This window comes from Adiantum capillus-veneris, chromosome 18 (genome assembly GCF_014529385.1).
Source record: "Adiantum capillus-veneris isolate H3 chromosome 18, ASM1452938v2, whole genome shotgun sequence".
NCBI classification, from domain to species: Eukaryota; Viridiplantae; Streptophyta; class Polypodiopsida; order Polypodiales; family Pteridaceae; genus Adiantum; species Adiantum capillus-veneris.
The window spans coordinates 53,223,289-53,295,377 of NC_140948.1; the positions used below are offsets into that span (position 1 = coordinate 53,223,289).

A 72,089-nucleotide genomic window follows, 5' to 3' on the forward strand; every position below is an offset into this window, starting at 1 on the left:
AGCTCATCAAGTACTTTTTGTGCTTTATGTAGTGCACCACATTTGGCATACATGTCTACCAAGGCAGTGTCAAGCACGAATTGCATCCGTTGAAAATAGCCCACAACTCCTTGTTGGGCATATCCTGCAATCAATGCACTCCTTGAGACAACAATGCATCTAGAGAGATTGAGGAATTACATACTTCGATAGGTTCAAGTTTTCTGCCAATGAGCTACTAAGCTAAGAAGAATCACTCTGCATTCACATGTTGACATGCTAGAAGAAGAGCTTGGTCACGAAGGAAATCTTGATTAGAACCCCTTATCTCTATAGTAAAGCGGCGCCGCCTCCGACGGTGGCATGGCCCCTCTTTCCCTCAAGCCCCCACCCCACCTCAACCCCCTCTCTGCCTTCCAAGATCCCGGCCCACATCAAAGCATGTGAGAGAGGAGCCATGCAAGGTGGTTGGCAAGGCATAAATACAATGGCCAAGGTTGTGTAGGTGGCATAGGTATGGGGTGGTATAGGGGGCAGAGGTATGGTTTCGGATCACAGCAGAAAGCTAGGTGTTGGTAATCTCTCTCTCTCTCTCTCTCTCTCTCTCTCTCTCTCTCTCTCTCTCTCTCTCTCTCTCTCTCTCTCTCTCTCTCTCTCTCTCTCTCTCTCTCTCTCTCTCAGCCATAGCCAGCCAATCCAAGGGGAGGCTGCTCTGCCTCTCATAATTGATCTTCTTGCCAACCCTTGTACGGTGAGCCCTCTCAGCTGCACTTCAATGCAACCATTGCAACACCTACCTGGTTGTTGAAAGAGAACGACGTGCTTGGTAAGTGCAAGCGAGACCCTACAATGGTATCTCTTGTACTACCACATTCCTTAAGGTGCAAGTGTACATGATTGCATTTGAGAGATGTCATCTCTCTACATCTACTGAAACAACTCTCTCTCTTCCTTTCCTAGCCCTTCATGACATATCCTGCAATCAATGCACTCCTTCAAACAACATTGCATCTGGAGAGACACCCTCGCTTTGCATTAGCTGAAAACAGCCCAGCACATACGTGATTGCATCTCGAGAGAGACCCTCGCTTCGCATCCACTGAAAAATGCCCAGAGCTCTTTCGCCCTGGACTTATCCTACAATCAGTGCATTTCGAGAGACTACATCTTGGACAGGAATCTCATCAAGTACTTTTTGTGCTTTATGAAGTGCACCACATTTGGCATACATGTCTACCAAGGCAGTGTCAAGCACGACATTGCATCCGTTGAAAATAGCCCACAGCTCCTTGTTGGGCATATCCTGCAATCAATGCACTCCTTGAGACAACAATGCATCTAGAGAGATTGAGGAATTACATACTTCAATAGGTTCAGGTTTTCTGCCAATGAGCTACTAAGCTAAGAAGAATCACTCTGCATTCACATGTTGACATGCTAGAAGAAGAGCTTGGTCACGAAGGAAACCTTCATTAGAACCCCTTATCTCTATACCTTGAAGCTGTCTAGCCCTTGGCATCATACTTTTTTAACAGAATTGGCAGATGTTCAAGCTTTGAATGAGTGCAACGACTTCAATAACCAACGGCAAGCGAAGGGATAGACGCAAGAATTATTTGAGCGTTTCGAGCTACGACTGTGCAAGTATTTTTTCAGATTGGAAGCTCCTCAAGCACTTTTTGTGCTTTATGAAGTACACCACATTTGGCATACATGTCGACCAAGGCAATGCCAAGCATGGCGTTTTCTTTCAACAACCACTGACTAACAATATCATCCTTGAATTCTTTTGCCCACATCAACATCTTGTGTAATGCAAAGGTGCAAGTGTACATGATTGCATTTGGAGAGATGCCCTCTCTCTGCATAAGCTGAAAACATTTATCTCTCTTCCCGACCTGGCCTTTTGGACATATCTTGCAATCAATGCACTCCTTGAGATACCCTCACTTCGCATCAACTCACTCTTACCAACGATGGTAATCTTACACAACTATTGAAGCTCACTCATGAGTATACATAGAAACACTCACAATATATCTCTGTCATTCAAAAGCAATAGAGAAATGAGAGAGAAAATGCTCTGTCAAGCCTCGGCCCATCCTCTTTGAGTTTGCAAAAATGCTCTCTATATGTAGTGACCTTCATGTCTATAGGTTATATCCATGTCCTCCAGGTATCTAACTGAAACATATCCTTCCGTATAGGTCTAATGAACTCCCTACATATCAGACACAGAGGGCGCATCTAGAGAATACTAAAAGGAGAGGAGCTTTCCCATAAAGAAACCATATAGCTCAAACCATGTGGGGGGAGAGAGAGAGAGAGGAGCCTAGAGCTGTTGTAGAAAATCTGAGAGCGATAAAGAGTACTTGAAAAGTATACTCTATTGCTATCTGTAACATTTAATGGCCTAAAAACTTGTGTGTAGCGGAAATTATCATGAACATAGTGGGCATTCCATTAGAATAGATTCCTAATGAGAATTACAAGAGTGCTTGGGTGGAGAGAGCACCAAAAAGCATAACACCTAGTTAGATAGCATGAACAATACTTTCAAAAGAGAGAGAAATTAAGCTATTGACAACAGTTGAGGACCGGATTTTCATGGAGCCGGTCCCCCCTCCAAAAGGCTTTGTATTATGGTTTCTCCCACCAAGAGAGACATTGTACAATACAATTCTTTGTGTTCCTTCAAGACTAGCTAGTGCAATGAAGATGAAAGCTTCATGCACTAAGAAAAACACTTCTCAAACACAACATCAATTATCCCCGGTCTCAGACCCAAGACCTCACATACCTTCGAAGATGGTGAGAGCTAGCAGGGTATGAGAGTAGATTGAGAGGAAGAAGGAGTAGTCTTACGAGAAAGATGTACATCTCCTCACATAATCACTCATATTAGCATAGCTTAGCTTAGTAATTAGCATGGTAAAGGAGATGAGCATGCATTGAAGCTTGGCTCTTGGTTGGATTTGCATCACAAAGCCAAGAGTTGTTGGTGTAGGCCTCCCTTCTCACAAGCTTGGAGTAGGTGATAAGCTTTCCATTAAAGCTTGAGAAGGAGAGAGAGTCTTCTTTACTTCACACATGAGATTGTGTGAGTGTGTGTGTGTGATAATGCCTTGCAAAAATTAGCCCCCTCTCTCTCTTGGTCGACCCCTCTTGCTATTTGTTCATGCTCTACTCTCATTGGACCTCCCCAGGCCTAGCCAATGGTAATTAAGCAGTATAAGTGATAGCCTTCTGACATGTGTCCCCCTTTCCCCTTTTGTGAGAGCTTTAGGTAATTTAATAATTCAACTAAACTCTCATTGGGCCCCTTTTCCTCCTGGCCAATAGGAATCAGGCAAGCCATTGGGCTGCTGAATGCTCATTGGACCCCATGGGAGACTGTCCAATAGTCTTCTAGAGGACTTAATTCTCATTGGTTCTTTTATTAAGTGTTTTTAAATTAATTAAACTAGATTTACTCTAGCCTAATTCTCATTGGTCCACCTCCAAGGCCATCCAATAGGAATTGGGTACACCTTGTGGGCATCTAGGCTAGGGAGATGACATGTGTCCCTCATTCCCTTTGTGTAAAGGGAGCTTGTGTGTGTGTGTGTGTGTGTGTGTGTGTGACTTTCTCTCTCATCCCCTACAAGCTAGGCTCGCCCCCTCCTATGTAGGGCATCCAATTCCCCCCATGGTTGACCTTTGGACACAACCTTTGAATTTTGGAACCTTAGCATTTTGGAAGTCTTCATGGGCTGAACCTTAGGGTCTTTTTAGCCCTTTGTTGCACATGGCTCTTTTGCAGATGGCCCCCCCATTGGATCCCTACTGTGGCCAGTTTGCTAGCTTAACCAATATTCTAGCTTTTTCTCCCCTGGCACTTCCCCATATTAAATGATCAGTTTAACATGAGAAAATCATTTAGGAGAATTAGATATTGATTATTATGACATTACCTCTCTCTTGAAATCATAGTCGTCCTCGACTATGGTGTAGAGAAGATAAAGCATATTCATGAGTCCTTTTCTTAGCGGGTAGAGGATCCCTATTTTACCCTACGACATCATTCCACAATGGATGACTAGTCCATTCGGTGCTTGAGAGCCTGAGGCTGCCGCAAGCATGTCTGCACATTAGTCCTATCAATCTTCCATAGTAGAGTGACAAGCTCTACTTGGTGTTTGGGAGACTTCGTCTCCGCAAACTTGATCTAAGTATGCATACTACTTCATTTTTTTGCACAATAAAGAAAAAGAGAGTCTTATAAGACAAAAACTTTGTTCATTTTTAACATTTTGTACATTTGCTTACTCTTGGGAAGCATTGTAAGCATTGACAAGGTTTAGGTTATCCATTAATTGTATGCCTTGCATCCATCTAGCATCTTCAAAAGGATAATTCTTAAACTTAATAAGATATCGTCGGATAGTCTTACCGCCTCTTAGTACCTTGTCTTCATGTCGGAGAATGGACTCGGGCTGCAGCACCTCCTCTTGGTCCTCGATCTCCGGTGGGTCTTCAAAAGTTGGTTCTTGAGGTGGCTCTCCTTTGTAAGGCTTTAATAGGCTCACATGGAAAGCATTGTGTATGAGCCAATGATTGGGCAACTTGTGTTGATAGGCCATCTCATTGATTGGCCTAAGAATCTAGAAGGGACCATAGTACCTTTTTGCTAGTTTAGCATAGTACTTTTGGTGTCCCGTAGGATTCTTGCTCGTCGTGTGCCTTAATCGAGCCTGTGGGAATTTTAATAAGACCCAATCATTTTCTTTAAAGGTTTGGGCTCTTCTATGCTTGTCAGCAGTAGCCTTTTGCCTTTGTTGTGAGATAGAGATAGCATCCTTAATCTTGTGAAAATATTCTTGTAGGTCTCGGCTATACTCATCTGCAACGAAGATCTTCCCATGTACCTTAAGTAGCAAGGGACTTTTTTATCTTCCCTCAATTACCTCGAAAGGTGCTTTTCCCGTGGAAGTATGTACAGTGTTATTGTAAGCATACTCCACTAAGGATAAGTACTTCTCCCATTGGGATCTTTGATCTACTTCCGTTACATAGGCTTTTAATAGATCGAGAATTGTTAGGTTAGCTATTTCACTTTGGCCATCCGTTTGTGGTGGATGATAGGCCGAAGAGAAGTTTAGCCTTGTCCCTAAATTCTCAAAGAGACCCTTCCAGAAATTATTGGTCATTCTAGGATCTCTATCCGACACTATGGACATTGGCAAGCCATGGTACTTGAAAATTTGTGAAATGAAGAGGGTTGCCATTTGATGGGCTTTGATAGTCTTTTTGACAGGTATAAAATGAGGTTGTTTACTGAACCTGTCTACTATCGTCCATATTCCCGTATTCCCATGGATAGACTTAGGCAATCCAAAGATAAAATCCATGGATATGCTCTCCCATGGTGAATTAGGGATTGGCAAGGGTTGAAGCAATCCAAGTTGCTATCAAATTTTGTCTTTTGGCATACCACACATTTAGAAACATACTCTTGTATGTTCACTTTCATGGTAGGCCAATAGAAATATGTTTCAATTCCCTTTAAGGTAGACTGAATCCCTCTATGGCCCGCATAAGGTGGAGCATGAGATTCATACATTACTTTCTCACGTAGTGAGTTAGTAACACATAGTCTATTGCCATAGAGAAGATAACCATCTTGTAAAGTAAATGGTTCTTCTTTCTTCCCTAATGCAAGGGCTGAAATCACATCTCTAAAATCGGGATCAATAGCATACTCATCTATCATTGAAGATAGATCATTGTGAGTTGCTATGGAAACCGCATTTACTCTCGGCCGTCTTGAGAGTGCATCAGCTACTTGATTATGCTTGTCAGCAATGTGAGCAATATGAAAATGAAATTGCGAAAGGAAATTTGCCCACCTCATTTGTTTGTCGGAGAGCTTGGTCTGCGTCATGAAGTACTGAAGACTTTGGTGATCCGTTCGCAGAATGAAAGGAGTCCCCAATAAATAGTGCTTCCATGAGTCTAAGGCATGTAGAACTGCAAGGAGTTCCTTTTCATATATGTCTAGAGCTTGCTCAACAGGGTCGAGCCTTCGACTTTCATAGCCTATGGCGTGCCCTTCTTGAAGCAAAACAGCTCCAAGGCAATCACCACAAGCATCACATTGGACCTCAAATGGTTTTGAGAGATCCGGTAATGTAAGCACAGGTTGAGGGATAAGCTTTTCTTTAAGATTTTTGAAAGCATTGTTCTCCTTAGCAAACCATGTATACCTAACGCTTTTCTTTGTTAGGTCATGTAATGGTCCCACAATTTGTGAGAACTTTTCTATGAAGCGTCTATAGTATGCACACATACCTATAAAGCTTCTTAGTTCATGAAGATTCCTTGGTTTAGGCCATCCTTTTATTACCTCTAACTTTGATGAATCCATTTGGATGCCATCTTGAGAGATAATGTGACCTAAATACTGAATCTCTTGCAAGAAAAATTCACTTTTCTTTCGATTAACATAAAGTTTATTCTCTCTTAAAACTTGAAATATTACCTGGAGGTGTTGTTTGTGTTCGTCTAATGAATTAGAGTAGATGATAATATCATCAAAGAACACTCCAGTGAAGGTTCGATGAGGCCTAAACAGCTTCTCCATCAAGCGGTTGAATGTGGCTGGTGCATTGATCAAGCCAAAAGGCATGACAATGTATTCGTAAAGACGAAATGTGGTACGAAATGCGGTCTTTACAATATCTTGATCAACTATCCTTATTTGGTGATAGCCACTTTTTAGGTCAATCCTACTGAAGTAGGTCGATCCTTGTAGCTTATCAAATAGGTCTTCTACCCGTGGAACGAGAAACCTATTCTTGATAGTGATCCTATTTAGTGCTCTATAGTCGACACACATACGATATGTGCCATCTTTCTTTTGCACTGATAGCACAGGTGAGCAAAATGGAGATGAGCTAGGCCTAACCATGCCCTTCTCAACTAGCTCATGCACTTGCCGCATAATCTCCTCTTGTTGAGCTTGAGAAACTCTATAAGGAGGTTTTTTAGGCGGTGAACTTCCTAGAAGAAGTTCAATTGCATGGTCATCATTACCTCGTTTAGGAGGTAGCTCACAAGGGATGTCGTCAATAAAAACATCTTGAAACCCCTTGAGAAAATTGGATAACTCTAATTCCTCTTGGTTGCTTTTATTTCTTTTGCTAAAGCATTAGGTTCATTTTGAGAATCTTTAACAAAAATCATGTACACGGAAATAGAGCTCTTTATTGACTTGTTGAAAGCTAGTGTATGTACAATTGGAATAGTGTTACCCATTTCCTTAGCATCTATATACATGTATTTTTCCCTGAACTTAAAGGAGATTCTCCTTTCAGGGAATTTAACATTGGCAACCAGGCGATCAAACCATGGTGCCCCTAGGATTACATCCTCATGCTTGAGAGGAGAGATAAAGAAGTCATTTTGTCCACATAGCTTTGGACATGAAGCCTCAATTTCCCGATTAAGGGAGTGACTGAAGCTTCTTGCCCCTTGAAAGCACTGTCTGCGGGTAGGACAACTCCCATCTCATAGGCTTGTATGCCTAGCTTGGTGGCCAACTCTATAGATATAAAATTGTGAGTAGAACTAGGGTCAAAGAGAATAAAAGCATCATGTTCTCTTACCTTTCCCCAAGCATGGCATAGAGGAGATCCTTTGTGATGAGTTTGGTGAGTCTCCTCCTCTTGGATTTCAACCAAGGTAGCTCTAGGAGGATCTTGGCGGTTGTTCTTTTGGGGACAAGCGCGGTACGCATGCCCTTGTTCGCCGCACTTGAAACACCGGTTATCCTTGTGATAACTCTCAAGCTCTTTAGGAGAGAGTTTGTTTTTACCTTTGTAAACTCTCTTCTCTTTAGCTTTGTTGGAGTTGCCCTTAGGAGACTTTTGGACATTGTCCTTCCCCTTAGGCTCATTGGAACCCTTGTTTTCCGTGGGCTTATTATTTCTTTTAGCCCCCGTTTGGAAATTGATTCGAGAGGCCACCATAATGTGGTGTATTACCGCCGATATGGTACGTGGCCTTTGGGAGTTAACATACTCCACCATTTCTTCGGTTAAGCCCGCACAAAATTGTTGCTTTTGCTCTCCAAAATCCAACTTTTTGAAGACAGTGGCTTTGAGTTGTAGGTCCCAAAACTTGTCTACATATTTGTGGATGGATTCATAGGGAGAGAGCTTTAAGCTTCGCCATTCGGTGAGTACTTTGTCTTTGGCATCGGTGGCCAAAAACTGCTTCATAATGGAAGCTCCTAAAGCTTTCCATGTTTGTGGAGCTTCACCGTTGGCTCGTAGGCTAAACCACCATCGCCTGGCAGACTTTTGAAAGTGCATAGCTACATGGCGTAGCTTAGAGGACTCCGTGAAGCCCTCATCTCCAAACGCCGCATCAAACTATTGGATAAAGGCCGAGACTTTGTCCGTAGCACCAAAGGTGCCATCATAGGTAAGGAAAGAGATGCTCTTCCTCCCTCTTTGAACTTCTTCAACTTGGACGACCTCTTCCATGCGGCATAGGATTTCCTATGGCCTCTTCTTTTTGATGGTTCAAAGATTGCACCATCACTTTCTTCAAAAGGTGAAGAATTTGAAGAAGGTGGACAAGAGGGTGACCTCTTTCTCGCCTTTTTCTTGTCTTGATCTTCGTCGTCTTCACCATCACTTTCATAAGAGGAAGAGGATGAAGAAGATGGAGAAGAGGGTGTCCTCTTTCTCGCCTTTTTCTTCTCTTGCTTTTTATCATCCCTCTTTGAATTATGGTGTGGAGAATGGTACGATGGTCTTCTCCGCTTTGGTGGTGATGGAGAGCGTTTAGCCCGCTGTCTTCATGGAGCCATCTCCGCCGAGGTGGCGGGAGACTCACTTCTTTCTTGTTCCTTCGGTGGAGGCTCTTGAGTTCTCCTTTGGGAAGGAGATGCATCATCAAGAAGTAAATTCTTGAGCCCTTCGTATGGATTCTCTTCTTCTTCCCGAATCGGAGAGAGACCTCTTTTGGAAGTCTCACAAGGAGGCTTCCTAGGTGTTCTCTCGTCATGGTGGTGAGCTTGGAGAATCCCATGAGCACAGAGCTGCCGTTACACTTCACTTTGGAGAGATGGATTGCCCATGGCTTGTTGAAGCCTAGAAACAAGATAGTTAACAAGCATAGGAGCATCATTAGTAGCTTGCTCATTAGCAAAATAAAATTTATCAACATTCATTTCACTCTATTTACTATTGTCAGCCATTCTAACAACTTTTAGGTGTACTTTGACACTTCAAGCCCTAGTTGCTACTCCTCTTTACCCCTTTAGAAAAAGCACTCAAGCTACTATACCCGTGGCTCGAATATCATTAATTGCAAGCAATAGAAGAGAGGGTCGTTCAACACCAAAACAGCACCGGCTCCTGTCAAGCTTCTAATAGCTCAATAGTGGTTAAGTCGTAGGACTTCACTATTAAGACCATAGCTCTCGACGGTGATGCCCCGTTAACTGCACGAAGGCAGGCGCACTACAAGGCTGAAAAATCCCTATTCTACTTACTCACAGGCAATTAATAATACCAACCATTTATAGCTAACTTGAGGACCTCCCTTCTTGAGCAAGAAAAGAGAAACCTTGTGCTCTGATACCAATGTAACATTTAATGGCCTAAAAACTTGTGTGTAGCGGAAATTATCATGAACATAGTGGGCATTCCATTAGAATAGATTCCTAATGAGAATTACAAGAGTGCTTGGGTGGAGAGAGCACCAAAAAGCATAACACCTAGTTAGATAGCATGAACAATACTTTCAAAAGAGAGAGAAATTAAGCTATTGACAACAGTTGAGGACCGGATTTTCATGGAGCCGGTCCCCCCTCCAAAAGGCTTTGTATTATGGTTTCTCCCACCAAGAGAGACATTGTACAATACAATTCTTTGTGTTCCTTCAAGACTAGCTAGTGCAATGAAGATGAAAGCTTCATGCACTAAGAAAAACACTTCTCAAACACAACATCAATTATCCCCGGTCTCAGACCCAAGACCTCACATACCTTCGAAGATGGTGAGAGCTAGTAGGGTATGAGAGTAGATTGAGATGAAGAAGGAGTAGTCTTACGAGAAAGATGTACATCTCCTTACATAATCACTCATATTAGCATAGCTTAGCTTAGTAATTAGCATGGTAGAGGATATGAGCATGCATTGAAGCTTGGCTCTTGGTTGGATTTGCATCACAAAGCCAAGTGTTGTTGGTGTAGGCCTCCCTTCTCACAAGCTTGGAGTAGGTGATAAGCTTTCCATTAAAGCTTCAGAAGGAGAGAGAGTCTTCTTTACTTCACACATGAGATTGTGTGAGTGTGTGTGTGTGATAATGCCTTGCAAAAATTAGCCCCCTCTCTCTCTTGGTCGACCCCTCTTGCTATTTGTTCATGCTCTACTCTCATTGGACCTCCCCAGGCCTAGCCAATGGTAATTAAGCAGTATAAGTGATAGCCTTCTGACATGTGTCCCCCTTTCCCCTTTTGTGAGAGCTTTAGGTAATTTAATAATTCAACTAAACTCTCATTGGGCCCCTTTTCCTCCTGGCCAATAGGAATCAGGCAAGCCATTGGGCTGCTGAATGCTCATTGGACCCCATGGGAGACTGTCCAATAGTCTTCTAGAGGACTTAATTCTCATTGGTTCTTTTATTAAGTGTTTTTAAATTAATTAAACTAGATTTACTCTAGCCTAATTCTCATTGGTCCACCTCCAAGGCCATCCAATAGGAATTGGGTACACCTTGTGGGCATCTAGGCTAGGGAGATGACATGTGTCCCTCATTCCCTTTGTGTAAAGGGAGCTTGTGTGTGTGTGTGTGTGTGTGTGTGTGACTTTCTCTCTCATCCCCTACAAGCTAGGCTCGCCCCCTCCTATGTAGGGCATCCAATTCCCCCCATGGTTGACCTTTGGACACAACCTTTGAATTTTGGAACCTTAACATTTTGGAAGTCTTAATGGACTGAACCTTAGGGTTTTTTTAACCCATTGTTGTACATGGCTCTTTTGGAGATGGCTCCTCCTTTGGATCCCTACTGTGGCCAGTTTGCTAGCTTAACCAATATTCGAGCTTTTTCGCCCCTGACACTTCCCCATATTAAATGATCAGTTTAACATGAGAAAATCATTTAGGAGAATTAGATATTGATTATTATGACATTATCAATTCTAAATAGATGGTCCGATCCATTGTAGATTTATGGAGACTCAAAAGAGGAATCACCTCAATGCCAGACGCACTCAGTTGCGACATGGGCAGACGTGCCCCACAATGATAGTGTCCTCTAAAAGACATGAGAGAGAGAGAGAGAGAGAGAGAGAGAGATGTTCTTGCTCTCAGAATAGGCAAGAATCGGCCTTTTTTTGCTATTTTTCTAGAGAGAGAGAGAGAGAGAGAGAGAGAGAGAGAGAGATTGTGAGTGTGGACAGTGGTACACTCTGGCTGCGGCCCTTGATAAAATCACACATTCCCCTTTACCCAGGCCGTGCTTGCATGCTCTCATAACCCTCCTAAACATCTTGTAGTATTGTCAGAGTTAGAAAAAGATATGATGAATGCAAGAGTCACTAAATTTCTAAAAGAACACCATAAAAACACTCTGGCAATCTGGCTCGATGGCAATCTCAGGTAAGAAAGCTATATGAGAGGATCAAAGGAAGATAATTCCTGCGAGCTTCCAACTCAATACATGCACATAAAGAATTGTAGAATGTCTCTCTCTCTCTTTCTACGCTGGATTATATGTAGGCTTGGACGCAATACCTTGATGTTGATAGCTACGTCTGATCTGCTTGAGTTGTTGAGAAGCTAGAGCTAATCAAGGCTACTCTTAGCACCTCTTGTGTGCCACAACCCATCATCGACATAGCCAACAAGGGTGAAACTCACCGGGCTCTATAGTGTAGCAACGGCTACAGATCTAGAGAAGAGTTTGTTGAAGCTTTGCACAACACCATTGTTAAACATATCCGGCAAGGGTGGGAAAGAAAGCTGGACTTGGGAGGCCAGGCTATAGTTAGTAGCGAGGAGTGCAGAACACTCTATTGAAGGTTCGTGCATCACATTAGAGAGCTTCTCTCACAGGACATGATTGGAAAGGAGTCTCTCTCTCTCTCTGGGGGGAATGCATAAAACACTGCCAGCAAGAAAGGGATGGGTCTGCAGCGCCTTGAGAGCATGTCCATCGTCCCATTCCCTGCGCAGAGCCGCTCTTGCAGGTATGCTGTATGTGATGTTGGAGGCGGCCAGCAAGCTGTACTACAGTTGCACCTCTCTCTGCATACCCTGCCCCATCTCCACCATCACCCTTACCGGATTGCGCACGCTCCCGCACATCCCTGAAGGATGCCAGGCTCCCAGCCTCTTGCCAATACGTGAGGAGCGGGTGCACCGTTGCCTCCTGTGTTGTGGATTCAAGGAGATTTAACCCGCGCTCTGCTGGACAGTGGGCCGCCTCGATGGCTATACTTATTACTGAACAATGTTTTCTGTGCGCACTCTCAGGAGATTTAACCCTCCCTCTGCTGGACAGTAGGCCGCCTCGATGGCTATACTTATTATTGAACAATGTTTTCTGTGCGCACTCTCTCTCTATTTTAAACGACTCTTCCCCCAAGAAACTTGCGACACTTAGAGCTTGGCCATCTTTCTCTCTCTCTCTCTCTCTCTCTCTCTCTCACTCTCACACACAGCGTGTTTGTTGATTGCCTGGACTGCAGGCCACATTGGCTGGAGGCTAGCCTAAGGATTCTCCTGTTACCACATGGTAGAGGGGGGACCGGAATCCCTCCCCGCTTTATATTAGTATAGATATACAAAGTACTAAGTTTTCTACTTTACATTTCTAGGATTATAGAAGTCTTCTCATTTTCTAATTTTCATTTCTTAAGGTTTTCTTTGAAATGCAGGAGAGTGTGACATGTGGATGCCTTCTCCTTGCTCAAAAATTTTAAGTTCGATTATAAAGAGTATAGATTGACCTACAAATTTTGATATTTACCTCTAAATTTTAAATTTGAAGATAAAGAAACCTACAAACTTTTAATGTAAAAACCTTCAAATTTAGTCATTTTACCTCTAAACTTTCTCATATGTAGGTTTGTCAAGGTTTTGGAAAATACTTTTTTTCGAGCACAGCTAAAACACACATAGTAGAAGGAACACCATTCATTTACGTGCTAATGCTTTTAATTGAGGGCAAAGGATTTAATGAAACCCGCCAAATCTCATCTCATCTCGTCTCATCTTATATTATATTATATTATTATTATTATTATTATCTATATTAAAAAGAGAAGGTCAACCTCCACATGGCTGCACATGCCAGCTCCCTTTCTATTAACCCGTTACCCTTCCTCCTCGTTTTGGCCAGCGTGGCAGTGGCAGGCACATGGCAATGCTCATTGAATGCATGCTGGCAACCTTCCCCTCAAGTTGCGACCTCCACGTGGCTGCACATGCCGGCTCCCTTTCTATTAACCCGTTACCCTTCCTCCTCGTTTTGGCCAACGTGGCAGTGGCAGGCACATGGCAATGCTCACTGAATGCATGCTGGCAACCTTCCCCTCAAGTTGCGACCTCCACTTGGCTGCACATGCCGGCTCCCTTTCTATTAACCCGTTACCCTTCCTCCTCGTTTTGGCCAACGTGGACATGGCAATGCTCACTGAATGCATGCTGGCAACCTTCCCCTCAAGTTGCGACCTCCACGTGGCTGCACATGCCGGCTCCCTTTCTATTAACCCGTTACCCTTCCTCCTCGTTTTGGCCAGCGTGGCAGTGGCAGTGGCAGTGGCATGTCAATGCTCACTGAATGCATGTTGGCAACCTTCCCCTCAAGTTGCGAGTAATATGCATCGAGCAGGCTAAGCGCAGGTTTTCTAATTAAAAAAAACGCGCGCAGGTTTGTGATCCACATGGTTGCATATCCATGCAGCTACAATGGAACAGACCCACTACTCTTGAGTCTCAAGTTCTCAACCCTACCTTTCGAACGCTAGCTCGACCCCGCAACCCGAGGTACTCAGTGCCCACTGCCCACAGGGCTCGACATCGTTTGCCCCGCAATTTGAGAAACTGGGAGATATGGGTTCTCCTCAAAGCACAATGGAAGCAAAGCATGAATAGTTGAGACGAGTCTATTTAACAAAAGCAAAGAGACATTTGAGGGCTTGGGAGTTGGGACGAAGATCAACAAGTTGGAAAGATCTCTTCCAGCTATGTCGAACCTGCTATGGTTTCTCCTGGCCGACAGCTCCCATGCCAACACCTATGCCCCGTCTCACGTCCGCTAACCCTAGAAGTTCTTCTTCTATTTTCATGCATCTGTGTTTAAGGATCTGCATCGTTTGGACTAGCTGGGTCTGCCGCAAAGCTGAAGAGAGAGAGAGAGAGAGAGAGAGAGAGAGAAAGAAAGAAAGAAAGAAAGATTTTTAACGTCTATGTCAGGCCGAAATCGGCCTATGAGACAAATCAAATGTACATGGTGTGTATGTCATCCGTCTATCGGAAAGACAAATGAAACAAAACTGATACAAAACTGAACTGAATGTAGGTAGTGCAGTATCTGAGGAGGGATGGAGTTCTATCTCTAGGGGTGTATGCATGTCTATATGCTCAAGGTAGTACAATCATGAGAGTGCATCAAGCTATCTAGCTCCATCCTGTACTAATGGGGGGATGTAAGATGTGGTACATGGGCGGGTCTGGTGCCAAGGCTACCCGGATGAAGGCTGTCAGGTCGGCCCTCATCTGGGCCACTCGCTCCTCAGTGGCACGGCGCTCCCGGGCTCGGATCTCCTCGATCTGTCGATGGTGGGAGCTCGCGCCCCTGTAGCCTATGACTCGTGGTCGTCGTCTAGCTCGGTTCACCTCCGCCTGTGGGAGTGTCACTCCCCTCTGAGTGTCTGGTGAGGGAGGGGCAGAAATCCTCTGAAAGAAGTCTGTGAGCTGCGACTGTCTCCCCTCTGTCTGTGTAGCTGTGTGTGGCTGTAGTAGTGTGTCCCGATGGCTCTGTATCTCTAGTAAGAAACGTCCGAGCTGTCTCTGATCTCGAGATTCCATGATCTCTCGGAGAGTGGGCTGTCCTCTGAATAAGGCCTCATACCTGCCTCTGATCTCAGTGTATGCTCTGCATCTACATACAAAGTGCTCCTCACTCTCCACCTCCTCTGTGCAGGCTCTGCAGATTCGCTCCTCCCTGGGAACACCAGTATGTCTCCCGATCTCAATCTCTAACCTGTGTGAAGCCACTCTCAGCTGACCAATCGCCACCCGTGAGCTATGTGGCATATATGTGTCCATGTAGCGTGGTCTCTGTATGAACCCCCCAGACAATATGGTGAGAAACTGGTCTCTGTAATCTGACATCCTCGTCCCCAAGCCAGGTGTCTCCCAGACTCTCCTAGTGTATAGCTGCCACAGATCCTGTCTCAATACCAAGTTCCTCTCACTGCGAGAGAGGTGAACATATGGTGAATGGGGGTCGTACTGGAATGGTGGTAGGCTCTCCATGTCAAGACCGTGTCCCTCAAACCATGCTCTGACCTGTGAGTACCATGCTCTCTCATGCCCATTCTCTGATAGCCGTATAGCTGCCTCAAATGCTCTACGGGTAAGTCTGTCAGGAGGTAGCTCTCTCATCCTCTGGATGAAGCAAATTGTCTGGAATAGTGCCTCTACAACCATAGGTGGTGTGGCGAGCTCGGCTCTAATAATGTCATGTGGCACTGTCTTCTTGCTGCGGAGCAAGCGTGAGATCATACATACCTGTGGTCTCTCAAGCTGTGTCCACTGGTCAGCTGTCAATCCTGGTGCCCATACCGCCGCCGAGTACATCAAGGCCGGGGTGACTAAGGTGTCGAAAAGCCACCCCTTCGTGCGAGGCTCCTGAAAGTGTGCCTCGTGGCATCTCCGCTCTAGCATGGCCAGAGCTGCATATCCTCGGGTGAGCCTGTCAACAGCAGCCTGCCTCATAGTGAAGGGTCCTGGTAGGCTGGTAAATGTGATGCCAAGGTAAACATAGGAGGTGACTACATCAACCTGTCCTCCTGCTGTTGTGAAGGTGGCGGCGCTCCTCACTGCACTGGATGTGTGAAAGATCATAACCTTGGTTTTGCCAAGGTTCACAGTCAACCCCCTGTGTGTGCTGAATTCGTCCAAGGCCTCAAGATGGCGTTGCAAGCCCTCGGGTGACTCTGAAATCAACACAATATCATCAGCATATAACATGATGTGGACCGGAGTACCTGCCAAGTCGCTCCCCTCTCCCCCTGCTCGCAGTATGTAGTCGGAGATCTCGTCGATGTAGAGCCCAAAGAGTGTCGGGGAGAGTGGGCATCCTTGCTTAACACCAATGGTGCTAGCAATGGTCTCTGAAAACCCGCCTAGGCAACGAACCCGACCCGTCACCCTCTCATAGAGAACATATATGGCCCAAATCATCTCTGTTGGTATCCCAATGTTGTGAAGGCGCTGGAAGAGTCTCTCGCGTGGGACTGTGTCAAAGGCCTTGCGGAAGTCCACAAAGCAGCAGTAAAGCCTGTTCTTCGGCGCCTTTGCCCCATCAATGAGGCAGCGCAGAACGAAGATGTGGTCAGTGGTGGAAAAAGCTCGTCTGAAACCTGCCTGGCCTGGAGCTCGTAAGCCCTCGATCTCTGCGTAGCAGCTGAGCTGTGCCTCAAGTATTGCTCCATATAGCTTGGCCATCGTGTGGCCAATCATGATAGTCCTGTAGTTCCTTGGGTTCAGGGTGTCGCCAGATTTGTGGATAGGCACTATGGTGTGCTGTGTCCACTCCTCTGGGAAGCCCTCCCCTATAGCTCGGTTGAAGACATATGCAATCAACGGGGCTATAGTGGAGGCCGCATAAATGATGTGCTCACTCTGTAATCCAGTATGGTCAACTGATCGTCTATGTTGCATGCGGCGTATGGCCCTCTCTACCATCTCTGCTGTAAAAAAGGAGGAGCACGTGGGGCGTGGCTCGTGTGGCTGTGGGATAGGAGGCTGCCCTGGCACCTCATACAGTCGCTCTGCATAGTCATGCCATATCTGTGGGTCCTCAATAGCTGTAGTTGGACGTGGCTCGCGCAGGGTGCGCCATGCCGTCGCGCTATCCATGCTCATGAATAGGCGGTATAGCTCAAGCTCCTGTGCCTCTTCGAATGCTCGCCGCTTTTGGCGTGTCAGCGTCTTCATATGCCGTCTGGCCTCTCTCTCTGTGATCTCTCCTAAAGCTCGCCGTGCACGGAGGCGTCGGTATAGCTCTCTGCACTCATCATCATACCAACGGTTCTGAGGCATAGTCCCGGGGGAGGGGGAGTGCGTCCTGTGTGAGTGGTGTGTGGAAAAGAGCTAATAGCTGAAGTGTGGAGTACGGAAGAGAGAGAGAGAGAGAGAGAGAGAGAGAGAGAGAGCATTACAATACCCTGTGATCAGCAATTAATAGAGAAGAAGATAGAGACTTTGCGATCCTGTACATTGATTATGATTTCACATACACAAGGTTTCATGGCTTCTTCATCAGTTGCATCGTGAACAGAGTAAGGTGTTGGGGATGTGCTCATGTTGATCATGTAGGGTGCCCACAACCAAAAACAGGCTGCAACGATGCACTACTGTGTCAGACTCAAGCTCCCTTCTCTCTCTCTCTCATGGGCACAACTCTACACTTCTAAGCAATCTCTTTCTCCCAACGCTCTCTCTCTACAATGTTAACAAGCTCCGGCTTTTGCAAGCGGCAGACCTCCAAGAACACAGCAAGAGCTCCAGTCGAGAATATAGGTGAGAGCCACTTCCAGGCTCGCATGTGCCCAGCTTTCCTTTAGCGGCTGGTAGGCAGCATTAGGCAACTACACGTATGCAACCCAAAATAAGGTGAAGTGCGGTGGCGTTGTAGGAGCCCAAGGGGCGTTCTTGCCTTCTTGCTCACGGCACAGCAGCAAAAAACTCCAACATGCACAAACTGGTTGATCATGTACTCTAAATGTACGTAATCTCTCTCTGATCCCCCTTCCTCTTCATGGTGCTGCAAGGCCATCAAGCTGTTTGTTTTGATGCTACGGGTAGGTGAAGACGACGTTGTAGGTATTCTTCTCTAGAGCCTGCACAAAGACATGGATATGCAGGAGGCGGAGGTGTTCGACTCTCTCTCTCTCTCGCATGAATTTGAAAGGACATGGCTACTCAGGCGGCAAAGCTGTTGAACTCTCTCTCTCTCTCTCTCTCAAAAAGGTTCTAACTGGAGCTGTGGCAGTGGATGTGCGCACCCGTGTGGAAAGAAGGTGTTCTAGAATCGAGCCATTGCAACCTGCAGGGACAAACGCATGTGCGCACATACACACGTGCATTTGGGAGGCTACTGATGCTAGCGCTAGCTCACTCAAGCCTATCTAGCTGCTATACGTTTACTCCTTTGTTCTTGAGTTCGTGCCATCTATGGAAAAACGGGAAAAAAATGTGGTGGCGATTAGCCCCTCAAGGGCACAAGAGTTTGGTAATGCTAGATTGCCTGGCGATGGTAGCACGAGACAAGGGCACTGCCAGGGCAGTATAAGATAGGTAGCACCAAGGACGCATGTCGTAGGCCGACAAATGTGGATGTGTCGTGTGAGACTGTAGCCTTGCATTGTTTGGTTAATAAGGCCATTGGTTGGCAGAGGCAAGATCCACCACAACGAGGCCTTGAATGAACATGTATCTTGGTCTTGCTCTCAATAGTCATTAGTTATCTAACCACATAAGCCTATTTGAGGCTCGACATAGGTGGAAAGCAAGGCTATGTCAAAGGAGGGGATATTGGGAGCAACACACACAACTATGAGGGAAGATGTTAGCAATTTATTCATGGAAATTTATTGACGTTGAGAAAATGGAGCAAGAAGGTTGACTCGGCGAGTGTGGCATGTAGCCCTGATGACTGCGTGAGACAAAGAGAGATAGACTGCGCACATGCAGACTTATCGGCAGGAAAACAGTGACGCTATGAACGGCAGGCCATCGGTCGGCACTTGCATACATGCTGGATAGTTGATGACGGCGATCATCTTCTACTCTTTTTCCAAAGTCAACGAGACATGCAAAGGGCGTACGCCGATCGGCAATGTTCGCGCTTCCCCACCAATGCCAAACGGCTATAAACGGCAGTGTAGTGTGGATTGCAGTTTTGATAGCTGCGGTAGAAAAACGGTGGAAAATGCGCAGGGGCGTGGTGGGCCCTTTAGCTGTTTTCGACCGGATGCAAGCCGAGGAGGGTGCATGTGCGTACCCTAAGAGAGAGGTTGCCATGCACGTGATAGAGAGAGAGAGAGAGAGAGAGAGAGAGAGAGAGAGAGGCCGCGGCCATACTAGTGTACCTAGTTTGATTTAGGATGACATTTAATGTACTGCTGGAAAAGAACGCCCATTTTATATTACGTTACAATATTGTACTTTAAATTAGGGCAAAAGGATTCATGGAAATCAGAAAAGGCAAGAATAAGAATGCAATACAGGCGACTGCCAAGCAAAGCAGGAAAAACGGGGCATATGTCTGAGCATTTTGCTGATTTAGCAGAAGATGCCACTGAATTGAGTACTGCCCTCCATCCTACTGCCTGCGCAATAAGTGGGTTTCTTTCTTGACAGATTGGGGCTTTCCTGCGACAATGCATTCAATTGGGTTACACTACAAACATCCACAGCTCCACTCTCAAGCATCCAGACAAATGCCTGTGGGAACAGCAAGACAGAGAGAGAAGGAAGCACTGTTGCCGCAAAACTAAACCTCGACTCTTATTGCTGCCATGGCCACTTGAATCCGCTGTCAGCAGCAGGTTCCGGTAACTTCTCTTCTTCATTTGAGTCCACACTTTGCACAGCTCCATTCCCTTCCGGTGCCGGTGCTGGTGCTGGACACGTTGTCGGTGCTGGAGATGTTGGTGGCTTAAGATCCGGAAACCTGCATTTTGAAGGAAGTTCAGTGCCATCATATTGATATACCCATAACAACCAAGAAACTCACCCTGCATATGGTGACAAAGGGACTGAAGAACTTGCTGGCATCTCCACTGGCTTCGAGTTAGTTGCAGAACTTGGTAACATCTCCACTGGTTTTAAGTTTGTTGCTGAGGATGGTTTTGGTGGATTTGGAGGCTTCAAATTGGGAAACCTGCATAGAGGGTACACTAATAAGCTTGTGCCATCATTTCAATGAGTTTTATAAGAAGCTTCTTGAAAAGCCACATGCTAAATGGTCCATACTGTGCATAGGGAGATAGGGGCCTTGAACTTTGAGGCAGTGTGTCAGTTTTCTCTTGCGATGTAATAGCTATAGGCACAGCCTCTTGCGCTTCAACCGAAGACACAGGCTCTTGGGAAGCAGCAGGCTTCTCCTCCTTCACGGCGGCAGCGGGCTCGTCTACAGTTGTTTCTTCCAACTTCTGCCAAGGCCACTTGAAAACAAATGTTGTCTGTGCCTTCTCCAATGCCTCTCGCTCTCTTTCTGCAGTTTCCTGTATTTTTTGTGTTCGAGGTTCAATGTCATCCTGTATGTCTTCACTTGGCGCTTCAGGAATGACCGCAGGCTCTTCCTGAGGTGGGGGTTCCACCTTTGCTGTTGCCTGAGCTACAGCTTTGACCTCTGATCTAACAGGATCTGCTTTGGGCGGTGCCGCTTCAGCGGGTTTGGGTGCAGGAGCACTTGCAATGGGAGGAGCTGGGGGCTTTAGTCCTGGATACCTGCACAGCAATGCATGTAAGTTTTGTCTGTGAAGGAGGCTCTTTCAAGTTTCAACCCTTCTGATGTAAGTGCCAAATTTAGTCTCTGTATCCTAATTGTTCAATACTGAATAAAGAAACACTAAAAAATCTTCAGGTCTCGACACAAGCTGCAAAAGTAGGCTACTGGGACTGAGGCAGAGGGATGGCCAGTGCTGATGTGGCAATTCACAAGGACAGAAGAAAAGGCAGATGCTTTTTCATTAAAATAAAGAAATACCACCATTCTTTTTTCAATTCACAGTTGTGTTTCAAGTTTATCCAGTTATCCACCGCTTGTATTTGAAGTACCAACCAGTTTCATCAGTAGGTTGCCTACTATACCAGACACTAATTAGAAGAGGAGAAAATGAGAGGGGGAAGAAGTGTTAAACATTACCAAAAGATGCTTTCAAGAAGCACGACCGTCATATCTCTCAGGGAAAAGGACCAAAATTTGGTGCACTCTCTCCCTCTATCTATCTTAGGGGTGTATTGCACACTCAAAAAGATAATTGCCTGTCCACTTGCCTAGAGACCGCAGGTAGCCATGCACTGGGTGGCTAGCCACGGCTCAGAGCAAAGCACTATCCATAAACATGCTAGAATGCCTTATCAGAAGTAGAAGTGAGTGATTTCCAACAGATTGCACCTCCAGAGCAATGCTATTATTGCTCTTGAAATGACCTGCACATGGCTTGAATGGAAGGATTGTTGTGTTGCTAAATTAACTATAGCTTAAGAAATGTAATTCTAAAAGGAATCATCAGTATCAATTGCTCCATTTGTGACAGAATATAATTTGGATGCGTCATAAGAGGATGACTAGAGCATCGGAGAGAGAATATCCCTGGAGCAATCCTGGAACTGGTATTCCTTGTGCGTCATTCTAAGAGAATAATTAGAGCACCACTGTAAAAGGGAATATCAACTGGACCACCTGAGACTGGTACTTCTCGTACATCACATTGGATGGGTGACACAGAGAATCGAGAAGGGGCATCTGACCATCCGGAACGGACATTTCTGATGCATCGTGGGATTGGTGACTTACAGCGTTGCTAAGGATTTGTTCCGTACGTTTAATAAATAAGAGACCAAGTTATGGGTATTTCCAGTGTGTCACAAGAGCACTGAGACTGTAATATTCCATGATCTGAGTAGATTCTAAACAGCTAACCAATGCCCGCAAGAGGCTTTGAGGGAATGCAGTTGCTTTCAGAAAAGAGAGCTGCTTTTGAGACAAGTAGGTGCTTTTCCACAAACAAGTTTATGCCGGCATTGCATTTGTGCATGAGATTAAATCATGGGACGCCTAGGAAGTTGCGTGCAAGCGTAAGGATTATCTGCTAATGTTTAACGAGTTTTGCAAAAATAATCAACTAGCCTCTTTTTATAAATTCAACAGCTCTATCTTTTCACTTTCTACATCACGATCGCTCTTCCCGTTCCCACTTTTAGAGGGCACCTCTCAATTTCCCTTATTGCTACCACTTGAGGAAAAGCACTTCTACTGTTACAGGCTGTCTTCCGTGCCATAAAAACAGCCCTCCTTCCCACTTTTGGAACAGATTCTTGGTGCCCTAGTTCTGAGGAGAGTTTGCTGCAGATTTCGGCATTAATGAAGATGCTCCCAAACCTCCATATGGCTGCCCCAAGTGTATCAATGTTGCCATGGTTGAGTACACTTCCATCGGGCTCGGGATATATTTCGGGCTGCGTGCAAATGTGGCAGTCCCCCTGCTCCCATTCACTAGGTTTCAGCGTGAACAATTGTATGCGCAAAAATGTAAACATACAAAATGTCTACACACAGGTGTGTGTGCACACACTTCTCTACTCACACAGCCGATTTCAAACTCGAGCTTGCGCACATTAGAATCGATGGTCTATCATTAGGCGTGCACGTGTGCAACTGTTTGCACGACGTGTTTGTTTAAACAAATGTGTATACAGACAGTGCACGAACCAAAGAAGCAAGCAACAAGTTGAGCCTGTCACATCATCTGCATGTGTGCTGGAAGGCCGATATGTAGCTAGAGCCTATCGCGAAGAAAAGCTTCCGAGGATTGTTTTTGTCGTGACAAGCTACCGTTTTTCTCTGTTTTCACCCCACAGACGTCATGGATGAGGCTGATCAACAAGAAGGATCCCCTTAACACAACTTTCTGGTGTAAGGAGAAGGTTTTCTCTATACGGAGTTCTCTGGGTCTTGACAAGTGATGCTTTTCATGTTTAGATTGTTTGATCTATGATTGTTTGGTTGCAGGTCGTTCTCTCTTGACGAGGGAGCAGGAGAAGGCAACGGCCTCTGCTCGAGAAAAGTGCCCCTGTGAGATCAGAGCTAGATTACCCCAAAGGGTTGCCATACACTAAGATTGGTGTTAGATTCACAGTTCAGAGAGTTTTAGACTCTCAAGTTTTGACCAAGAAAAAGCGGTTTCCAAGGATGGAGGTTTGTCAAAGACAGAAGGGTAGAAGACGGGACTGCCTCAACACTTCCCAGTGCATGATTTCTTGACAGAAGTTTGGACATAGGAGAGAGACTACAGGAGCTTATCCGTAGCCTCGGACTCTGGTTTGTGTGACGTGTCCGATGCTTTTAGGGTCTTAGAGGGTAGACCAGAGCCCCTTGTAGTGATGGTGCAAGCTTCGGGCTGGAGCTGACTCACACTCTTAGGGGACAATGTGATGGATATACGGCACCTCTGACATGGCGAAGACATAACCTAGGCATTTATTCAAATGTGGCAGCTTGCACATTTCTTCATGATGGAACATGGCATCCACTGATATAACCGATCACTTCCTTTTCCTTTGTGCCTCGTACTCTTTTGATGGGGTAGATGTAGTCCACTTGGCAAATTCAAAAACAGAAGAATCCTTTTTGTGCAAAACAAAAACAATCCGCATCGACGCAAGATTGATGCGTAGAGGGTGATCACGTTTATTCCTACTTAAACTCTCATACATGGAAGTGATGGGCTGGCCATCTTTTTTTGATCCTTATTTTTAGGACGGGGCTTCTCTGCTGAGCAGAGACTGCCACTGCAATTAACGGTTAAACAGCTGTTACCCTACAGCTCTAGATTCATTTGGGAACTTTTTCTTTTCAATTCTAGTTGAGGATTTTTCAAGGATTATGCTTAAATTCTTGTGACAGTATTTCATCAGCATGGGCCATTTTGGCCTTTAAAAGAAAGTTGATTTGTTGTCCTATTTTTTTCTGCTTTTATGCCTTCAGTGTCTTCTGCCTTGATTACACTAAACTTTCTGCCAAAGAATGCTGGACAACACTAATTTCCTCCTTGATTTCTTCTTTTGAGTAACTTCTTAGGCATGATCAGTACTGCAATCAGTTATAGTCCTGGCTTAAGTAGGATGGGATGATTTGAGGATCATTGGGAAATATTCACAGATAAAACAGCAAGAGAAGGTTCGATAACTAGCAAGACTACGTGATATAATAATTCTTCTCGGGGCCTTCACAGTATGAAGCCTGCAGCTTGCATCTGCATTATGAGTAGCATACTCTCTTTTCGATTTCTCATACTGCATTTAGGTTTCTGATCGCCTAGGAGCATGCTTACCAAAATTATCACAAATGGGTGCGCTTGCTGACGCAATATGTAAGAACACTGCTGTGCCGATTTGATGCAACAAAAGCTACATCACCTGCTGATGATCAAAATATGTGCAAGCAGATTGCCAACCATATAGATATAGCAAATCATCTATCGCAACCTTAAATTAAAAAGTTGGAGAAGAATTTATAAAATTGGATACCTTGTATATGGTGACAATGGCGTTGGACAGGGGGGTAGCTGGTCCGAAAGTTTAGCTTCTACAGGCACCTCAGCTACCTCCTCTTTAATAGTTCCTTCCACATCTGGTGTTTCTGGATCGGCTGGCTGCCAGAACCATCTGAAGCCCTTGCTGCGTGGTGCAGGACTTGCTGCTTCCTTGGATTCCACCACCTGTTTTTTGGCCGCCTCTTCTTCAGCCAATGCCTTCGCCTTCTCCTTCTCCTCTTCTTGCGCCTTCAACATGGCTGCTTGTTTGGCTGCCTCTTCTTCAGCCAATGCCTTTACCTTCTCTTCTTCCTGCGCCTTCAACATGGCTGCCGCCTCTTCTTCAGCCATTGCCTTTGCCTTCTCCTCTTCCTGCGCCTTCAACATGGCTGCCGCCTCTTCTTCAGCCAATGACTGTGCCTTCTCCTCTTCATGTGCCTTCAACATGGCTGCTTGTTTGGGTGCCTCTTCTTCAGCCAATGCTTTTGCCTTCTCTTCTTCCTGTGCCGTCAGTGCCTCTGCTTCCTTCTTCGCTTTCTCCTCTTCTTCCTTCTTCTTTGCTTCTGCTAACTCTTCTTCCTTTTGTTTAGCTTCAGCTTCTATCTTCGCCTTCTCCTCTGCTTCCTTTTTCTTGGCTTCTGCTAGTTCCTCTTCCTTTTTTCTAGCTTTAGCTTCTTCTCTTTGTTTAGCTTCCACACGCTCCTTGGCCTCTTCCGCCAACTTCTCTTGCTCTTCCTTTTTCTTGGCTTCTTGATCTTTCATCAGTTTTCCTTTAACTTGTTTTTTGGCCTTGACTTTGGACTCGGCATCTTTATCTTCCTCTGCTACTTTTGATGGCTCTGTTTCTGTTGTTGTTTCGGTGTTGACTGAGGATGGTGCCGCTCTTCCTCCAAAAGAAAATGCCTGCTTTTTCTTCTTGGGTTGCTCTGCTGGAACAGATTCCTTGGGGAGTCTGGCCAACCTCACTGACTCCATGATCTTTTGTTTTTCTTCATAAGAGAGCCTGTCAAAAACATCAGAAATTCAGGTCATTCCTTAACAAAGTAAAAATGAAGCAGAAGCACAGTGATAATAAAAGGCATTAAGGGCAAAGCATCTCTGAACAAATGGTCTAGAGGCCCCAGTATCTCTCAGCCAAAGGATGAATTCATTAACCAGCCATGCCCTTGGCCATAATCCAAAAAATAACCCCCCCCCCCCCCCCCCAACCCCACCCCCCCCCCCCTTGCACGCACGTGCAGATGTACACACATGTGATGTCAGGCGAGAAACACAGTGCACCTGATACAGAGGGGGAAAGGAAAACACACTCTTTTTTTTTGTAAATCCACACACACACACACACACGCAGTTTCCAATCTCTTAAATCTTCAACTATCAGTGCTCTTTCTTGTAGTAAAGGGGCTCACACGTTCCCTTTTCGAGCTGCAGCTAGCACTGCAGCCTCAACAGCTTTGGCTTGGCTTGCAGCCAAGGCTGCGGCCTCTGCCTTTGCTCGAATCTCTTCAGCTTTCTTTTCCAATTCTGCCTTCTCTTCAAGAGCAGCTGCTGCAGCACTTTTGGCTGCCTCCTCTTTCTCCCTTGCTGCTTCAATCTCTTCTTCATACTTCTTCCTCAATGCCTGCAATCTTTGCTTCTCCTTTTCATCTCTTTCAGCTTGGATGCGCTTTTCTTCCTTTTCTCTCTGAGCTTGGGCACGTTTGTCCTCCGCAAGTTTCTCAGCTTGTATTCTCTTCTCCTGTCTCTCTTTGGCAGCAAGAGCACGTGATGTTTTTTCCTACAAACAGTAAAGCAATGCAAAATCGTAAGCATGTCCACGTACTTGCACAGGATGGAATCAACACTTTGATGAAAATGCTTTGAATCAAACCTCTTCTTGTTTCTTGGAAGGTTTCTGTGCTTCAGCATCAGCTTTGACAGGTTTAGCTTTTTTCAATCCTTGGGCCCCTGAGCTAGAAATTTCTTTCGATGGAATTTCTTCAAGCAATTCTTTAATGGGTCTCAAAGGTGCAGTGGTCTCAGCAATAGCTTCAACAATCTTGTTCACAGAGACATCTGGATTCTCAACAATGCTTGCCAATAGCTCAGCAACCTAGGTTTGCCCATTCTACATCTGTAAGCCAATCTTCTAGCATTGAAATTCTCTTGTGATATGAAATTACACTTAAAACTTGCATCACCTGTAAGTTGGAGACCTGGCCCCCAAACAATTTGTCCGCCTCTGCAAGGAGGAGATTATGAGTCTCCTTATATGCATCCGTGGGACGCTCCATACCACCTGGTCGAACTATCTGGGACACGCATGGATTTCCATGTTAGCTCAAAATCTCTAGTTTCTTTCATCTTTCACTGCAGCCAGAAAGCAGCAAAACACTTAGTTGGCTGCTCCAGGACAGCTAGAAAAACCGTCCAAGCATGTGCATGGACAGCTTCTAACATAAGTGTACACAAGTTAAATGGCAAGCAACGTGTTAGATACTTTCATATAAGGAATATTGTCATTTCCAAATACTAATATGCAATACTTGGATTCATTGCCAGATCAAACACATGCATCTGCAACTGCAAGTTCATGCATGAACACATCTTATCAAACAAAAAGCAAGAAGTACACTTAGCCAACCATTGATGCATCGTTCAGGGATTGCCAAAAAGAAGCGCGCATTCATTTTGAAAACAAGGTAAAACATAAAATGACCCCAAGGGGCCCACTCGTCGGGCCTATTTCCCCAAGTATCAATCATGGAGCTGGGTCGGGACAATGGGCATGTACCATTAGATAGGACCCACATCCCCATGACCATTGCAGATTTGCATCCTTTTGTGATTCAGCTACACAATAAACATAGGCATCCCTTTCTTAAGGGACGAGTGACTTCAACACTCAATCGTAGAGTTATGAAGCACAAGTGTCATCATTATACTGACTTACATGGGACTTCTACTACTAGTTTAGCGCACCCATTTGACAAAAACCTCTTTCACCCTCACGTGCTCTTCTTGATATTATGGTGCTAATGTGTGGACACACTTCGGACCACCGTGGCAATTTTTTTCCTCCTAGGAGCTAGGAGGTTTTTCCTCCCCGGCTTGTATATACTCCCATTATTCTAGGGCAAGTCGTATCTTTACTTAGCACACTCACTAATGCAACTTCCTTTGGTATGCGCCCTTGAGCTTGTCCTTCATCCCCTCCATCTTCGTGTGCAATCTTGCAACCGTATTTCCAACTGTTGGTATCAAAGCAGGCTTTGGCATCTTGGATAGCGTCACCAATACCTTCTTGGCTCACTTTCTCAAATCAAGATGATATTCGGTGAGTGGTTGCATGGCGAGATATCCTTTGAGTGTGCTTATAGAGCTTGGCATGATCAGAATTTTAATTCAGGCTCATTTTCACTCCATTTCCACCACTCACAATACTGTGCATGCACTTTCATCCTTCTTTGCAGGTTTTTTGACAATGTAGATTCTTGCAAAAGATGCATTTTGTAGTCTTTTGTGAGTTCTGTTAGGCAGCACACAGTTTTGTACAGTTTTTTCCTCTACACACGCAACTTTTGCACCATACCAACCATGGCTGACAAGAATGATGTTTTCCTCATGTTTTCTTTCAAAGACATTGGATGAGAACAACTACCTACTGTGGGCATGTGTGATGCAACATGTTCTTATCACAAAAGGCGTTTGGAACATTGTGCAGAATCATGATGTAAGAAAAGGCTTCGTGGATACAAGTCCAGTGGATGATGATACGAGTTTTAGCAATATCTATTGCTAAATTTGTTTTGCCCGCTCTTGTGAATTTGTTTTGCCTGCTCTTGTGAGTAAGCACATTGGGATGCTAGAGATGCGCAGGCTCATGATTTTGCTCAATAGTGTTTTATTACTTCCACATTACTCCACCCATTTGCTCAACAACAAGCATGGAATAGACAACCTTCTCCAGAGATGAGCGGATGAAGCCAAGGAGTGTTGAATGGAATGTGTTCACCACTCGGCCTTTTAAATTAAAGCTTGGCCTAGTGTCTAGAGTTTCAATAGAGTTGACATCCAGAGTCACGAGTCCAAGAACGTCGTAATTCTTATTTCACATAACGACATGTTCGATTATAGACAGACAATGTAGTGGAGCGGCATTGTCGTATTTAAGTAGAAAGGAGCACGTCACATACATATAGCAACGAGCAATCTCTACAACGCCATCAATGTCCCCCTTTCACACATCAAGCGGTCTCTACGATGCAAGCTGGTGATACAAGTGTCATGTCACATCGTCGCATCAGACTGTTTGCGTCCTCCCACCCACTGTGGCAATCGACAGGGAAGAAAACTCAACCTCATCTACTGACTTATACAACACAATTCTTGCCACCCTCACAGTTTCTAGCTTTCTTCATGATCTCCCTCAAGAGGTTTAAATCGACCTCACCCATTACTTCAAAAATCTCACCACACATTGCTGTGCTTGTGACTCTTGTATACATGTTCAATTTTGCTACTGTAACAACCACAACAAATCATTGATCTTACGGCCTAGATACCAATGGAAGCATCCCTCTCTCATGCTTGGACAATTGGGATCACCTTCACATTCAGTAAGAAACTATAGACCCACAAGACAACAGGTCTTGGAATTACCATTCTGAGAATAAACCAAAAAAAAGGGTGCAAAGTGTCAGGAGGAGACGATGTTGAGACGAAACTCAACTTTGTTGGCCTTTAGAGCACAATATCAATATGTCCCATCTATTCACGATGTATATATTGCAAAGTCTATGAATCATATTTGATACTTTGATAGAGGCACAACCAAGTACATTACATCTTATTGTAATTGTTTGCTTTTCTTCAGATTTCCCCTAGCCGGAATATTGTCACAGGTACTAACAATGCTTCTTCTCTTAATAGGCGAGTTATAGGATTGTGCTTTTTGTTGTAGATGGCACCTCTTGCACACTTGCTACTACTTTATATATACCTTAGGATTCAAGTTGACTCTATAAGGTCAGTACTTACACAGATTTCTAAGGCTATTTCAGATGGAAAAATTTGACGTGCATGTCACAGTCATCTGAATTTTGCTAGGTGCCTATAGCCATGTTCAAATGCTTTGTATTTTCACTTGGTGATTGGGTACTTTCGCACTTTGTTAAGGAAAAGGAAAGGCAAGGAACATTTGTTCCCCTACGTCAGTATGCAATATTATAGTCCTTTTCAGATTTTGGATAAGATCAACAATGTAGCTTACAGGTTAAAGCTACCACAAGGCTGGACAATACATAATGCTTTTCATATCAACCTTCTGAGGCCCTTTGTTGGTGATGTGTCAGAGAATGTGCTTCATGAGGAAAGGCCCGAGGTGGAAGAATTGGATGAGATTCTTGTTCTTGAACATATATTGACACATAAGGAAAGGAAGGTTAGAGGAAAGGTTGCAAGATGCCACTTGGTGAAGTTTAAGAACTATCCATCATTTGATGCCAAATGGATGGAAGAATCTGAATCAATTGATTCACCTCAATTATTGCAATTATATCTTGAAGCCTTTCAAATAGAACCCACAATGACTTGATATAGCTCTATGGGGCAATGTGAGAGTATGGTTCATGATGCTCAAAAGAGTAGTTAACCAAATGATGTCTACTCTTTCCATGTAGAATTTAAGTACACAAGTTTGTACTTGAGAGTACACCAGAAGACTTCTATGTTTGAATATGTGTGGTAGTGAGGTTGGTGGGACATTCGTGAAACATGTGTATCTATGATTCCCACCATAGAGTATATGTGATATCAGGAAATATCAACATGTATTATAAGCATGCAAGCGAGGTCGGTTGCAATATTTGAAGGGTGGGGTATGTCACCGGGAGGTGTTTTTTTTTTGGTGCCCTCTCTAAATATGTATTACATATTATTATTATTTTTTTCGCTTCAAGTGGACATTGCATGGCAAGTATGAAACTGCTCTAGTCAAATGGGTTTCTCGCATCAGGAATGTAGGTCGGTCAGTTGGTAACTGCTCGGCCAGTTAGCGCTGAATTCTAATGAGTATGGAAGCATGCGTGCTCCTAAATAGAATTTGGGCCACTCGGGCAAGTCATTGACAACGATATAAGTTGAGAGGGGTTAGGAAACTCAAGCATAAGGGGCATAATAGTCAAATGTCACTGGGAGAGCTACTTGCTCGACAACTCACCACTCCAGAAGCTCAGGCCCAGCTTAGTGGCTCCCAAAACAGTAAGGGAGGACTGATTTTTCATTTTGTGAGTGGATTTTCACATTCATAGCTTCAATGGAAAGCTTGTCTTCTCCTTTGTCTCATGTTGTGCGATGATTCCACTCTCATGCATCTCTCCCCCTTACACATATGGTAATGCCCAACTAGTTGGGCTTCTCAAATAACTATGTATAATCTTGTGGTTTTATGCGTGTTTGCCAAGGCAAGAGCCTGTTTGAACAGGAACCGGATTAACTGTATGCTAATCCCCACGGATACACACAGTTCCATCACGACAGATTGCGAAATAGGAGAGTTTTCTTATGTGAAAACTCGTCCAAATCAAAGGAGAGGTGTCCCATCGGATGCAGGAGCTCTTGACACACTCATAGACGTGTTTGTTCCGCTCAAAAGATCCAAAACAGAAAATTTCAGCTTGCTGCATTTATTTGCAGGTTTAGGGTTTCGCACCAAAAGTGCAAGATAACACCCGGGAAGCTTCGGGGAAGCCTTGGGGCTTATACAAGAGTTTGGGCTCCTCTCAGTGACCAAATAAAGAAATTACAGCATGCTGAAATTTACCTACTACAGCTCATTGGAAAGTCTAAAATGCAAGGGAATTCATCCTAGACTTGTACTTTTGACCTACAGAGGTTTTGACGTTGTTATGTTGCCAAAATTGGATAAAAAACCTGAAATTTCAACCCTTGATAGGTTTGGACAGCTTGGTGGGAGTTTGGTCTAAGTGTTCGGGTCGTTTGTTTTCAAATGAATAAAGAAATACCAAAAGGGGCAATAGTCTTTGGGGCCTACAGGGTGTCGGTCTTCTTGTGCGTAGTGACATTCTAGTTCCTGGACGCATTCGTGTTCTTTCATCTTCTCAATCCTTTGTGTAAAGTCAAAAAGTAATTGAATTAGTACCACCCTCTACTGTGTACTGACCGGTTAAATATACCCCTTAGCAAAAGGTGTTGCTAACAAGAAAAACGCTCCTTTGCCAATGGCACAATGTAATGATGTGGGATGCTTACACTAGACCAATAGAGAGCTAGAAGAGTAGAGCTAGACCGCGACCCAAGTAGCTATCGGCTGCAGTAAAACGTGCCACAATCCTTGCTGCAGATCACGGGAATTATGACCTATCACGTGGCGTGCTGGCATCACAGTACAGATAGGGGCTGACAATGCTGACATACACTCGGACTTTCTTTTTGGTGCAAGTTATAGAAAGTAGATGCTTTTTGGTCACTTTTGGGCGACCAAAAGTACTCAAATGTTTCTAACACTTTTAGTACTTGTAAAAATGACCTATGATAAATCACTTTTGGGCTTTTTGGACTAATCCCTATAAAAGAGATATTGCTATACCACTAGTCCTTAGATTGTGAATTTGTGGATGACTGAGAGGGAGTGTGTCACGTGTGCAATGTGGGAGTTTTAACTTCAACTTTTGATCAACAAAATAAGATGATGTCACAGATTGCTTACGTGTCAAAGACCCAAGGGGTTAGGTGTCAGGTGCAACGAAAGTGTAAGGATTTAGCTCGGGACTAGTACTCCACACAAACACAAGGGTTTCTTTACTTCACTGGAAAAGATAAACTAAACCGAATGAGAGAGAGAGAGAGAGAGAGAGAGAGAGAGAGAGAGAGAGAGAGAGCATGTCAGGTCCCAACCACCTTCAAAGACCCCTTGCTCTGTTGCTAGAGCAAGTACTTTCTTTATTCTTGCACAATGTTGATACAATGACTAAATGTTGAGATTGTTTATGCTGGGTACTAGGGTACTGATGTTGGGTACTGCTGAGATACTGAAGGGTACTGCGGGTACTGAGGGGTACTATGGGTACTGATGGGTACTTACTCTTGAGGAGTAATACGAATACTGATGGGTACTGCCGGTGCTGATGGGTACTGAAGATCCCTGTGCTGAGCTAGCCAGGAGCCAAGCCAGACCACAAGGGGTGCTAGATGCTGGGGTATTGAGTCGACAACGACGACGAGGGGTACTTGTACTGCGGTGCTCCTGAGGTGCTAATGAGTACTGTTGTAGGTACTCGGTACTGCGACCACGACAACGCTGATTGCGACGACAAGGTTGTGTGCTGATCTGCTATCGCTGGGGACGGCCATGGGCTGAAAACTGAAACTCTGAAGCTGAAGATGGTTGAAATTTGGAAACGTTGGTATTGCAGAGAGGCTCTTCTACTGCTACTTTGCCTTCTATTCGTGCCCAGAGGGTTTCTTTTATAGGTCCTTTAACCATTTGCCCTACCTACTTTTAATAAATGTCATGTCAAAGTCACTTATTAATAAATGAGTTAAGTGACTGTTCATATGCCTATATGCTTTAAGTGACTTAACTGTGCAAGTGAGGGTATACCGGCCTGGACATGCACGTCCTCCTAGAGGCTCACAAAGTGCCAAGCTAGGTCCTATGCTAAGACTGACACTAGACTGTAGTAGAAGCTTGTCGACGTGGCGCATGTGAAGTGCGCATGTGACATCCCCTATTGTTAAAGGTGAGGCACAAGTGCCACACCTTTGTCTATACTTCTGATTCAGCTTCTCATGCTTGTGGATGCATAAGCCAATGAAAGCTCCTCCAAACTTGTGCATATCGCGGATATAGTTACTGTTGCGATGTAAACACCAACCATACGAGTTACTAGGTAGCCTTAGTATTGTCGCAGGATACCAGCCTTGATGCTGACTCTGCCTTGCAAGCAAGTACAACCACTTGAATAGTCCTGTCGTGATGCACGCTACATGCGAATGCGAATACAAAAGAGAGTTAGGGTTCCTTTCTCCAACTCCTTCCAGGAGGCAAATAGATCTTGGTACTTTTTTTGTTTTGTTTTCGGAGACGGGTAGGGCACGCCTAGCCGCTCCCCTCATACACCAAAAAAGTATACAAGAAGAACGACCAGGACTATGCACCGAGAAACCGAAGGCATACGCTCTTGTCACTAGTTTCCTTTGGACTACGAGAGTCCAGAATTATCTACACTCTTAGGGCCATGAGTAATCCCTTGAGAGACCCATTTCGCCAACAAGAGATCTTAGTACTCAAGACCTGGATTGTCGTGTATCCGATGTCGATCTTCGTTCAAAGACATAGTGATGAAGATGGGAGTGCGCGCCCAATGTGCGATGGACTAAGGGTAGGAGTGGCTAATAAGTCTGGGATCATGACACAGATTCTTTGAGGGAAAAAAACTGAGAGAGGTTCTTTGGGTTCTTGGTTCTGTTGTTCTGCTTGGGTTCTTGGTGGTTCTTTCCTTGAGTTCGCGAAGCCGAAGCACGCACACAACTCTGATATCAATGTCAGGTGCAGTGCACACAGAGCTCTAATACCAATGTCACATGCAACGGAAGTGTTTGAAGTGTTTAATGATTTAGCTCGGATCTAGTACTCCGCACAAACACAAGGGTTACTTTACTTCACTTGAAAAGATAAATAGAATTGAATGAAAGAGAGAGAGAAAAGAGACGACACGGCATGCCGGGTCTCAAGGCCTCCTTGCTCTGTTGCTAGAGCAAGTACTTTCTTTATTCTTGCACAATGCTGATATAGTGACTAAATGCTGAGTTGCTAATGCTAATGGGTACTGATGCTGGGTATTAGGGTATTGATGCTACCGATGTTGGGTACTGGTACAAATGCTGGGTACTACTGAGATACTGAAGGGTATTGGGGTACTGATGGGTATTCAGGGGTACAACGGGTACTGAAGATCCCTATGCTGAGCTAGGCAAGAGCCAAGCTAGAACACAAGGGGTGCTAGATGCTGGGGTATTGAGTCGACGACGACGACAACCAGGAGTACTTGTACCGCGGTGCTGCTGAGGTGCTAATGGGTATTGCTGGAGGTACTCGGTACTGCGACGACGGCGACGACGATGCTGTGGGCTGAATTGCTATCGCCAGGATGGCGATGGGCTGAAAACTGAAAACGCTGGTGGTAATCGGACTGCAACCGCGACGGGGCTAAAAAATGAAAATTCTGACGGCTGAAATCTGATGGCGGTCATGGGGTTGAAAGCACTGATGGCTGCTGGAGAAAACGTTGGTTGATGGTTGCCCAATCGCTGGTATTGCAGAGATGCTCTTCTACTACTACTCTGCCTTCTATTTGTGCCCAGAGGGTTTCTTTTATAGGTCCTTTAGCCATTTGCCCTACCTACTTTTAATAAATGTCATATCAAAGTCACTTATTAATAAATGACTTAAGTGATTGTTCATATGCCTATATGCTTAAGTGACTTAACTGGCAAGTGAGGGTATGCAATTATGACCGGCCTCGACATGCACTTCCTACTAGAGGCTCACAAAGTGCCATGATGATACAGGTCCAAAGAGTCCCAAGTTTTTTCGTAATGGCTATGAAGCTAGAGGGGGTGATAATGCTAAATCATCCTTGATCCTTCAAAAAGTTCACAGGGTTTTTCATTTCCTTAGACAATATGCCAATTATGGAAGGATTTGGATGTTATTTTTTTTAATGATGCTCATGTCAATGATGGTTTGGCTGCCACCAGTAAAAGGGAGTCAGGATTCTTTCATGGTTTTTGGTAACGAGCTTAAGTTGCCAAAAGTTTATGGGAGGTGGGTGTTGCACTATGCTTCAGGTGATGCTCTAGTATATTGTGGGGCCCATCAATGCTATGTCCTCTTAATGGTATTTGATCCAGGAGTTTCTAAGGATCTTCGAAAGCAGGTTCAATACGGATGGTTACTTGTGAATATGCATTTTGGTTGCATGCTATTTGATCCAGGAATAGCACAGCTAACCAAAAATGCTTGAAGTTGATTGATACAGGAAATGTATGCTCGTGTGGATATTATGTTGCTCTACTATTGGGGCAATTTCTTATTATCCCATTTGATCATGGAGGCTACTAAAGTACAGCTTGTAGATTCAAGTATATCATTTATTTTCTTATAGCAGGTTACTTGGCACTAGGTTTTGTTTTTGGATTTATGCTATCAAGAAAATAGTTTTGGATTTTGTGGTCAGTAATCTTATATGGCTAGCTTCCAGTTGACATCTTTGGACAATCGATAAAGTATCTTCACATCTTTTGAGTTGATTCTGCTACCAGAACTTGAAGTAAAGGACTTGACGGCCATTCCGTGTGCAGACAGAGTAAAGCATACTTGAGCTTGACAGGGTTCCCTAAAGCGAGCTTCATGGTCAAGCCGTGTGCATCATTAACTGGAGCACTTGAGTCTGGCGGGGTTCACTAAACAAGTTTTTCATAATTAAATGCTTTGAAGATACGACCACTACGGTTCAAAGATTTGTGATGGGACAGCTACCAAATAATTGAGCTAGACCATTGATGATATGGTTTAAGCCTTATTTTGTTTTACATATACATACCAGTTATGTGATCTTGATGGCAAGCAGCTTAAGGTGATTATAGCAGATATAGATTAAAAACCGGTTGGCACAGATCGAAGGCTGTGCAGGTTCAGAGGGGGTGGATGTCCTGCGGCTCCGCTTCCATGATGGGAAAAGGAGCAAAGAGAAGCAGAAAAAGTCTATTTGAAGCTCACACATTTATTGAGCAGTGACCAGGGCTCGAGAACAAGCAAGAAAATCCAGAAAGTGTATGTTTTATGTGGTTATGAAGGCCTAAGCGTAGAGATTTCATGCTTGAAGAAAAGGTTTTACATGTGAAAGGGCTCTTAGGACATACAAAGCAACTTGGGTAGAGGAAGACATGTGGTCAGTGGTAAAAAGGAAAGTGTGTGAGAGACTTCACATCTCGACATGAGGGAGGCCGAAAAAGTCTTAGTCTGTAAAAATTTTGTAAGACAGCTTTTTGGTAAAACGGGCCGCGAGGGAAAAAGGAAAACAGTGTTTTGAGCATTTTTGCGTCTTACGCACAGAGGCTTATTCTGCACTGATTAAGAGATATTCAAGATTTTGTTCTCTTCTGTATAGGGGAGGAAGCCATAAGCTTTGAGCACTCTAACTCTTTTTCCAAGCTTCCATAGCCCACCCTAATCCAAGCTTCCATAGCCACTCTAATCAAAGAAGCCAGAATCTCTTTCTCAAGCCATTATTAATCATTTTCCTGGGAGCTCTCTCTCTTTCTCTCTCGATCTTAAAGCAGCAGAGGAAGAACGAAGGAGACAACTATTATCAAGGCAAGCTCGGCAAGCCAATGAAGGCAAATTAACATGATGTAAGGAGTTTAAATAATTTAAGCAACGGTACTGTTAATTGACCGCTTTGGGTAATCAAGCTTCAGAATCGTGTTCAAGTTGTCAGTTTTAAGTTTTGTCTACATTAATTGTGCTGCAACTCTCTTCCACACACCTCCAACAGCTAAAGGCCCCGCGCCTTCCCGGCTCACCTTTCGAACACAAATCCCCCGACACCGGCCTAAAGATACAAGGGGGTTAGGATTTAAAATCCTAACCCAACCCAACTTATAGGACCCCGTTGAGGGGCCTAAAACCTAAATAAAACACACACTCATTCTCTCACAAATTGCGTAGCCAGATGATGATGTGGATCCGACAGCAATCTACGACCTAGTCTGCGATTTGCGAAACTTTCAGCTCACGTGGCAGCGCTGTAGGAACAGTCTCATGAGCGCTTGCTTTTGGACCAGATGTCACAAATGTGATGACGTGGCTGTCCATGTGTACACACACAGAGTGACATGGACAATCTCGGGAAATACAGTCTGGCTGAAATATGGACATGGCAGTGACGTGGCATCGGAATTTGCGCTGCATGCTGACGTGGCATTGTTGTGCGGACCCCCGCGATCTTCGGCGGAATTTCTGGACTGCTGACATGGCAAAAAGTTGAACATATTTTTTTGCGCAAAAGCTGGCTGATTTTTACGCAAGAGAGGGACAGAGCTTTTGGGGATAACTTGCTTTTACCACGCAAGAGAGTTAGAGAGAGATGCTTTTTGCTTTATTTTAGGGCTCAGGAGAGCTTGTGAGAGAAAGCTTTTGCTTTATTTTTAAAAGCTTTTCATTTTCAGCTTTTGAAGCTTTTTGGGCTCTGCTTTTGGCATCCCTTGTAATCTTTAAATACGCGGGTTGGCCTCTCACAACTCAGAGCATCTGGACGTAGAGTCTGAGTGTGAGCGCCTGCCCGCACTCTTGTAATTTGAACTCATATTAATACAAAAAGAAATACCGAAAGGGGTGCCAATCTCTGGGGCCAATAACTCTAGGCAGGGAACTCCGCCGGGCCAGTGTCAAATCAATTGTAAATTGTGAACTGTTTTGAAGTGGTTATTTGTGCTGTTGCGGTAGATTCTCGACTTGGAGTGGAGTGTCCAAGTCTGTTACAGTGGTATCAGAGCACGGCTGATTTCTCTTCTACCGAAAATCCAATCCCTAAATTTTTTCCGCGGCACCTATGGCTTCAGGCAAAGATCAATCGACTCCTTCTACATCCGAAGATGAGGGAAGGGATCACAACGAAGATTCATGTAAGAAGTACGGCCCGCCTCGGCCTACTCAGGCGGAGCGTCAAGAGATGGAGCGCCGACAATTGATTGGCGATGCAACAAAGATGATGCTTAATTTTGCCAAGGACCCGAAATTGGCTAAATATATGAGCAAGACTTCTTTCGAAGAGGTGCACACGCAGTGGCAAAAAACCACAAAACCACCCCCAAAACCCGCTCTCAAGAAGCCTCCTACTCCCAAGAAGTATACAGAGAAGGAATTAGAAGAGGTGGTTGATGCACGAATTGCTCAGCTTTTGACACGCAGAACAAAGCTGAAAAGCACAGCAAAAAGCAGAAGAAAGGCACTGACTTCCCGGGTTATTTGGGTCGTCAGTCTACTTTTGAAAAAGCAAGAAAGTAGAAGAAGCGTGTTCAATTTGAAGGAGTACCCAGTTCTTCTTCTTCTTCTTCTGACAGTTCTTCTAGCTCATCTCACTCGAGTGAAGAAGACCGAAAAGGCAAAAAGCGAAGCAAAAAGCAACGCTTCGGAAAGGGCAAGAAAAAGGCAAAGAAGTCTAAATCTCGCCCCGTGAGTGGCACTTCTACAGAGGACTCGTCTACAGACAATTCAGACTCTGACAACAACAACTTTTATGTAAAGAAGAAGAATTTTTATAAAGCCAACCAATATGACTTTTTGGAAGACAAAAGCAAGAAATCCAAGAGTTTAAAGAAGGTGGACAATCAATTAAACTTGACACGTTTTCTGAGATATAGAGATACTTCGAAGGCTTTGTCTTTTGTACAGCAGTTTGACATCACTTTCGCGAGAGGGCGTTACTCAGAGCACTCTAAGATTTGGAGAGCTGAAGATTCGGAGAGCTGCCTCTTACTTTAAGGGGAATGCTCGAACTTGGTGGTCCACGCTTCTATTAAGCAAGATTGCGCCAGTTAAATGGCTGAAATTAAGAGGCTTTTTTCTTCTTGGCTGACTCGAGAGTATGAACGCGATATACGAATTGCTTGGAACCATCTTCGGATGACCAAGAAAGATACAGTGGACGCTTATTGCGAGAGATTCTGGAGCTCTTTTCTACCCGCCTCTTCATTTAAGAAGATCTCGTTCAAGGAATAGATAGAGCAGTTTACCTTGGGTCTACCTACAGAGATCCGAGATCACTGCTTGGAACAAAAGTCAGCTTCTATTCAGGAGTTGATGAGTCATGCGAAACGGGGTTTTGCCATTCGCTTTGGCAGTTTGTCTTACCCCACTGATGAGATCATGACAGAAAAGCCAAACAGACTTCGACAAATGAAAGTAGAAAGAGAAAGAGCAACCAAGAAAAGAAGGATGCACGACCCAAGCTTACTCCTCAAGAGCGGGCTCGCTACATCAGGGAAGGGAAGTGCTTTGGATGCGGGGAAACTGGACATATCTCCGCGAAGTGCCCTAAAAAGGCACAGAAAGAACAGAATGATAAGGACGAAGAAAGGCCTGAGAGTTCGAGAGCAGCTGAGGAACGTGGAAGAAAAGGCAAGATGAAAACAGGACTGGTACCACATTGCTAGAACCCGAACCGAATTAAATAAATGAAAGTACAAACTTTGCTGTTTTTAGGGCAAAAGGAAAGATCAGGAAGCTCTTTTGAAGGAGCCAAGGCCAACTTCTTGTGAATTGGCGGCTCAATTTGGAATAATGCCCGACAGGCTGAGGCCACAGGCGAAGGTAGTTCGAGTGGCACCCAGACGGGATGTTGCCATTACACCGAGCATTGGCAAACTTCGTTTGCAATGACAGGGGTGTTTGGGGCACGCGGAGTTTTACATAATTGCCTTGGAAGATTGTGACGTTCTACTCGAAATCCCTTGGTACCACAAGAACAACGCCATGGTTGACTACCGGGCCGAGAATACGACTTTGACAAATGAAGAGCTCAGAGATTGTACTTGATGAGCTTCAGTTTCTTTACTCACTTTTTTTTTGGGAAAGAACTAAACGATGGATGAAGGTCGAACATGTTTTGTCCTGAACAAAAGAACGCCAAGATTTTCTCCACTCTCATGCCGATTGCTTCTCAGAGGGCCTGCCAGGCGAGTTACCACCCGCTCGTCCTGAAGATCATACCATTGATCTGATACCAGGAAGCACGCCACCGAACCGGCCACCTTACCGTGTGAGCCGAGCCCAAAACAAAGAGATTATGAACCAAGTGAAAGACCTCTTGGAAAAGGGTCTTGTCCAACCTAGTACTTTACCGTATTGCTCTCCAGTGTTGTTGGTTTTGAAGAAAGACGGATCTTGGAGAATGTGCATCGATTATAAAGCTCTCAACAAAATCACCATCAAGAGCAGATTTTCGATTCCTAGGATCGATGATATACTCGACAGATTGCAAGGATCCTCGTGTTTTAGCAGGATTGATTTGAAGAGTGGATATCATCAGGTTCGCATCGCGCCTGGAAACGTCTACAAGAAAGCCTTTCATACGAATTTTGGGTTATTTGAGTTTTTGGTGATGTCGTTTGGCCTAACCAATGCTCCTGCGACATTTAACCGGATGATGGACATGATTTTTTGAGAGTATAGACTATTTGTTGGCACTTCCTTTGACGACATCATTGTTTTTTCCAAGGATGAGACAGAACATAGAGTATATCTGCTTCAAGTCTTTCAGGCATTACGAGATCACAAGTTAGTGATTAATGCGAAGAAAAGTGAATTTTTTCCTTACCAGAGATACACTTTTCGGGACACACTGTGTCAGCAGCGCAGGAGTGCAAATGGATCCAGCCAAGATAGAGACTATCCGTGATTGGCCGGATTTGAAGAATGTCGATGAAGTTGGATGCTTCTTGGGATTGTGTTCGTACTATAGGCGGTTCATTCGAAAGTTTGCAGAGGTTGCTTCCTCTTTGCATATCTTGACACAAAAAGGAGTCCCTTTCTCATGGGGATCCACAGAAGTGACTGCCTTTCAGACTTTGAAAGAGAAATTGACTACGGGACCAGTTTTGACTTTGCCGGACTTGCAGAAGTCGTCTGAAGTATATTGTGATACTTATGGTCGTAGTCTGGATGCAGTCTTAATGCAATAAGGCCAATGTCATTGCCTATGAGAGCCGATTGTTCTCAAGGCCGGAATTGACAGCACAAATTTGTGAGAAAGAGCTTGTGGCGACTATCCATGCTCTTATTTAGTGGTGACATTACCTACTCGGAGCCGATTTTACGGTTTTCACAGATGATGGGAGTTTACGCTACTTCTTGTCACAGAAGCAGCTATCGGAAAATGTAGATGCGGTGGGCAAACATCTTGTCGAGGTTAACTTCCGGATTGTCCATGGGACAGAAGAAATTGGTGGCAAATACTTTGTCCTGAAAGCTGTTGGTTCTGGCTCAGCGATACATCATAGGAACTTCGAGGATATGGTCGATTAGTATGCCGCAAAACAAATTTTGCAGATGTATTCAGTTGAATACAGAAAGGGGAGATAGTAGCGGACTATTCCATTCGGGATGGCTACTTGATGAAGAAAACCATGTTGTGCGTTACACAGCCCGTTAAGGGAAAAGGTTCTAACCGAATGCCACTGTCCGCCTTTTACCGGTCACCGATGCATTGCTACCACCTTGAAAGGGATAGAGAGATACTTCTATTGGCCGAGACTCAAGAAGAATGTAGACGAGATTGTGCGCAGTTGCTTGGTATGCCAGAAGGTCAAGTTTGACAGGCATAAAGCTCAGGGATTGTTACAGCCTTTTACCCATACCCACCCGCCTTAGGGAAAGTTTTGCAATAAATTTCATCTCCCGAGAACACACCATGGGCACGACTATTTACTGCCCAGGTCTTTAGATTTCATGGCATGCCTAAGACGATTGTCTCCGACAGGGACCCCAGGTTCACGAGTTTGTTTCGGATGACTATTTGGGAGAACATAGGCACGCGGTTGCAGTTCTCGTCATCGTTCCACCCGCAGACTGACAGGCAATTAGAGATTGCTAATTCAGTGAAACACGATTAACTCTTTGATGGGGAAGGTGCCATTTGAGATTCTTGAATTTGCTACGTAGGTTCCACCCTCCCTTAGCACGAAAGATATGATTTTTCTTTGAAGCCGACCAGTTCACAAGGGACTTGGTTTGGAAGGCTTTGCAGAAATTTCAGGAAAGTCAGAAAACGACAGTAGATCGCCATTGTCACGACTTGAAATTGAAGGAGAATGATTGGGTGCTCTTACATTACGAGAAGACACTCCCGAGAAAGAAAAAAAAAAGGAAAGGAGCGGCTTCTTTGAAAGCTTAGCATGAGATAGTGTGGACCTTTCCAGATTTTCCGAAAAGATAAATGATATCTCCTCTAAACTAAAGCTGCCAGAATACTTGCAGGATTCACAATGTTTTTCATGTGAGTCTCTTAAAGCCTTTTGAAGGCGATGTGCCCGATGATAGGAAGCTAGATGTGCAACCCAAATTGGACGAATACGAGCAGATACTCGTTCCAGAACAAAAATTGGCACAGAAAGAAAGGAAGAAAGTAAAGCGAACTGACGGTTCTTGGTTAAATTCAAGACCTACATCACAATGGATGCGAAGCGAATGGAGAAGGAAAACCTAGCAAATATTTCTCGGAATGTGAATCTTTACCTTGAAGCTTTTGGTTTAGCATAGTCTATATCAAATGGAACCCAGAATTCAACTTGGCCGGAGATTTGGTGCAGTGGGTTTGCACAAGAGGGGAGTTACTCCGCTCCTTTGTCAACAGATGCCTCGATTTTTGAATACTAGAGTCACTGATGTCTCTTTGAGCTTCAGGGATAGTGAGAGCTGACAGTATTCTGCTGAATGAGTTTATGAAATGGAATTCCGGAATATGAAACTGATTTGTTCTTGACTTGTTTTAAAGTGCAGGAACTGATAGACGAAATGACTGCAGCATTTCGGTCTGAATGATCTCGAATAGACATGGTTGCAATAGGGGTTAGTCAATCAGGCATCCTGAGTGGATCTAGATGCGATTGCTAACTGCATTGCCGCTAAATCATGGTCTAAGATCCGATGAATGTTGAATGTGATTTGTCATATGATGTCCTGTGATGTCAAGTGATGTCGTGTGATGTGACCGTCACTTGGTACATATGCTAGATGTGTGTTCCTAATGCGTCGGTACTAACAGTCAGTGTCTGCTAAGATAGTTTATGGCTTCTATCTGTTTTGCAGGCGTAATCGAGGGCGATTACAATGCTTTCAAGAGGGGGGAATGTCACAAATGTGATGACGTGGCTGCCCATGTGTACACACACACAGTGGCATGGACAATCCCGAGAAATACAGTTTGGCTGAAATACAGACATGACAGTGACGTGGCACCAGAATTTGCGCTGCATGCTGACGTGGCACTGCCGTACGGACCCCCACGATTTCCGGCAGAATTTCTTGGCTGTTGACATGGCAAAAAGCTATACGGATTTTTGTACGCAAAAGCTGGCTGATTTCTACACAAGAGAGGGACAGAGCTTTCGGGGATTACTTGCTTTTACTACGCAAGAGAGTTAGAGAGAGAATCTTTTTGCTTTATTTTAGGGCTCAAGAGAGCTTGTGAGAAAAAGCTTTTGCCTTATATTTAAAAGCTTTTGATTTTCAGCTTTAGAAGCTTTTTGGGGCTCTGCTTTTGGTATCCCTTGTAATCTTTAAATACACAGGTTGGCCTCTCACAACTCAGAGCATCTGGACGCGGAGTTTGAGTATGAGCGCCTACCCGCACACTTGTACTTTGAACTCAGATTAATACAAAAAGAAATACCGAAAGGGGCGCCAATCTTTGAGGCCAATAACTCTAGATACGGAACTCCGCCGGGCCAGTGTCGAATCAATTGTAAACTGTGAACTGTTTTGAAGTGGTTATTTGTGCTGTCGCGGTAGATTCTCGACTTGGAGTGTCCAAGTCTGTTACTCCAGATGCTTTTAGACTTGCTGCTTTTCATGTAACTGCTTCTGTACAAGCCAAGGGCTTTTAAATAAGTGCTGTGGGCTCTCTCTCTGGCATGCTACCCGTGGGAGATGCTATCATGAGACTGTGACAACCACTATCTATATTTGTTGGTTTCTTTCCTTTGATTTTTATTAAATTTTTGGGAACCTCTTGTTGAAATCACATATGCCTGGACATTGTATGGCTACTGTGAAACGGCCATTGGTTCTTGCGAGAGTTTCACCCGTGGGAGTCAAGGCGAGGCAGCCACGAGATGGTTGAGCCGATCGATCAACACTTGAATTCGACTAGTAAAGCCACGAGATGGTTGAGCCGATCGATCGGCACTTGAATTCGACTAGTAAAGAAGTGGCTAGACTTAGTTCAAGTCATTTAGGCCTCTCAGCAAGACTTTATAAGTTGGTGGGTACTAGGAATTAAACCAAAAGGAGAAAACTGGACACATGGCAGTAGGACAGCAACCTGCAGTAGGACAGCAACCTGCAGGTCAAGTCACACTCCAGAGTCTCTCATCCCAAGAGGGGGTGCCCAAAAGTGAGAGGAGGCTGATTTTTATATAATTGTGAACACAGTGTGTGTGTGAGTAGTGGGTGCAGGTGATCACACCTTTCATGGAAAGCTGAACTTCTCCCTTGTCTCATGTAGCGCAATGATTTGCTCTCGTGCATCTCTCTCTCCTCTCTGCACATATGATAATGCCCCTTAAGTTGGGCTTCTCAGAAGACCATGTATAGTTCTGGGGGTTTAATGCGTGATTGCCAAGGCAAGAGCCTTCTGTACAGGAATCGGATTAGCTAATTGCTACTCCCCCTTATGCCAAGGGAGCCTCGAGAAAGCCTTGGGTGCTTATACCATTTAGGCAGATTTCATGCATCTAAATCAAAGGGCAAGTAACCCTATTTGTGCGGGAGCTCGAGGGCTCCCCACAAGAGTGATCGGCACGCGAATCGGAGCACAAAACAGAAAATACAGCTTGCTGTAATTTATTGCAGGGCTCTAAAGTGCCTGGGAAATCACCGTTTTCTTGGGATTTTGTCCGTGGAGACTTCTATTGTGATCATAGTTTTTTTCGTCCCCGTGTGGTTGTCAAGCCGTACTTCCATACTCGTCCGAGTACGGAAAGTGATTCCATACCCGGCAAAAAATTTGGGGCAAAATTTATTCGCCTGTAGTTTTTGGCCGCACGAGTTGGGCTGTTGACTCTATTATGCAGGCATTGCAACACATCAGTGAGCTGCGAGCTGCGAATCAACGGCCATGCTCTCGCCCTCTCTTGCTCACCTTCAACTTCTCCCGTGCCCACAAGCTAGTCTCTAAATTCTAATTTTTGAACTTTCTATGGGTTTGTGTTTGTGTATAAAGTTTTAAACATGGTGGTGTAGTATGTAGGCTTTTAAGCATCCTATGTAGTAGGCTATCTGACCTGTGGTATTTCCGGGTAGTCCAATCCGTACTTATTCCGTACTTCTGTACCCGTGTGTGTCCCACGTGTGGTTCATGTATGGAAAAATTATGATTGTGATTATGTTGCTGAAATAGGGCGAGAGTAGGGGAATTTCAGCCCGATAAAAGTGGGACAGCTTGTAGAAGTTTATAGGTTTTTCTTAAGTGCAATAAGAATAAAGAAATACCGAAAGGGGTGCCAACCTTCGGGGCTAACAGGGTGTCGTTGTCCAGTTGGGAGCACTCTAGCTACCAAGTCGTGAATTGTTTTGAAGTGGTGAATTCCAATTACAATTTTTTGTGAAGTTACTTTGTGTCATTAAGTACAGGGAAAGTTAGACGTATAGATTGGGTGAAAGCAAAAGTGTACCGCCCTTTGGTGAGGCTACATGCCGGTTTTAGATGCACAGCAGAGCCACACAGTTGTACCTTGTGAAACAACGTAAAGAAATACCGAAAGGTGCACCATCGTTTGGGGCCATGGCAGTCTGGGAGTGGAACTCCGCCACTCAGTGACTCATGTGGATTCTCTCTCTTTCAGTTTTGGGGTTGGAAGTGTTAATAGTCTATGAAAGTTTGTTCTTTCAATTGGCACGTGGTGCCGTCCCGTTACAAAAGATATCACCATGGACAACTGGCTAAAATAATAGTGCTTCCGAGGGTAGAACGCAACCTCTTTGTATCTCATCTAAAGCATGTTTCAAGTTCAAGGTATGTTGTGTGCCATTCGAGTTTAGTATCGTCGCTGTAATTTACCGCCTTGTGACATGGCTCGCCAGTCACAATGGTATCAGAGCTGAGACATTTGTTGTTTCATAATAAACCAATCCAGCAATATGATATGAAGCTGTATGCTTTGCTGGCGTAGCTGAGGGCAATTGCTCTTCTTTTACTAGGGGTATGTCACAAAGTGACGACTTCGATTGCTCACCCGACCGGAAGAGAACCGGAAAGAGTAGAGCCAAACCAAGACTCGAACTGAAGACCCAAAGTCTGATGCTCGTATTGTGAAATGCACCACAATTCAGAACCACGGGACCATAAGAGATACTATAGTAACGCTAACCTGGCATGCTGAAATTGAAGTGTACGGATGGGATGGCATGGCAGATTTGCACTTAGACCTACTTTTTGGAACTAGTCTTTTGAGCAACAGTTAAAAGTTATCAGATGATTTGGTGCTTTAAGGAATCCTAAAAATAACCTGTGATTTTGAAAGTCTCTTTTGGGCTTTTTGGCTCAGTGTCTATAAAAGAGAGGCCAAGGTGCCACTCAGCCATTGTGATTTGGTGCTTCAAAGAATCCTAAAAAGAACCTGTGATTTTCAAAGTCTTTTTGAGCTTTTTGGCTCGGTGTCTAGAAAAGAGTCAGGCCAAGGTGCCACTCACCCACTACTACTAGACTGACACTGTGGATGACATAGAGGGAGCGTGTGCATTCCGATAGTTTTGGTCGATAAAATAAAGAAATTCCTCCTTGGGCGCCTAGTTGAGGGGCTAGTGCTTCTGAGAGTGGAACTCTGCCACTGTGTCTATTGTCTACAATAGTTAAAGTTAAAGCTTGTTACACTCCATTAAGTTCAGTATTGTTGCAGTAATTTATCACCTTGTCAAGTGACTTACCAGTTACACGATGTATGGTCAAAAGCCAAGCTTTCCACGTGCGTTTCGGCTTGAATCTGTCGTGTGCTACGTCTGCGTTAACCAGGTTCCCAGTAAAACAGCACAATCTATCACTCTGTAGGAAGCTTGGTATGGCATGAAGCCATCTATTGGTTGCTTGCATGTCTATGGCTGCTTGGCCTGTGCTTTGCTGCCTAAGCAAAGCCGTAAAAATTTGGATTGTAAGGCTGTAAAATGTATTTGTATTGGTTACATTTGGAAAGAAAAGACAGGAGGTTGACTCGTCCACACATGAAGGAGACAAGAACTGACAAAATGCATTGTTGCCTCTGTTTAATGGTGGTATGGGAATTATATGAGAGATGAATGACTACAATATTATCTCTCTTGACACCAAGTAAATCATCACACTACGGCGAGGTTGTGTTAGTGCATCCTGGTGAATCTCATGTGAATTGTTAGACAGGGTGTGACGGCTAGTAGATGTTTCTGAGTCTAGTGTGAAATGTTATTCAAGGATGTCAGATTCAACATTTCACAGAGACTCAGATGTATCTACTAGCATGTCTGCATGGTGTCATCATTCATGTCATCTGATCTTCTCTGCTATGTTTATTTTGACGTCTGCTTTTAAGACAGGGCAGAGGGATGTCACAGAGTGAATGGTACAAACGGTGATGTGGAACTGCCATAATGATTCTCAACTGATGTGACGGGCTCTGCGAAAGAACTAATGATGTGGCAATCCCAAAGCAAAAGCTTTTGAGTGGTTGCGCACACAAGTTTCTTTTATGAAAAAAATATTTTAAGCTGGCTTTTGATGAGTTACTTATAGCAACAAGAGCTATAGAAGAGGACCACTGGTACTCATACAGTTTATGAGAGTGGTCTCTTCGAACAGGGAGCTGTTCTACTGTGCTTGATTGAGAAAGCCACGAGCGCCTACATTACGGGCCAATCATCTTTGAGAGGTACTCTGCCTCACATGTCTCTTGCAGGTGTTCTTTTTTTAGTTTTTAGTTGCTTTCAAGTCTGTTTAGTTCTCTATCACCTACGCTGAGTGCCAGTCAGTTTGACTCTCCCAATGCGGCGGGACAGCAATGGTTTAAAAACATATTTTAGTCAACAGGCCTCCAAGACATACCCTTTCTAGACTAAAGTCCATACTATCACATAGAATAGCCTAGTTGTGCCACCCTTAGACCTTACACTCGCAGTCTACTCTGTATTTTTCAATTTTAAAGAGTGGAATAATTCTCTCCTCCTCATAATGCTCTCACCAGGAACAAAAGAGAGTGCTATCGTAATGAGATCTTTTTCCTTGACATGATGAGGCTAAGTTCAAGAATAGTGTCTCCGTTCTTCAGGTCAAAATTGCTAATTGGTCTTCAAAGCAAGGAAAGGGAGAAACATCCCTCTGTAATATAACAAAAACAGTAGACACTACAAAGAAGCCTATAGCAATACCTTCTTCTCTCACGACAATAAGGGAGAACACCAAGGGAGTGACACACACTTAGGAAATGGTATTCCTTGGTTAGTGTAGGATGGCCAGACAACCCTTCATTTCCAAACAACAATCTACAAGAGAGTACGAAACAGAGAGTCATACTGTGTATGGAAGTCCACTTTGAATCAAGGCCTTCTCAGCTTTAGCTTTCCACAACAAAACACCCCAAAATAAGCTACAAAAACATGAGAGTTAGCACAGACACCGAACATTTCTAAACGAGGCAATTGCTCTTATAACCAGAACTGTAAAGGACTCACTTGAGAACTGCAGCTGGAAATCCAAACTTTTGTGTTCCCAAGGATGTCAGTAGAACAAAATGGTTTACTTCAGCAGAAGATGCTGCAAAGGTGAGCAAAGAGCCAGATGTAGTCTCTAGACAAATGATGGTGCGATTAACACACAGTGAATCAGGTTTAAGTTGGGTTTGCGTTTTCTTTAGGTGGGCAGGTAGATTGTACTGTGGGTTAGGACGAGGCTTGTGAAGTTACCTGCATTGATCAGGTTCTCTGTGGCCTTGAAATCTATGCGGTATGGTCCCGATACATCAAGTACCTCCTTCTCACTTGCACCGATGCAGCAGAGTACAACCCCTGCATTGCCCAGTGCTGGCTCAATAGATTCCGGATCCTCCAGATCACATTCCACAATCTCCAACCTTTTTCCTGCTTTAGGTTTCAAGAATCCAAAGAGCTGCACAGCAAGACAAAAGCTGAGTTTTGCTAAGGAAGGCTAGCATGCATGACAGTAAAAGCAGCAAAACATAGCAGGACAGACGGTTTGAAACTCTGAATGCTTTGAAACACGTACTGAGAAAATTCCAAATGGAGATGCATCATCTGATCCAACAGCGCCAGCAGATGAACTTGCCACATCCTGCAACAATGGAGGAACTCACTTTTTAGATGGTGGTTATAGCTGGCTCATCACAATTAATGTAACGGGCATCAAATCAACGTGACCTCGAATAAAGCTTGGGCTTTCTCTGCATTTCTTGTACTGGCGCGTACGCTGAAACCAAGCTTTAGAAGCTCCCTGTGAATTGAGATAGTACTTTAGCCAATGTTATAAGTGAATGAACTGGGAGTCCTATATGTGAGTGCATAATGCCTTGCTCACCTTACAGTTCTAGAACCAACTTTGCCGGTAGCCCCTGCCACAAACACAACCTTGTTGCTTTTGGCTTGAGACTGGCTCTTGTTCTGCACTTTAACCGTTCCAGGTAATTTGCTTCGAATCGGCAAGTTGAAAAGCTTCTTGGTTCCACTTGATGGCTCTGTTTCTGTTGTGTCGCTCTCTTCCTCTTCTTCCTTAATTTTCACCGTTCCACGACCAAAACCTGTAATCCCATGGTATTGAAGAAGAATAATGACTACTTGCTAAAACTTGTTTGCATTGGCACAATCCATGCATGCTCAATGTGGACCGTTTTCTTGATGTCATGCTAAAAGATTGAACAATTTCCTGATGTCATGCTCATGGCTTCTATCACCCGCTGCCATATTATGCGACTCATGGCTAACAGCAAATCATATGATGTTATTCATCCTGCATTGAAGGCTATTGAAGTGAGGGAGGAAGTCAAATGAAAGACATCTATGCTTACCAGCTTGGCTGTATATCCGCACTGCATGGTGCCAAATGACTCGCCTTCTCAAAGGAACTCTCTTCCTTCCCAATGCACTCCTTTTCTGTAAGGCTGTAGAGGAAAGTGGCTGGCCAAGAGAGACCTTTGAGAGGTATTGACTGTGGGACGCAACTGTTTCCATTGTACGAGCGCTGCAAGGGACGCCAGGAAGCGCAGATTGGTGAAGATCAGCTCACAGCCTGGATTGCCCAAGCATGAACTTAAATGAGCTTGAGCAGGGAGCTGATTCAGTGATGCGAGTTCAAAGAGGGGCTGCTACCGAGTTTCGATAGCCCAATAGAGATAGTGAGCAGAGGAGAAGGAAACAGCACAATTGAGTAGAGGTCTAATGGCGACCTTAAAGAAGCTGGAAGTTCATCAGAAGAACGTAGGCAGCTCCAGAGTTACAATTTTGCAGGTAGAGACATACACAGACTCAGCGACACCTGCTCACATGATCGCAAGCTCGCAGCAGCGCAAGCAGTTTTCGCACACCTCATCCACTCTTTTTCCGTTTTTCGCAGCATTTTCCTGCCCGAAAAAAATACCCCCAATTTTTATGATTCGCAAGATTGAGGGATAATCGGTATTGCCACCTGGCTATCAACAATTCGCTCCTCTCTTGTGTGCTTTTCCAGCCATGTCTTTTCATTCTCCTTCGTGTGAGACATATTTTGCCCTTTATACCAAATGTGAGTTTGCCTCAAACACACACAATGCTCATTGCAAAGAGAAGGCCCATTGACAAGGGATTCCAGCCAAATGAGAAAGGCTTGGTCCAGGGTCACCATATTTCGCACTGAAGTGCTGCGCAAACATGGAAAGAGTTGAATCATTGGCCCGTCCTGTAGGAATCACAATATCAACCAATACGTTACCTTGTTGAACATAATGTTTGCACTTGGTTTTGACCATTTCTGTATATAGCGCATAGGTGGTGCGAAAAACCCTCTCACCCATGTATAAACGGGGATGGCAAGTGGTGCTTGCGTGTATACACACTGAGTGCCACCCCATAACACTAGTGCTTTTTTGGATGAGGCCTTCCTATTTAGGAGGCCCAACTAGTGAACACGCATAGTTTATACAATTTGTGCAAAAGAGCTCACCATTAGTTGCGTTGATTGCGAAAAAGGGATCGCTAGTTGCTTGTGAAGCCGTTGAGCAGTAGATGTAGAGGGTGTTGAGCTGTCGTCCATGTTCAAGGCTTGTATAATTTAAGAGGCAAATTTTCATGGTGTATGGGGTGGAACATTTTCATCAAAGCCTTTCTAATTGGTGCTTTATCCACCCCATGGGGTGGTGCTTTATGTGAACATGACCCCTTGGGCAAGGCTTACATAATAGATAAGAAACCCATACAATGGCATCTTTGGTGCTCAACTATGCACACAATTTTCTCGACACCCCAGTCAACAGAAAGGAACAATTATAGCCACCTCCACTACGCTTGGACAGATGACTGTGAGGCTCCCACTTGCATGCAACCAAAGATGAGTTCATATGTATCTCTTTGGATCCTCCTTGGTCAAGTTTACTTTTGTTATCCTAGTCCCCTTAGATGCATGTGGCTATGCACATGTGGTGTGCGTCGGCTTGTATCCCACTATGAGTGTTTGCTTATGACGACTCTTATAGGGCTTAGGCATGAGAAGCACCCTTTCCCTTGGAATGTGTTTATGCTTTGTATTTTGGACAGATCAAAAGGGTTCCTTGCTTAGGACCCTCCGAAGACTTGGAGCAATATATGATCCCTTTTTTCATTTATACATTCCCCCCAAATGGATAAAAAAGGGACCCAAAATGCGTTTGACCTCTCAGTTTTATCAATTTCATTCAAAACCAAAGACAAAACCATTTCTTCTTGATCTTTGAGTGGGGTATGCACGTACAAAGCTGTGAGGTGTTTCATTGGTTCGTATGTTTGAGTGAGGGCCAATGTATTGCAATTTCTTACAGCCTCCTCTATAACATAAGAGCAAATCAACTACATTAATATGTCTCTATATGCTGGTTGGAGATGTGCTATGTGTATGTGATAGACTTTGTGATTTTAGCTTATGGGGAATCTTAGTTTGTAGCCTAGCCTCTCTATGCTATATTGTTTGGTACCTTCTCTTTGCCATGACAATCATCATTCATACCTCTAATAAGCTTCTAATTGGTTCCTAATTTTCTCATTGAGGACACGTCCATGGGCCACTACCCTCATGAGGTGATTAAAACTAATCAAGAGCTCCATTAGTTCATTATTAGGTTCCTAAATTAGTGTGTGAGTGTGCTTTTTAGCATAATAATGAGTTTAGTTGGCCTTTGTAATCATTACAACTAGCTTGCTTACATTGAGAGACCTTTGCACAAGCAGCATGGGTAAGACCTGCCTCATGCCTCTCACACATGCATTCAAGTGCACCATTATGGGAGGGAAGAAGGGCATATACAAGTTCAATGGCCAGGGCTTCCATATGGCAAGCCAAGACTAAAGACTACCTAATGAAAAAACAATTGTGGTCTGTGGTCAAACCACTCCGGGAAAGTGAGAGAATTGAAACCAAAGCTTCACTAGTGAATCGGCTTAAAATCATTTGCACATAGCTCACATACATTTAGTGCATTGTAGATGAAGATGATCAAGTGGCAATGCGTCTCAAAGCACTCCCAAATGTTGTGTATGACCGTACTCAAAGAGAAGGACCAAATATTCTCTCTTAAGGACATCATAGACTCTTTACAGGATTTTGAGAAGAAGATAAAAGGTAACATCAACAATGGAAGAGCATTTGTAGCGACCGACCACCACCGCAACAAAAAGAAGAGCAAGCTCTCAAGTGCACACACTGGTTGTACAAATGATTTGTCAAAAGATAGATATGAAGTGAACCCTTGTAAGCATTGTGGAAAAAACAATCCCTTATCCAATTATTGCTGATACAAATATCATAACAACAAGCACAAGGAAAACACAAGCAACAACAACCACTACAAAGACAAAGGCAAAATCAATGTTGATGTTGAAGATTTCAACACCAAAGATGAATATGTTGGTTTAGTTACACTGATATGTTGTGAACACTTTAGCTATGTTTTCCTCACTTTGTGTTGTAGGGGAGGATTTTGTGTATCCCATCTCATGTGTGGGGAAATTTTTGCATCTTTTTCTATTTGTGTTCGAGGGGAGAATTGTGCCCTATGTACCTACCCCTAATTTGTTGGAGGTAGTGTGAGTGCTTTAGTGCGACAAAACTGACAAGGGGAGAGTTGTTAGGGTGTAGGTTTTGTAGCACCTAATGTGTGTGAGCACACTCTTACATGTGGATGCTTAGTCAACTTGTGACATGTGATATACCATGTGATTTAGCCTATGTGGAATCCTAGTGTGCAACCTACTTGGCAATCCCTGTGACATCATCACTTACGTTTGCAATTAGATCTAACTCAAAGCTATAAATTGAGATTGTGTGTACACTCAATAAACAATCCAATTAGCAATGTGTAACTATGCTATGCTTTTGTGTATATTGATTTTCTAAGTGTAAATAGCATTCTTATTCTCTGAATCATATTATTAGCGTGAATGCTACATTGACTTATCCACCCTAATCCAACTCAATGGCCCACATCATTGGATGGATTTGGTCAATTGATCCATTTTGATCATGGAGGTGTCAATTCCACACCAACATTTGGACCACTAGGCCTTAACCTAGTCAATACACTTTTTTGAAATAACAAACAAGAATAACAATATCTTTAGATTAGTATTCTTGGAGAGAAGAAATGGACATTATGCACAAAGCTAGCTTGACGATGAGAACATGGTAGCTCAAGTAAGAGCATAATAATTATGCAAAAACTCAAGTAAAGTAGTGTTAAGAAATACATCCATAATATTGTTGTATTAGGGTTTACAAGGGAGCTCTCACCGCTATTCATGGTTGCCTATGAGTGCGTAGAGCAAGGAGGCTCAATGCATGGCTGTGGTAGGGTCTGCAATAGCATTGTGAGCGAATTTGGTGGCTGTGCATGGTGTGGATTGTCTATGCGAGCTGTGGGCTCCTTGAGAGGGAGGACCCGACAGTATTGGGTGGGCGGCCTCTTCCTCACCCTCCTCTTGTATTTCTTAATTTGGGAGTGGCCCCCCTTCCCCTTCTCCTTGGAGAGCTCTTTTGGTCGGTTCGATGGCTTCTCCTGTTAGGATCGACTTGCCAGGACAATGCTTGTGTGGCAACGGTGGATGTCTTCTCCAACGAGGCATGGCTCCCTTGATGATCTACATGTTCTTATTGATGATGCATATGTGTGATCAGTGGTCAGACTCCTTGCCTACTCAAAGCGAGTGGCCTTCATGTGACAGGTGATCTCCACCTTTGTGTTGGTAGCTCCTGGCAGGTCTCTCTTCTTTTGGGTGGCTCCTTGTAAAGTCGGACCTTGTTTATGTGATGGTTGGTACCCTTGGCAAGATGTGTGTTTGGGTATGGTATATGATCATTTTTTGGAGTTATTATATATTAGCTCACACAATGTGAGCATTGCCAAAAAAAGAAAGAAAAAGGAATACATCCATAATACTCCTTTTTTGTTTTGCAATGATCATTGAATGGGGGGCTAAGCAATCTATTGGCAAATATTTCCTTTACCAAAATGACCATCATGGTCATAGGTGGGGCTTAGATTTATTGTGGGAACCGTTTGTAAAGAGTAGAGTAGTATAGTTAGTTGCAACAAAGAAGGGCATATGTATCATCCTTGACCATTTGTAATGAACATGAACATGCAATTAATGTGTGTGTTGCCGCACTACATAGGCGCTTTTCGACATCTTTTTTTTTTTGGCAGAACTCACAATTGTGAGCGAATTATATTGATCATCTCAAAAAATTACAAGAACTTGCCATGCTCGTGCCAAGCCATGACACCATCCAGAGACCAAACTTACATCAGCTATCTGGGGAGCCACCCCTAATGACCTGCCCCCATGCCCTTGATACACCAGGTTCATTATCATGTTCTTCACTAATCTTCTAATTTTATGATTTTCCCCTTACCTAAGCATTCTGCTGACAACAAGGCACAAGTAACCCTAGACCAATCATCCGAGTTTTGCTTGCGCCCGAGCGTCCATATTAGCACTCTGCTTTCTTGTATAATTTTTTGCGAAGGTTGCCACCTCAGGAACTCCTTCGAACACACGACAGTTCCTTGTTTGCCATACATTATGTAAAAAGCAAAACCTGATAATTGAGTGCAGATGAGGATGGCAGGGCTACCCAAGTTCTTACCTCCAAGGAGTAAATCAGTCTTGAAAAAACTAATTTTCCATGTTCTTTGGACCCACTTGCAAATTTTTCCTGTAAGGCCTCTGATAGCTGGGCATTCCATAAAAAGGTGGGTCGGATCCTCACTAGCCATCCTACACCCCAGGCATTGATTTGTCCCTATCCCTCTCTCCTAAATATTCACCCCCATCGGAAGAGCACCCCTAATTACTTTCCATAGAAATATCTTCATGTGATAGGGAACCTTTGGCGCCCATTTGTTCTCCATTACTTGCTCCCACCTTTCCTTCGACCATTGCTTTTTCCATACCTTGTTAAGGGGGCTAGACCAATTCTTCTTTAGCATCATTGTATGGTAAATGCCTTTAGAATAGGGTTTCCATAAGAGGCTGCTTTCGGGCCATTTCCAGGCATTCTAGTCAAACTTTGAGTCCTAGATTGGCATCACTGCACTGTCAAGCTCTTTCATCACTTTGTTGAGCAGCAAAACCTCCAAGCTATTAAGTTGGAATTGGGTTACCAGAAGTTTAGTGGTTTTCCAGCTCTTGTTGTTACTGTCCCAGAAGTTCCCTAGTCGGTTTAGACCCTTATTATTCAGTTTCTTGGCTGCTTCTATCCAATAGGGATTTTGCGGTAGATCTACAACTTTGGAAAGCCAGGGGGACCAATGCAGAATGGAGTTCTTGAAGTATCTGGTTTCTTCCCCCCACTTTAGGACTCCCGATGCTCTGTTGCATTTCCTTACCAATTCCCCTGAGCCGCCCCCCAGACTTAGTGTAGCCCACGTCGGGGCTAAAAGTTTGTGATGAAACTCTACCCCTCTCCACTTTCCTCCTTTCGAACCAAGTTTAGCTGCTTCTAGCATATCTCTGATCAGGATAGCCCAAGCTTGGTCTTGTTTAGCCAAGGAGACTACAAATTTGGAACAACAAGCTTCTGCATGGGCCACAGGGTTGAGAATTCCCAGGCCTCCTTGATTCATTGGCCGAGCGACTGACTCCCAACAGGCCCATTGCCATGGCTTGGAGGACTTTGTGTTATTTTTCCATAAAAACCTTTTTACCGATTTTAAGAACTCTTTCCAGTGACATTTAGCCATCTTGAGAAGCGGGCTAGTGAAGGAAATATACGGGAGCATAAAGGCATTAATCACTTTTATTTGGCTTAGGAATGGGAGAAGAACATACTCCCACCTACTCATTTTTGTTTAGATTTTTTCTAGGACCCAATGACATCTTTGTTTGTGGGTTACGTCCACCCCAAAGGGGGCCCCCAGATGTCTGAAAATATTCCCTTTTGTAACAATCTCCCTCGACCAGTTGAAAGGGTCAAATGAGTCATTTTCCGACTGGGAGATCAGCCTTGGACTTCTCTATATTGCACCGGGACCCCGAATCTGTAGAGAACATTTGTACAATCTCCAGAGCTTCGACCTGGGGACGCGCCCTCAAGAAGAGGAGAGAATCGTCTGCAAACATTTTTGTAAGTAGTTGGTTGTTTCCTGGGAGAGCCAGGCCTTGCAACTCCCCACGCTCAACACTAGCTTCGAGCGTCGTGATTAAAGGATGTGAACCTATGGCGAAAAGCAGGGGGGCCAGAGGCCAACCCTGCTTAATAGACCTTTTGACCTCAAAAGAGCCTACTATTTTATCGTTGAATAGGAGCTCTGACTGGCTACCAGCCCCTAGTGCATGAATAAGACGACATAGGCGAGGTCCAAAGCCTAGAGCTTCCATGACTGCTTCTATATATGTCACACTTATCTCCAATGACCCTTCGACAATGGATTTGTTGGCCAAACTTGTGACAGGGGCCTTCAGATCATCCCAAAATTCTCTAAAGAATTCTGTCGTCATCCCATCCCAACCAGGGGACTTCTCCTTGCTAAGGGCTTGCAATGCTAGTGAACATTCGTCTTTGGAAAATGCCCCTTCCAGGATTTTAGCTTTTGACCGGGGAATCTTATTCTCGACACTCTGAAGCAAGGTCCTTCTGGCTTCATCTACTTCCTGGGACTGGATTTCTGGTCGTCCAATGATTTGGCTAAGATAGTTCAACATCAGACCGGTCATCTCATCTTGGTTATGAACTGCTATCCCTTTCTCATCATAGAGCGAGTAGACGTGACCCCCACTCTTCTTGATTTTCAAAGCCCTAAAAAAATGAGCTTGATTAGAGGCTTTTGGTTGTAAAGAAGTTTCCCTGTAGAGAATCCTTGCCTTTCTGATATCTTCCAATTGCTCGTTAGCCAGGCAAGCTTTGGCTTCAAGCCATTGCTTGTGCTCTTCCTCAGTAGCAAGCCCATTGGCTTTTGTGGAGGTAAGCCGTTGTACCTCACCTATCAGATGAAGAAGGTGTGCCTTCCTAGAATTTTTAAACCGGGGGCCCGAGGTTTTGATTGCTTTCTGAATACTTCGAGCAAATAGGTCCCATGCATTGTGCTTGATGAGATCGACATCTTTTCTGAGCTTACCTGTGCTTTCTTGGTTAAATTCCTAAAAAGAGGATCTTTGAATAGGTGTGTTCCTGTATAACTAGCAGTTTTTTCCTACCTCCTGGGGTCTGGTCCTCCTCTTTATTCTTCTTAAAATGTATGTGCAGGGGTATGTGATCCGAAAGGATTTTTGTTGGGACTACCTTCATCTCTAGCATCGATGGTATCCAGTCAGCTTGGTGTGAGCAGTAACATCTGTCTAGCCTGGAGGTAGTGCGGGCATACTGGAGGCTTGTGTAGGTGAAACCTGGCGTGCTGTTCCATGGGCCAACTTGCCATAAGTTGATCATCGCCCACTTTTTGCACAAACTTTGCCATTTAGTCCTTTTCGATCCGGCCAGCATACCAGAGGATCCTATTCTGTCCTTGCTCTTTTCCACCATATTGAAGTCGCCGACTAGCAACCACTCTCCTTCTATAGGAGTATCTCTAAGATGCATCCATACTTTAGCTCTATCTTTTGCATTGCAAGGGCCATACACATTCGCAATGGTGAAGGGATGCCATTCCCATCTAATTCTAATTCCCAAGATTCTGCCGGAGGGGTGGTTCAGAACCAGCTTCGGCTTCAATTTCCTGTCCACAATACTGAGGACACCACTGAAACCGTTACTTCCTTCTCCATAGAAAATAAGTTTCTTTCCTAGAGCCTGCTTTCTCTTGCTATGATCATCCAAGTGATGTTCCTGGATGGCCCAACAGTTGACTGCCTTTTCCTTTTTTATCTCCTCCCAGAAAAGGGTACTCTTCCTTCGGGTCTTCACTCCCTTTACGTTCCAAGATTGTATAGTGAGAGACTTCATCATTAAAGAGGGCTCATTGGGATAGAGGAACAAATCCTTCAACATCCGAATCATGCGCACACTCCCTCTCCTTGGTCTCGAGAGAGTCCGGGGGTTTCAGGTGAGGGGATTTCTTTTCTTGCAATACTGCAAATGGATTGTGAAGTGGGATAGTGCACCCCCCTCCTTGCAAGGGGGTGGGGGATGGAGCAGATCCTTTCCCCTCTAGTGTTCTCACGACTTCGAGCACTTTGGAGTCTCTTGCCACTGCCTTCACCCTTTTGGCTCTTTTTAGACCAGGGACTTGAACAACTATCGCCCTTGTGATCGTCATGAATTTCAGGGGAGCAGCGGGAATAATGATTACCTTATCCTTGCATGAGACTTCTGGAATTCTTTGCATGGGAATCGATTTCTCCACAACCTTTTCCTGCATCTTTATATCCATTTTGTTGTATACCATAGCTTCTTTATCCTTCCCTGCACTTGCCCCTTCGTTACTGCCTCCTTGCTTCTCCAACCCTTCCATCGGGGTTTCCTTTTCACTGGGGAGCTGTATTGCCAGAGCTGCAGTACCATTAGCCTTCTTGGGGCAATCCTAGGCGAAGTGTCCAAAGTTGTTGCATTTAAAACATGCTCCAAAGTATGTCCCAAAGCTTAGCGGAATAGTAACAAACCCAGCTCCAACATTGATTACCATGCTCTTAGGTGGCGTTATAGAAACATCCCAGCCTGTACAAACCCTATTTGATGTTCTGCCAAACCCTCTCTTGATAGGAATAAATAGGGGGGTTCCCAACTAACTGGCAAGCATCCTGAGATTGTCCCAAAGCCAGCTAGGCAGACCCACAAACTCAACCCAGACAGGATTGAACCCTTGAAGAGAATCAGCTGAGTCGAACACTAGCTCCCAAGGCACCACACAAACTGTAGTCCTATTAAATACAAGGGGGCCTTTGTCAAGGATCGTTACCACATTGGAGGCCTCTTTGAATCTTAGTGAGCAAAAACCTTTAGCTAGGTAGAAAGTACTTTCAATTGCTCCTCCATGACCAAGAACTTGTGGGCCCTGAAGCCATTGAATCATCTCCAACCTGTTCGGGATTCTTCCACTGAACCCAAATACAAGCGTTAGCTTAGCTTGCCTAGCTAACTGTTTTTTGATAAGTGTTGGTGGAATCGCCACAGTAATAGCCTCGGCAACCTCCACTTGCTGTGGCAAAGACTTTTTTAAAGCAGCAAAGGCCCAATCTGCCAACCCGTATTCTACCACCCCGCTGTCAACTGCTTAGAAACAAGTTCTTTTATTGTTGTTTGGGCTGGACTCAATCATTTTGTTGACTTCCTTGAGCTTTTGCTCGAGTCTAGCTCTTGCATTTTGCAGTTTCTCACTATTTGCTTTTGATGTACCTTTTCCATCGTCCTTAGAGTCGGGCCCCTTGAGTATGCTTGCAAATGAAATGCCAGGCCTGCGAGTTGCTGATACACTTGTCGCCTTACTTCCATTCGTACAGATGGGGCCCTGAGGAACCCCGACTATGAGGGTTTTTACCTCGAATTTACATCCTTGATCTCTCGTTTCTTCAAAGAAGACTTTTTCAGTCGAAACAATTTTGTCATTTTCCGTAGTTGGAGCTCCTGGCGAATTGGGACACGACATTTCCGCATCATGCCATGGTCTCAAGACCGAGCCATCACCTACTTCCATCGGTACGACTACCTCCCTGCCGGCTATCTTTTCCGCCGCTAGCATGTGTGAGAAGTTAACAATGTCTTCATCTACGACCATAGTGTCGATTTCCATTACCAAGTAGCAGAGGCCAACTTGGTGCCAGGTGGACACAAGACTGAGAGGGAGATCTAGCAATGGCTCAATTCATCAATTGGGCCACAAGCTAATAATCGTGTAGAGAAACGTTACCTTTGGCTTGATTGAGTAAATAATCGCCCTAATAAACTCAAAGCTAACTTAGAAGACAAAGGCTTGCGTTGATAATCACGATTATTATCTAGGAGATAATAATCACAGAAGCTTGTAGACTCTGAGCTCGGGAAGCAGAAGGGCGCACTGCACGCAAAAAGACAGATCAGTTTCTCTCTCTCTCTCTCTCTCTCTTCGAATGCTGCAGAGACAAGGGCTCGCTCTCTCTTTCTTGCACGGTTTCAACAGGTTCAAGGGGTGAGCCCTCTCTCTCTCTCTCTCTCTCGCACAGCTTGCAACAGAGCCTATAGGCTGGCTCTCTCTCTCTCTCTCTCTCTCTCTCTCTCTCTCTCTCTCTCTCTCTCTCTCTCTCTCTCTCTCTCTCTCTCTCTCTCTCTCTCTTTGCTTGCAATAGAGCCTTAGGACGCTTCAACCTCCATACCTACATCTTAAAACCGCATGTTTTAGAGGAGAAGGAGAAATGCATACAAATTTTTGAACGGTTTATTTTAATTTGTAATCATTTAAGATCCCGATGACTTCTTTTCAACTTCTTGTTTAAAATGTGAAGGTGAGACTTTACTCACTTTTTTTTTTTTTTTTTTGTTTTGTGGTTGGTTTTTTTTTTTTTTTTGGGGGGGGGGGGGGGGGGGGGGGGGGGGGCGCGCTTAAAAAAGCCTCGGTTTAGTGTAGTCCCACCTACAAAATGTGAGATCTACCTCTAAATTTCAAATGAAAAGGTAAGAAAACTTAAATTTTTAGAGAAATTTATAGTAAAAAACTTCAAATATGGTCAATTTACCTCTAGGATTTCTCATATGTAGGTTTTTCAAGGTTTTTGGAAAAAAGTTTGTTTGTAATCACCTAGTTATATGAGATGATGGCAGCTCGTTTATTTTGTTTCAAAAACTAGCTTTTGAGACAAAATCAAAAGGTGTACTACTCTTTGCAATGTACTATCCTTTGGTACTACATGCATTGGAAGCCTTTCAAGGGTTTTGTGCACGTGGCAACCTCAGAATAAAGGCACCAAAAAAATGATAATTAATAAATGGGGAAAGGGATTGTTTTTGTTTTTTTCCATGAGAAATATAGTCCTTTAAAAAACAAGATTGCATCATTTTACCTTTTGTCAAGGTCTAGGGTCACGGGGTAGGCAATCTGAGCCATCCGTCTACCCTACATTACTGGCGAGAATGTTGGGCTGCAAGCAGTTGGATCGTTGACACCTCAACATAGGGAATTTGCATATTTTGCTATCAATGAGTGAGCTCCACTTTTGCCCCCCCTCCCCACGACCATTGACGGCCGAGAATGGTCGTGCAGTGACCATTCCTTGAAATAACGGGCAACCACATGGCGACCGACGGAGGCCGAGAGCCCGGGCCATCAATGGTCGTGCAGTGACCATTCCCTGAAAAACGTACTCCCACCATGGCTCTTGGCGTCTGTCGATCGCCATTGGGTCGCCCGTTATTTCAGGGAATGGTCATTGCACGACCATTCCCTACACCTTCACTCGAATTTAGAAAGCCCGACGACTTATAGATAACCTTTCCCTGTTTCAAGCATTTAGATATGTTAAAAACAGTTCAATCTCTAAAGATTATTCTTATGAAGTGAGAGCCTCTCTCTCTCTCTCACACACACACACACACACACACACACACACATACACGATGGGGTACATATCACATGCTAGTACCCAAATAAATGCACACACAAATGACATATAAAAACAAGGAGAAACTTTCTTGATTGTAGTGCCTCGATACATGGAACCAATGCTCAAAAGAAACCTAGGTTCATTGTAATCTCACCTACAAATTTTGAGATTTACTTCTAAATTCTAAATTTGAAGGTGAGAAAACCTACAAAGTTAGAGAAAGTTGGTGTAACCGCCTTAAAATATAGTTTCCCACATGTAGTTTCATAAGTTTTTGGGAAAAGAAAAATCCAGCACTGCTGGGAACCTATAAAAGGAAAGGCTATATCCACTCTACCACACAAATGTGGAGAGTGCTGTAATTAATAGATTAAAAAGGGTAACACATTATGATGCAACGTTGGGGACATAGGGATGTGAACTTGCTTTCTTATGCATTCTCTAATAATGAGGGAGTAACATGTCGTTTGTAAGCCTTTGCAAGCATCCTTTCAATTCATGAAAAAATTACTAGCACGTAGACAACTTGATTAACATCTGCATCTTCATTTTCTTGATCGACAACTATCGACTAATTAAATTCCCCTCATTGAATTCCTCAAGATCTGCATCATCAAAATGTGTGGGGTGCTCTCTATTGAAGATCATACCAAAAGAGGAGCTAGATGCATCATCATGTACCCCAGATGATCATTAGTGTATCAAACCCATTAGCAAGGTCCCCTGAAGATATTCACCTTTATTCTCCTGTTGTGTGGCATCTAATCATAGTTGCATTCATGATTCAACTAAGTAATGCTCTTGCCAAGCTAGTATGCTCTAGGCTTCCCCTCAACACAATTTTTTTAATGCACTTATTCCTTTGGAGCAATAAAAGGTCGTCGTTGATATTCCATATATCTCATAGTATGTGTTGCATCAAATAATGACTCTACTTAGCTTGAATAGATGTCACATCCTTCGGCTTCAATGATGATGCTAGCTACATATAGAAGAACATCACAAATAGTAGTCATGTGCAATATTTGAAATTGTGGAAAAAATCTTATCCTATGCTTAGCAACATCTAGCAACCTATCGTAGAAGGAAAAGTGTGTTGTATTGTGTTGTGAGTGCTCCTTTGGGATGCCTCTGAGTGTTAAGAGTACACGAAGTCTCACTCTCAATAAACCACACAAGCAAAGCAAATGGAAACGACTACTACAAGATGGGCATGAGTCAAAGACATAACTAAACGACAAACACAACGGTGCTCCAAAGAAACTATAGCCTGCAAATAGAGCTTTTCAACTAGTAAATAAGCATATTAAATTCCATCAAAATCTTGGCTTGTAGAGCTAATAGGAGGATATAGTGCAAAGGAGTTCACTACTAGCTACATTGACTGACAAAAAGTGACCACGAGTTGCTAAGCTCAAGGGATCCACTGTATAATCAACTTAATATAGTGCATGAGTTCAACAAGAAGAGGGGTTCTTCATTTCATGAACTTTTAGGAAAGTTATAGAAATACATCTACATGAGGTTTTTTAATTCGTTTTGAAAAAAAATTTCATTAGTTTACATAAAAGAGGATTCATGTGACCACATGAAAAAAGGGATCTTTAAATACTCCTTGAACCTATAGTATATAGAAGAGTTATGAATATTGAAACTCACCATAGTGCAATCGCATCTATGATGTGCCACCCTCCCTATAAAATTGGAAATGGGAGCTTGTATCGTGGCTCAAAGTAATGTTTTCTTTGCAACACGAAGAAACATCTCCTTGGCCTCGTACATCTTAGTGTAAAAATTGTGCATAGCAACAAGCTTGTTTGTGCACTCTTTAGTTGCCTCAATTGCACATTCTACACACCGCAGTCACATAAGAGGCTTCTATGTAGGATGTAGGTAAAGACTCTATGGATATGATACCATGCGTAGAAGTAGACTAAGCGATATAATGGATAAATAGGTGATAGGAGAAGTGGGAGCCGATGTGGAGAGTGATTAAAAGTCTTATATCTTAAACAAAGAATACAAAGTTTTGAATCCATTTATAAAGTTTTTTGATGAGGTAAGTGTTGGAATTAGAGTTGCAAGGATGCGCACACAACTTGGATAAGATGAAGAAGCCCAAGGCACACAATAGAGAGTGTATTGCTTAGTGTGCAAATAGAAAGATAAGTTCTCCCTAGAGTGATGCACGTATATACGATGCACAAGGGAAAAAACTTCCTAGTGAGGGAAAAGCTCCCCCAGTAATCCTAAGCATGTTCACACACATCACTACCACGTATAAGGTAACAATTCCCCGGGGGAGTGATGCGGTGAATGAGAGCTAGCACATCGTGTATAGGGAAGTTACATGCCCTAAGGACATGATCAATCAACAAAGGGAAGCAAGCCCAAATCTTTAAGGAAAGCTTCAAACTTCTCATGAGTGAATGCCTTTGTGAACATATTTGCAAGGTTGTCCTATGGTGGCACATAAGCCAAGATGATCTCTTTGGATGAGAATCTCTCCCTGACATAATGATGATGCACCTCAATGTTCTTTTTGTGAGCATGAAAAACTGGGTTGGTTCCTCACAACTACCAATGCGCTCTAACTGTCAGTGTAGATGTGTTGGCAGTGTCTTGTCATCCAACACCCAAGTCAGCCAAAGGCGTCTAAGCCATACACTAACCCGTAGCTGTGCAGACTGCCCTCCTATAGTAAGCTTCACAATTCGAAGTGGCCATAGTAGGTTGTCTCTTGCTCCACCATGATATGCATGAGCTACCGATAATTAACTTGTGGATACTCATGTGTCATAACAACCAATCCAATCTGAGTCCAAAAAAGCATGCAAACCTAGCAACAATGATCCCCCTTGGGAAAAAACAACCCAAGATGTAAAGTGCCACTCAAGCAATGATAGATCCTTTTAACACCCTACCAATGCTTAGACCATGGGCTATGCATAAATCGAATGACCTATGAGTTTGTAAACTGAATATCCGGTCTTGCATTGCATACATAATAAAGGCATCCAATGATAAAGAGTGACATGAGTAAGATCTCCAGCATCATGAAGACTCAATTTTAAACTTGTTTCCATTGGAGTAGCAATAGGTTTGCAATCCTCAAGTCCAAACTTACATAGTAATGTTTTGATGTATCTTGTTTGATACAAAGCAATACCTCCATTACACTGCTTAAACTGTATAACCAAGTAATGATGCAAAAGCCCCAAGTCTTTCATCTTGAAAGTGGCATTCAATTTAACCTTGAATTCAGAAATGTATGTCATTTGGCCCAGTAATAAAAAAATCATCTACATACAAAACAATGATGAGAAATACATCACCCTCACGTTTGACATACAAAGTACTTTCAGTCAGATTGTTACAAAGCCTAGTTTAACCAAATGAGTGTTAGCTTTCTCATACCAAGTGGGGGAGACTGTTTCAAACCATACAAAGCTTTCTTACATTTGTACACTTTATTTTCTTGTCCTTTCTTGACAAAACCATGAGCCTGCATTACAAATACTTCCTCAAATATATCTCCATTCGAGAAAGCAATAACAATGTGTGATTGATGTACATTCCATCCAAAGTGATATGCCACTGCACATAGAAAATGAACAATACTCACATGACAAGTGGGAGCAAAAGTCTCTTCATAGTCAATGCTTTTCTACTATGCATAACCTTTTGCAACAAGTCTAGCCTTATAGCAATCAATCTCATCATTCGGCTTACATTTCAACTTGTAAACCCCCTTCATACCAATGGCTGTTTTGCTAGGAGGCAAATCACAGAAAGTCCATGTGTCATTTTCTAAGTGCATCATATTGTGATTGCATGGCAACCGTCCAATTTTCTTAATTCTGTGCTTCATCGAAAGATAGAGGTTTCTCTTCATCACATAAACTAGAAACAACCAAATCATAACAATATGATGCGTGGCAAGAACCTAAGCAAGTACGACTAGATGTAGGTGCATCCAGTTTACTATCATGCAAAGTATGCACTAGCCATTTTGGCATACCCCTAGCCTCTTCATTCTTAGCCCTTTCGACATCAGGCACGCCATGTACATCTGCATTAGTAATAGCCTGATCTGTAACATTTTCAAAAATCCCAATAGTCTATGCCACATTGGAATTTACATTCAAGTTTCTAGCATTAAAAGAGGAAACAAAGTGTCATAGCATTACCAATACTTAGTTAGCTGCTTCAGTACCCATGAGGTCCGAAAACCAATGTTATAAATGTGACATGACGCTTTGTTTGGCTAGAGAGTTTGAAGCCAAAAACAAAAGCAAGAACTCACAAAGAGACAAAGACAAAGTCAAGTTGGGCAGAGATAATGGTTATAAAGATTTGACATAGGAGATTGGCATGGCTCACGTGGTGGTGATCACCGTGGCCAGGACATTAGATTTCTAGTCAAAGGGCAGTTGTTGCCACTAGCTTCATCCATAGAGAGGCTTGTGAGTGGAAGAGAGGGGCAAGAAGTGCTCCATATAATTCATTTGGACCGTTGTGTTGGAGTTCAAATTACTAGTGTTTGAACCCATGGGTCAGAGTTCAAGGTACATGCATCTGGTAGGGAACCAATCAGACGTATCTACAATACTATGGATGAGTGCACCAATCCATTGTTGTTGGCCGGATTATTGAGAGGATGTGTTCCACAATTCATTGTCTTGGAAGTATTTTGAACGTGATGTGTTCACAATTCACGAATGGGGATTCTTGGATGTAGTGTGGTCAACAATTCAATTTTCTAAAAGGCAATCGATGTTGAAGGGGCGTTCTTTTAAGGAACAAAGTTGAGGGTAGAAAATTCGAGGTGTATCCAGTGGACTGTACAGATGCTTGGGTATCCATGGTAGTTTCTTCATTGACTAGGTCTCACTATTTATGTCCACTATGAGTTGCAAAGAGGGTGTTAGAGTTTTGGCATCTCAAGTGAACTGCCCAAAGTGATCCCATTATTTATTTTGGATTTTAGGTATTTATTTTACTTATTTGTCAAAGTCTGGGTAGGGCAATTTACTGAGGTGGGTATATGTTTGACCCCTTGCCCCATTGTACATTGTATCAATTATTCATTACTAAGGTTGATCAATTCAAGAGACTCTCTCTCTCTCTCTCTCTCTCTCTCTCTCTCTCAATGTTTATCTTGGTATTTTGTAGGTTAATTAACAATAGGTGCTAAGAAAATATAGAGAAAAATATCAGATTCCTCATAAAAATAGATAACCACAACGAAGGCCAAGTCAAGAAACAATGAACTGTCTAGTACCAAGTGGAAGATGACCATAGTGGATGTTGCATTGATCAAGTCAACATGGAAGCTGAAACTAATGGAGAAAAATGAAACAAGTCACAGAAAAGGAGGGAATGTAAGTGCAAAGATGAGTATATCATATCCTATCCGCTAATAATGAAGCAAACAGAGAGAGGCATGTAGAGTGCATGATGCATGCCGAGTATGAGGGAGAAGAAGAGTAGACACACATGTGGGTGGAGCACACTATGAGGATTATGCTCTCACAACTCCTTATTCTATTATGTATCAATGAAGAAGGCCAAATGGGTTAGTAATGGACATGGGGTCCAACCAATTGGCATGAACTCGAACAATCTCCCACTTGAAAGCCAACGTGGCCCAAGGGGCCTATGTTTGTACATGTACAACCATGAAGCATTCTAATGGCTTCACCCTATACCCATAATCTCAATTCAATGTGCAAACTGCTATGAGGTTGGGCTCTTTGTGAGAGCATCAACAGGGTTGTCATGCACATGAACCTTGACTATCTCAATGTGCTTACTATCAAGTATATCCGATATGACATGATACTTGATCTCTGTGTGTTTTGAATTGGAGTGAGACATGGGGTTCTTTGCTAACGCAATATCTTCCTTGCTAGCACCACAAATTGCAACATAATTTGCCTTTGTGGTGGAAGACAAAGTGCAATCTTGGAGACATGATACTTATGACACATCTACTCCAACAAATAGGAATACATTGCCAGAGGTGGATCTTTGACTATCCACACAATCCGCATCCATGTAACCCACTATGTATGTATCACTATTCCCAAAGAATAAGAACTTGCTTGTTGTACCCTTAACACTAGAATGGTAACCTAACAGGACATAAAAGTGTCCTTTCAGGGTTTTGGGAAAAAATTTCCAAAACCATAGTAGATCCACTCATTTTGAAAAATCCTTTCATGAGCTTATAGTTCAATAACTACTACATATGGAAAAAATGAGAAACTTGTAATTTTTGTCATCCCTTGGTCACTACAAGCCTCCAAAAATGATGGACCAGTGCATTTTGCCCAAAACAACAATTTCTTACGGTTGATTGCATATAAATAAGAGTGGAGATTTTTGTAGGACATGAGATAAAATGCCCCGTTAACTTCAATGGGTTGGTGACCAAAACATATGGTTGCTTTTTCCTCACTAATTGTTTTTTGGGAAAAAAAAATAGGTATAAAAAAGTTGCATTTTTGCCATTCTGCGGACATATCATCAAAGTTTCTATAGTCACTCTCAATACAGATACTATATACATGTTTTCTTAGTTCCCTTTGGGCCTCTGGATTCAAAAGGAGCCATGGATCATGTCAAAAGGATAATGGATCTCTTACAATTGGAACCTTGGGGGCAATGATAAAGTGCTAAATACAGCAAACATGAAAAAATTGGGTTTAGCATTATGACCTCTAGAAACCCATAGAAACTACTCAATATCTAGTCAAGTTTGTAGTCTATGATTAGATATGGTCACTACCTACAAAATACACACAATTGGCCTAAGAAATTAGCAATATTGAGAAAGTTATACTTGCTACTCTAAAATGTATCGTATTCTTCAGCAATAAAAAAACTCAACCATCATCATATACTATGCTATATAGCATATTAGGTCCCCCAAAACTCAAGGAAGATTAGCTTTATGTTATACATTACACTTACACAATCAAAATTGAATTTGGATATCAAGAAAGCCACCAAAAAATCATAAAAGTGCTAATTTTGGCCAAAAAAAAGGATTATGCAATTCTTGTAAATTGGTCATAACTTTCAATTTTAACACTTAGCTCTCCCTACAAGCATCAAAACACGTTGAGAACTATGAAGGCCTAACCTCTAGCCATCTAAACCTCACAAACATGAAGTTTAGGGTGGTATAGTTGCCAAAAATTGAAAAAAAGCCAGAAACAGGACCCGTTTTTTCACACAGTTGAGGTTCAAAAATGTTGTGCAAAAGTAAGGTTAATGGTGAGATCGATACTAAAAAAAAAATGCTAAGTTTTTTTCAGCTCATAAGGCAACTTTGTGGATATATAGCACCTAGAAATTCATTTTCATACTCTTCAAATAATTCAAGCAAAATGGTCACTTAACAGAACACAAAAGTGTCCAAGGACATAAAAGTGTCTTGTTACCATTCTAGTGTTAAAGTATCTCAAAATGTGCTTCACTGCTTCCCAATGCTTCCTACCAAGATTTGCAAAAATTATGCTAACCACATCCACATCCACCGCAAATGCAATGTATGGTCTGATGGCTACCATCGCGTACATGAGACCGACTACTGCTCAAGAATATGGCACCTTTACCATTTCCGCTTTCTCGACATCAACTTTGGGAGCATCATTCTTGCTAAGTTTTGCATATGACTGCATTGGGGTACTCAATGTAGCCTTCCCCCCTTGCATATTAAAATGTTGCAAGACCTTGTGGATATACGTTTCCTGAGATAACTCTGTTGGAATCAGGGTTGCAGAGAAACACACACAGCTTGGAGAAGACGAAGGAAGCTCAAGGCACACAATAGAGAGTGTGTTACTTAGTGTGCAATGGAAAGATAGATAGCCCTAGAGTGATGGGCGTATATATAATGCACGGGGGAAAAACCTCCTAAAGAGGGAAAAAATTGCCCCGACGGTCCTAGTGTGTTCACACACATCACTACCACATGTATATGGTGACAAATCCCCTTGGAGTGATGCGGTGAATGAGAGCTGGCACATGAGTAAAGGGAAGTGCCATGCCCTGAGGACATGATCAATCCACAAAGGGCAGTAAGCCCAAAGCTTTGCAGAAAGCTTCAAGATTCTCACGAGACAATGCCTTTGTGAAAAGATCTGCAAGGTTGTCCTATGTTGGCACATAAGCCAAGCTGATCTCTCCTGCTGAGAGCCTCTCCCTGACATAGTGGTAATGCACCTCAATGTGCTTCGTGCGAGCATGAAAAATTGGGTTCCTCGCAACTGCCAATGCGCTCTGACTGTCAGTGTAGATAGTGTTGGAAGTGTCATGTCCAACACCCAAATCAGCCATTAGGCGTCTGAGCCATACACACTCAACCGTAGTTGTGAAGACTGCCCTGTACTCAGCCTCACAACTCGAAGTGGCCACAGTAGGTTGCTTCTTGCTCAACCATGATATACATGAACTGCCAAGCATGAAACAAAAACCACTTGTGGACGCTTGCGTGTCAAAACAACCAGCCCAATCTGAGTCCGAAAAAGCATGTAAGTCTGGCGGCAATGATCCCCCCTTGGGATAAAACAAGCCAAGATGTAAAGTGCCACTAAGGTAGCGGAAAATCCTCTTGACAGCCTGCCAATGCTCAGACCCTGGGCTATGCATAAATCTGCTGACCTGTGAGACTGCAAACTGAATATCCGGCCTCGTGTTGCATACATAAATGGGGCAGCCAACAGCAGTTTGGTAAAGAGTGACATCAGCAGGATTGCCAGCATCATGTAGACTCAACGTCAAACCTGTTTCCATGGGAGTGGCAATAGGTTTGCAATCCTCAAGTCCAAACTTACATAGCAATGTCTCTATGTAACTTTTCTGACACAAGGAAATACCACCATCACACTGCTTAAACTGTATACCCAAGTAATGATGCAACAGCCCCAAATCTTTCATCTTGAAAGTAGCATTCAAATCAGCCTTAAATTCAGCAATATGTCTCTCATTTGGTCCAGTGATCAGCAAATCATCAACATAAAGAACCACAATGAGAAGTACATCACCCTCATGCTTTACATACAATGTGCTTTCTGTTGGACTGTTACGACAGCCTTGTTTGACCAAATGAGTGTCAGCTTTCTCATACCAAGCACGAGGAGATTGCTTCAACCCATACAAAGCCTTGTTACATTTGCACACTTTGTCCTCTTGTCCTTTTATGACAAAACCGCGAGGTTGCGTTACATAAAGTTCCTCAAATATGTCACCATTCAAGAAAGCAGTAACAATGTTTGATTGATGTACATCCCAACCAAAATGAGTTGCCAATGCACATAGAAAACGTACAGTAGTCATACGACAAGTGGGAGCAAAAGTCTCTTCATAATGTATGCCTTTTTGCTATGCATAACCCTTTGCAACAAGTCGAGCCTTATGGCGATCAATCTCACCATCCGGCTTGCGTTTCAACTTGTAAACCCACTTCGTACCAATGGCCTTTTTGCCAGGAGGCAAATCACATAAAGTGCATGTGTCATTTTCTATAAGTGCATCATATTTTGATTGCATGGTAGCCATCC

General features: G+C 43.6%; 1 protein-coding gene across 1 annotated transcript; it reads right to left on the reverse strand.

Annotated features, from left to right (window-relative positions):
- Positions 1–19,389: 19,389 nt before the first annotated feature.
- Positions 19,390–50,893, reverse strand: TIC62 (NAD(P)-binding Rossmann-fold superfamily protein). Its single transcript, XM_086488662.1, has 14 exons — positions 50,358–50,893; positions 49,871–50,090; positions 49,714–49,786; positions 49,562–49,627; positions 49,243–49,444; positions 49,012–49,093; positions 48,854–48,926; positions 26,714–26,824; positions 26,404–26,625; positions 25,943–26,310; positions 24,529–25,536; positions 20,248–20,724; positions 20,009–20,155; positions 19,390–19,945 (listed from the first exon to the last, which is right to left on the reverse strand). Exons 1-14 carry the CDS (start codon positions 50,518–50,520, stop codon positions 19,780–19,782), a joined length of 3,378 nt encoding a protein of 1,125 aa, XP_086344788.1. The 5' UTR covers positions 50,521–50,893; the 3' UTR covers positions 19,390–19,779.
- Positions 50,894–72,089: the final 21,196 nt, after the last annotated feature.

Coding starts and splice junctions, on each gene's coding strand:
- TIC62 (XM_086488662.1), bottom strand. CDS start 50,520: ATGGAAACAGTTGCGTCCCACAGTCAATACCTCTCAAAGGTCTCTCTT. Junction 49,787..49,870: donor GTTGGTTCTAGAACTGTAAG/GTGAGCAAGGCA, acceptor CTCAATTCACAG/GGAGCTTCTAAAGCTTGGTT. Junction 26,311..26,403: donor CTTCCAAGAAACAAGAAGAG/GTTTGATTCAAA, acceptor TACTGTTTGTAG/GAAAAAACATCACGTGCTCT.